The 72089-nt window shown below is 38.7% G+C and overlaps 2 protein-coding genes across 3 annotated transcripts; one reads left to right on the plus strand and one right to left on the minus strand.

The window, feature by feature from the left end:
• The first annotated feature begins 11260 nt into the window (after positions 1 to 11260).
• On the plus strand, positions 11261 to 27353 carry CT83 (cancer/testis antigen 83). Of its 2 annotated transcripts, XR_007124895.1 has the most exons (3): positions 11561 to 11653; positions 12743 to 12787; positions 27176 to 27353. XR_007124895.1 is itself a non-coding variant. In XM_047716852.1 (2 exons), the coding sequence occupies exons 1-2, from the start codon at positions 11579 to 11581 to the stop codon at positions 13046 to 13048; spliced, it is 381 nt and encodes a 126-aa protein (XP_047572808.1). In that variant the 5' UTR covers positions 11261 to 11578; the 3' UTR covers positions 13049 to 13058. The 2 variants fall into 2 exon arrangements, 1 of the variants encoding a protein (XP_047572808.1); XM_047716852.1 differs by lacking the exon at positions 27176 to 27353 and having other exon boundaries at positions 11261 to 11653; positions 12743 to 13058.
• On the minus strand, positions 14865 to 39879 carry SLC6A14 (solute carrier family 6 member 14). Its single transcript, XM_047716850.1, has 14 exons — positions 39748 to 39879; positions 38591 to 38756; positions 35260 to 35391; positions 33855 to 34016; positions 32619 to 32757; positions 30708 to 30840; positions 28635 to 28775; positions 23380 to 23608; positions 21852 to 21977; positions 20424 to 20542; positions 19778 to 19877; positions 19402 to 19511; positions 16669 to 16836; positions 14865 to 15689 (listed from the first exon to the last, which is right to left on the minus strand). The coding sequence occupies exons 1-14, from the start codon at positions 39793 to 39795 to the stop codon at positions 15543 to 15545; spliced, it is 1920 nt and encodes a 639-aa protein (XP_047572806.1). The 5' UTR covers positions 39796 to 39879; the 3' UTR covers positions 14865 to 15542.
• Positions 39880 to 72089: the final 32210 nt, after the last annotated feature.

Raw genomic sequence — 72089 nt, forward strand, 5'->3', positions numbered from 1 at the left:
TAGTGAAAATAGCAAGAGAAAAGTGACTCATCATGTACAAGGAATCCCCAATAAAAATATGGGTGGATTTCTCAGCAGAGACCTTGCAGGCCAGGAGGCAGTAATATGATGTATGTAAAGTGTGGAAAGAAATAAACTGTTGCCCAAGAATTCTACATCCAGTAAATACATCTGTCAATAATAAGGGAGAAATTAAAACATTCCCAGACAAAATCAGAAGAGTTCATTATGAATAGAAATGCGAAAGAGGGGCACCTGGGTGGCTCAGTCAGTTAAGTGTCCAACTCTTAACTCTTGATTTCCACTCAGGTCATGCTCTCAGGGTCATGGGATGGATCCTTATGTCAGGCTCCATGCTCAGTGTGGAGTCTGCTTGAGATGGTCTCTCTCCCTCTCTCTCTAAAAGTAATATTAATAAGTAATGCTAAAAGAAATACTAAAAAGAATCCTTAAAATTGAAATAAAAGACACTATATAGGGGCACTTGGGTGGCTCAGACGGTTAAGCATTTGCCTTCAGCTCAGGTCATGATCCCAGAGTCCCAGGATCAAGCTCCCTACTCAGCAGAGAGTCTTCTTCTCCCTTTCTCTCTCCCTCTGCCTCTCCCTCCTGCTTGTGTTCGCATTCTCTCTCTCTCTCTTTCTCTCAGACAAATACATAAAATCTTAAAGAAAAAGGATGCTAGATAGTAACTCGAAGTCATATGAAAATATAAAGCCTTCTAGTAAAAGCAAGTGCCTGGGCAAATGTAAAAAAACAACAAAAAACACAGTATTATAGTGATTTTGGTTTGTAACTCCTCTTAACTATTTTCTACAGGATTTAGAAAGACAAAATCATAAAAATAATCATAAATCTATGTAAGTGGGTATCCAATATGTAAAAGATGTAATTTGTGACATCGATGACATAAAGTGGAAGCAGGAAGCAGAGTTGTAAAAGAGTAAAGTTTATGTATGCAATTGAAGTTAATTTGGTATCAATTAAGGGAGATAATCATAACTTTAGGAGGTTATATGGAACCTCCATGGTAACCATAATAAAATATCTATTGACTATACACAAAAGGAAATAGGAAGATAATCAAAATGCAGCACTACAGGGGGGAGGAGTCAAGATGGCGGAGAAGTAGCAGGCTGAGACTACTTCGGGTAGCGGGAGATCAGCTAAATAGCTTATCTAAAGATTGCAAACACCTACAAATCCAACGGGAGATTGAAGAGAAGAAGAACAGCAATTCTAGAAACAGAAAATCAACCACTATCTGAAAGGTAGGACTGGCGGAGAAGTGAATCCAAAGCGACGGGAAGATGGACCGCGGGGGGAGGGGCCGGCTCCCGGTGAGCGGCGGAGCAACGGAGCACAAAATTGGGACTTTTAAAAGTCTGTTCCGCTGAGGTACATCGCTCCAGAGGCTTAACTGGGGTGAAGCCCGGGCGGGGTCAGCGCGGCCTCAGGTCCCGCAGGGTCGCAGAAGGATCGGGGGTGTCTGAGTGTCGCAGAGCTTACCGGTATTAGAACGGGGAAGCCGGCTACAGAGACAGAGCCAAGGAGTGACTCTCAGCTCGGGGTTGCCTTGAACCGGTCGCAGGCTCGGTCAGCTCGGAGGGCGGCCAGAGGCCAGGGTGACGGGAGTCATTGGGCGCTGTTCTCTGAGGGAACACTGAGGAGTGGGGCCCCGGGCTCTCGGCTCCTCCGGGCCGGACACCGGGAGGCCGCCATCTTCACTCCCGCCCTCCGGAACTCTACGGAAAGCGCTCAGGGAACAAAAGCTCCCGAAAGCAAACCCAGCAAACCCGAGCGGATTACTCAGCCTGGCCCCGGGTAAGGGCGGTGCAACTCTGCCGGGGGCAAAGACGCTTGAGAATCACTAAAACAGGCCCCTCCCCCGGAAGATCAACGGGAAACCCAGCCAGGACCAAGTTCACCTATGAAGGAGTGCAGTTTCAATACCAAGGAGAGCGGCAGAATTCCAGAGGAGAAGAAAGCAAAGCACGGAACTCATGGCTTTCTCCCCATGATTTTTTAGCCTTGCAGTTAATTTAATTTTTTTTTCTTTTTCAATTTTTTTTTCTTTTTCTCTTCTTCTGCTAAATTTTTTTTAACTTTTACCGTTTTCTTTTTTAACGTTTTTTAAATAGGTTATCTAATATATATATATTTTTTTCCTCTTTTTATATTTTTTCTTTATCAGCTTTCTTTTTTTAATAGTTTCTTTTTTTTTTTCTTTTTTTCTTTTTTCTTTCTGAACCCCTTTTTATCCCCTTTCTCCCCCCTCACGATTTGGGATCTCTTCTGATTTGGCTAAAGCATATTTTCCTGGGGTTGTTGCCACCCTTTTAGTATTTTACTTGCTCCTTCATATACTCTTATCTGGACAAAATGACAAGGTGGAAAAATTCACAACAAAAAAAAAGAACAAGAAGCAGTACCAAAGGCTAGGGACCTAATCAATACAGACATTGGTAATATGTCAGATATAGAGTTCAGAATGACGATTCTCAAGGTTCTAGCCGGGCTTGAAAAAGGCATGGAAGATATTAAAGCAACCCTCTCGGGAGATATAAAAGCCCTTTCTGGAGAAATAAAAGAACTAAAATCTAACCAAGTTGAAATCAAAAAAGCTATTAATGAGGTGCAATCAAAAATGGAGGCTCTCACTGCTAGGATAAATGAGGCAGAAGAAAGAATTAGCGATATAGAAGACCAAATGACAGAGAATAAAGAAGCTGAGCAAAAGAGGGACAAACAGCTACTGGACCACGAGGGGAGAATTCGAGAGATAAGTGACACCATAAGACGAAACAACATTAGAATAATTGGGATTCCAGAAGAAGAGGAAACAGAGAGGGGAGCAGAAGGTATGTTGGAGAGAATTATTGGAGAGAATTTCCCCAATATGGCAAAGGGAACAAGCATCAAAATCCAGGAGGTTCAGAGAACCCCCCTCAAAATCAATAAGAATAGGTCCACAACCCATCACCTAATAGTAAAATTTACAAGTCTTAGTGACAAAGAAAAGATCCTGAAAGTAGCCCGGGAAAAGAAGTCTGTAACGTACTATGGTAAAAATATTAGATTGGCAGCAGACTTATCCACAGAGACCTGGCAGGCCAGAAAGAGCTGGCATGATATATTCAGAGTACTAAATGAGAAAAACATGCAGCCAAGAATACTATATCCAGCTAGGCTATCATTGAAAATAGAAGGAGAGAGTAAAAGCTTCCAGGACAAACAAAAACTGAAAGAATTTGCAAACACCAAACCAGCTCTACAGGAAATATTGAAAGGGGTCCTCTAAGCAAAGAGAGACCCTAAAAGTAGTAGATCAGAAAGAAACAGAGACAATATACAATAACAGTCACCTTACAGGCAATACAATGGCACTAAATTCATATCTCTCAATACTTACCCTGAATGTTAATGGGCTAAATGCCCCAATCAAAAGACACAGGGTATCAGAATGGATAAAAAAACAAAACCCATCTATATGTTGCCTACAAGAAACTCATATTAAACCCGAAGACACCTCCAGGTTTAAAGTGAGGGGGTGGAAAAGAATGTACCATGCTAATGGACATCAGAAGAAAGCAGGAGTGGCAATTCTTATATCAGATCAATTAGATTTTAAGCCAAAGACTATAATAAGAGATGAGGAAGGACACTATATCATACTCAAAGGAACTGTCCAACAAGAAGATCTAACAATTTTAAATATCTATGCCCCTAACGTGGGAGCAGCCAACTATATAAACCAATTAATAACAAAATCAAAGAAACACATCGACAATAATACAATAATAGTAGGGGATTTTAACACTCCCCTCACTGAAATGGACAGATCATCCAAGCAAAAGATCAACAAGGAAATCAAGGCCTTAAATGACACACTGGACCAGATGGACATCACAGATATATTCAGAACATTTCACCCCAAAGCAACAGAATACACATTCTTCTCTAGTGCACATGGAACATTCTCCAGAATAGATCACATTCTTGGTCCTAAATCAAGTCTCAACCGGTATCAAAAGATTGGGATCATTCCCTGCATATTTTCAGACCACAATGCTCTAAAGCTAGAACTCAATAACAAGAGGAAATTTGGAAAGAACCCAAATACATGGAGACTAAACAGCATCCTTCTAAAGAATGAATGGGTCAACCAGGAAATTAAAGAAGAATTGAAAAAATTTATGGAAACAAATGATAATGAAAACACAACGGTTCAGAATCTGTGGGATTCAACAAAGGCAGTCCTGAGAGGAAAATATATAGCGGTACAAGCCTTTCTCAAGAAACAAGAAAGGTCTCAGGTACACAACCTAACCCTACACCTAAAGGAGCTGGAGAAAGAACAAGAAAGAAACCCTAAACCCAGCAGGGGAAGAGAAATCATAAAGATCAGAGCAGAAATCAATGAAATAGAAACCAAAAAAACAATACAACAAATCAACGAAACTAGGAGCTGGTTCTTTGAAAGAATTAATAAGATTGATAAACCCCTGGCCAGACTTATCAAAAAGAAAAGAGAAAGGACCCAAATAAATAAAATCATGAATGAAAGAGGAGAGATCACAACGAACACCAAAGAAATACAGACAATTATAAGAACATACTATGAGCAACTCTATGCCAACAAATTTGACAATCTGGAAGAAATGGATGCATTCTTAGAGACATATAAACTACCACAACTGAACCAGGAAGAAATAGAAAGCCTGAACAGACCCATAACCAGTAAGGAGATTGAAACAGTCATCCAAAATCTCCAAACAAACAAAAGCCCAGGGCCAGACGGCTTCCCGGGGGAATTCTACCAAACATTTCAAGAAGAACTAATTCCTATTCTCCTGAAACTGTTCCAAAAAATAGAAATAGAAGGAAAACTTCCAAACTCATTTTATGAGGCCAGCATCACCTTGATCCCAAAACCAGACAAGGATCCCATCAAAAAAGAGAACTACAGACCAATATCCTTGATGAACACAGATGCAAAAATTCTCGCCAAAATACTAGCCAATAGGATTCAACAGTACATTAAAAGGATTATTCACCACGACCAAGTGGGATTTATTCCAGGGCTGCAAGGCTGGTTCAACATCCGCAAATCAATCAATGTGATACAACACATTAATAAAAGAAAGAACAAGAACCATATGATACTCTCCATAGATGCTGAAAAAGCATTTGACAAAGTACAGCATCCCTTCCTGATCAAAACTCTTCAAAGTGTAGGGATAGAGGGCACATACCTCAATATTATCAAAGCCATCTATGAAAAACCCACCGCAAATATCATTCTCAATGGAGAAAAACTGAAAGCTTTTCCGCTAAGGTAGGAACACGACAGGGATGTCCGTTATCACCACTGCTATTCAACATAGTACTAGAAGTCCTAACCTCAGCAATCAGACAACAAAAGGAAATTAAAGGCATCCAAATCGGCAAAGAAGAAGTCAAACTATCACTCTTCGCAGATGATATGATACTCTATGTGGAAAACCCAAAAGACTCCACTCCAAAACTGCTAGAACTTGTACAGGAATTCAGTAAAGTGTCAGGATATAAAATCAATGCACAGAAATCAGTTGCATTTCTCTACACCAACAACAAGACAGAAGAAAGAGAAATTAAGGAGTCCATCCCATTTACAATTGCACCCAAAACTATAAGATACCTAGGAATAAACCTAACCAAAGAGGCTAAGAATCTATACACAGAAAACTATAAAGTACTCATGAAAGAAATTGAGGAAGACACAAAGAAATGGAAAAATGTTCCATGCTCCTGGATTGGAAGAATAAATATTGTGAAAATGTCTATGCTACCTAAAGCAATGTACACATTTAATGCAATTCCTATCAAAGTACCATCCATTTTTTTCAAAGAAATGGAACAAATAATCCTAAAATTTATATGGAACCAGAAAAGACCTCGAATAGCCAAAGGAATATTGAAAAAGAAAGCCAAAGTTGGTGGCATCACAATTCCGGACTTCAAGCTCTATTACAAAGCTGTCATCATCAAGACAGCATGATACTGGCACAAAAGCAGACACATAGATCAATGGAACAGAATAGAGAGCTCAGAAATAGACCCTCAACTCTATGGTCAACTCATCTTCGACAAAGCAGGAAAGAATGTCCAATGGAAAAAAGACAGCCTCTTCAATAAATGGTGTTGGGAAAATTGGACAGCCACATGCAGAAAAATGAAATTGGATCATTTCCTTACACCACACACGAAAATAGACTCAAAATGGATGAAGGATCTCAATGTGAGAAAGGAATCCATCAAAATCCTTGAGGAGAACACAGGCAGCAACCTCTTCGACCTCAGCCGCAGCAACATCTTCCTAGGAACATCACCAAAGGCAAGGGAAGCAAGGGCAAAAATGAACTATTGGGATTTTCTCAAGATCAAAAACTTTTGCACAGCAAAGGAAACAGTGAACAAAACCAAAAGACAACTGACAGAATGGGAGAAGATATTTGCAAATGACATATCAGATAAAGGGCTAGTGTCCAAAATCTATAAAGAACTTAGCAAACTCAACACCCAAAGAACAAATAATCCAATCAAGAAATGGGCAGAGGACATGAACAGACATTTCTGCAAAGAAGACATCCAGATGGCCAACAGACACATGAAAAAGTGCTCCATATCACTCGGCATCAGGGAAATACAAATCAAAACCACAATGAGATATCACCTCACACCAGTCAGAATGGCTAAAATTAACAAGTCAGGAAATGACAGATGCTGGCGAGGATGCAGAGAAAGGGGAACCCTCCTACACTGTTGGTGGGAATGCAAGCTGGTGCAACCACTCTGGAAAACAGCATGGAGGTTCCTCAAAATGTTGAAAATAGAACTACCCTATGACCCAGCAATTGCACTGCTGGGTATTTACCCTAAAGATACAAACGTAGTGATACAAAGGGGCACGTGCACCCGAATGTTTATAGCAGCAATGTCTACAATAGCCAAACTATGGAAAGAACCTAGATGTCCATCAACAGACGAATGGATAAAGAAGATGTGGTATATATACACAATGGAATACTACGCTGCCATCAAAAGAAATGAAATCATGCCATTTGCGACGACGTGGATGGAACTAGAGGGTATCATGCTTAGCGAAATAAGTCAATCGGAGAAAGACAACTATCATATGATCTCCCTGATATGAGGGAGAGGAGATGCAACATGGGGGGATGAGGGGGTAGGAGAAGAATAAATGAAACAAGATGGGATTGGGAGGGAGAGAAACCATAAGTGACTCTTAATCTCACAAAACAAACTGAGGGTTGATGGGGGGGGGTTGGGAGAGGGGGGGGGTTATGGATATTGGGGAGGGTATGTGCTATGGTGAGTGCTGTGAAGTGTGTAAACCTGGCGATTCGCAGACCTGTACCCCTGGGGATAAAAATATATGTTTATAAAATAAATAAAAAAAAATGCAGCACTACAAATACTGAACTAAAGATAAAGGAGGTAAGCAGTCATGGAGAAAAGGAGGGACAAAATTGCTAAAAGGTGTATAGAAAACAACAACAAAAAATAAAGTGATAAAAGTAAATGCTTCCCCCACCAGTAATTACTTCACATCCAAACAGATTAAATACCCCATCAAAAGACATATATTGGCAGAATGGATTAAAAGCAGAATCCAAGTGTATGTCGTCTAAAAGGGAGTACTTCTAGGTATAATATGCAGAGATTGATAGTAAAAAGATGAAAAAAGATATTTCATGCAGTAATCAAAAGGGAATATAAAGTTAAGTTGTTGATTTTTTTTAAAGATTTTTTAAAAGATCACTATTTATTTATTTGAGTGAGCTAGCAGACCAAGCAAGAACACAAGTTGGCAGGGAGGGCCAGATGGAGCCCAATGCGGGGCTCAGTCCCTGGACCCTGGGACCATGATCTGAGCCAAAGGCAGATGCTTAACCAACTGAGCCACCCAGGTGCCCCTAAGTTGTTGATTTAAGTCCTTTTTGTAAAAAAAAAAAGAAAGCATTTAAACCTATCAATTTCCTGTTCCGCACTGATTTTGCTGCATTCCATAAGTATTAGTATATTGTATATTCATTTGCATTTGCATCAAGATAGTTTTTAATTTCCTTTCTAATTTCTTCTTTGACCCATTGGTTGTTTAATAGTGTGCTGCTTAATTGCCACAGATTTGTGAATTGACCAGTTTTCCTTCTGCTGTTGATTTCCAGTTTCATCCGTTGTGATTGGAAAAAAGTACTTTGTATGATTCAATATTTTTACATTTATTAAGATTTGTTTTGAGCACCTGGGTGGCTCAGTTGGTTAGGCATCTGCCTTCAGCTCAGGTCATGCTCCTGTGATCCTGGGATCAAGTCCCACATTGGGCTCCCTGCTCTGAGGAAACCTTGCTTCTCTCTCTGCCTCTGCCTCTCTGTCTCTCATAAATAAATAAATAAAATCTTTTTTAAAAAAAGACTTGTTTTGGGGCGCCTGGGTGGCTCAGTGGGTTGGGCTGCTGCCTTCGGCTCAGGTCATGATCTCGGAGTCCTGGGATCGAGCCCCGCATCGGGCTCTCTGCTCAGCAGGGAGCCTGCTTCCTCCTCTCTCTCTGCCTGCCTCTCTGCCTGCTTGTGATCTCTCTGTCAAATAAATAAATAAAATCTTTAAAAAAAAAAAAAGACTTGTTTTGTGGCCTTTTGGTCTATCCTGAAGAATGTTTTCATGTGAACTTGAGAGAAACATGCATTCAGCTATTTTTAGAAAAATAACAGAACTATAAGAAAAGGTAGAAGCGGGGCGCCTGGGTGGCTCAGTGGGTTAAAGCCTCTGCCTTCAGCTCAGGTCATGATCCCAGGGTCCTGGGATCGAGCCCCGAATCGGGCTCTCTACTCAGTGGGGAGCCTGCTTCCCCCTCTCTCTCTGCCTGCCTCTCTGCCTGCTTGTGATCTCTGTCTGTCAAATAAATAAAAATTAAAAAAAAAAGAAAAGAAAAGGTAGAAGCAACATCATGTCCATCGATGGATAAATGAGTAAACAAAATGTGGCATATATATACTGAAATATGTTTTTTTAATTTTATTTATTTATTGACAGAAAAAGAGGTAGCAAGAGAGGGAACACAAGCAGGGAGAGTGGGAGAGGGAGAGGCAGGCTTCCCACTTAGCAGGGAGTCCAACATGAGGCTGGATCCCAGGACCCTGGGATCATGACCGGAGCCACAAGCGACCCAGGTGCCCTATACTGTAGAGTATTATCTGGCCTGAAAAAGGAATAAAATTTTGACACACGGTGCATTATGGATGAAACTTGAAGACATTATGTTAAGTGAAATAAGCCAGTCACAACATGACAAATATTGAGTCATTCTACTTCTATGAGGTAACTATTCTATCCAAATCTGTAAAAACAGAAAGAAAAATGGTAGTTTCTAGGGGCTGAGTGGAGGGAAGAATAGGCATTTAGTGTTTAATGCATATAGATTTTCAGTTGGGGAAGATGAAAAAGTTTTGGACATGGGTGGTGGTGATGGGTTGCACAACCATGTGAATGTACTTACAGCCATAGAAGTGTGCCCTTAAAATTGTTTAAAATGTTAAATTCTATGTTTTGTATATTATACTGCAATAAAAAAATAAATGAAAAACTCAGTGGTTAGAAGAGTACTTTAATGTGCTTGATGAGAATATTTTTAAAGGTTTTTGAAGTGTTCTCTTGGATACCAGTAGGGTCAAAATTCAAAACGCTTTTGTTAGAGACAATGTTACTGGGCTGCACTCAATTTTATTTGATGAAACAGGAAAGTTAGATGTCAACATAACCATAGTAACATACCAAAAGAAGTGTTGTTACCCAGCCATTAAATATTGATATCCTTCCATGCTCTATTCTTTCTTTGTATGTCCTACACTGACATGAGGGAATTTCTTCCATATCTAGAGCTTCAATTATCATTTGTATGTAGATGCCTCAAAAATTTATGTCTTCAGTTATCTCCCCAAGCTCAACTATTTCATTTCTCAGTGTCACCTCAAATTCAACATGTCCAACACCAAATTCATGATTAGTAATCCCATACATGGTTATCCATCTAATTGAATAAGCCCTAAAGCCAGGAGCATCATTCTCCTTTATATCCCATATCCTATTAGAAACTCCTGTGCCACCAACCATGTACTTCTTCCTACCACTTATCTCATTAGCACTTTTACATTCATTTCTGCGAGTGTTTGATTAATATCTGTCTCCCACACTACAGTGCACATTCCAGGTGAACAGAGACCTTATTTTCGCTCATAATCATATCCCCAGAATTTATCACAGTGCCTGTCTTTACAGGAGTGTTTAATCCATACTTATTGAATAAATAAATCTTTAAGCTTTGAACTCATAATTGGGAAATAAGTTTGATGTGAAAAATTTGTAAATAATTCCTTTCTTTCCTATCCATATGAAGATGTGAGTCTTTCCCCCAAGCAGTTAGGGGTTGTAGTTTGACATTCATCTTGAGATTACCCTGGCTATTGCTTTTAGTTCTGAGTTTTTAGTTCAGTGTCATCTATGCAGGTTTCTTGAAACATTTCCTGTTGAGTAGAACGATTCCTGTATCTGTTACTTCTCATTAATATTAATCCAAATATACTGCTCAATTCCTTGAGTGGAAAATATTAAATACTCGATGCTTACAAGTCAGAAAGTACAAGTAGAGGGCCTGAGGATGGGGAAGAGGGCAAGGGAATGAGGGAGTTTACCTCAGGACTCAAGTCTGTGATTTAGGGCCTGTTTTTGCTACTAGTTTCAAATGAGTTTACTTAATACCTGATTCTGTTTCTGCATACCTGAAAGTAGACACAGTATTAAAAAATACCTGTAGCAAAAAATTATTGTGAGAATTATATGAGAGAATGTCTCTAGAATTACTTTTTAAACTGTACAGTGACACTAATGTACATAATTAGCCCAATGGCGAATAGGGTCAGAGTGAATCCTAAAATAGCAATGGGACTGTGGAAAAGGTTTCCGGCAAAGACTTACGCGGTTTGTGGGTAACTACTTTTCACAGTACATTTCCATCTCGTTTCTGACCTTGTTTTTGAAATGAATAATGGAGTGGTTGCAGCAAAGACAAATTAAATTATCTTTAATTTAAAAGAGAAAAAAAGGAGGGAGGAGTAATTTCAAAACCTTGTATTTAACCAATGAATTTGGAGTCTGTATTTCTACCGTGTTTCAGCTTCCTGGACATCCCGACTGCCCCAGGTGTCTATCAGTGCCCTCCCTGCCTACCGACCTGATAGCACAACCAAGTAGGCAGACATCATGCCACCTGCTTATGTGTTTTACGTCATCAAATTGTGACGCAGCGCCCTCACGTAGGTGCTCCACTGTGACATCACATGCCCTTTGCAGTATATAAAGCCGGAAGCGGAAGCGTCTTCCAGATGCACCAGGCAGTGTGGGACGCTTAGAATCGTTGCCCGCGGCTTCCCTAGTCCGGGCGACTAGTGTCCCCCTGCTTCCCAACTGCCAGCCGAGTGCCTCCGTACCCGAGAAGAGAAAAAGAGGTGGAAGAGGAAACATGAATATGCTGTTGCTTCTACTGAGCGGCATTCTGTTTGCTTTTCTGTTTGTCTTCTGGAAAAGCCGCTTTCAGGTAAAGTGTGTAAGAGAAATTGGAATTAGATGAAGTTAGATGGTTCATGGATGGGAGGTGTGTGTCTGAGAGAGTAGAAAGGTACTAAAATAGTAAAATAAGGGTAAGGGAAGATCATTTCATTCCTCTTCTCTTGCGAGAGCCCCAGATGTTTATCCCTACTCTTTGTTCTTATTGACCAATGACTGGGTAGCTGTGGTCTGCTTTAAAAAGCATTGAGTGATGTGGTGTGCTTTTCACCCACTTGAAAAGTAGAGCTGAAAGTGCCCGTTTCCCACCACTTCCTATTTTAGGAATCTATGCCTTCTCTCTCTTCTCTAGCTTCTACTACAGCCTTTATGTTTGTTTGTCTCTTTTCCCCATGGTTTCAACCATCTTTATGACAGGTATTTGGGCTTTCACAAATAATTCAAGTCAGAATGTGGGTTTCCTGGTGATGTTGAAAGCTGCAAGTGACTTTAGATCTTTGGTGATCCTTTTAGTTAAGGATTAGGGTCCAGGTATAGACCTACTTTTCTGTCCAAGAAATGTAAACCAAAAATAGGACAATTTTGATATTTAAAGGTTACTTTCATATACATGTTTTTCAGTGTTTCGGAAGGGCATATTTCCAGATCAACATTGTTGTTCAACAGATTTTCAACCTCTAATTCTTAGGGGAGGACAATCAGTTTATTTTGGTAACCAAGACTAAGCATGTTATTTGGTAGTACTGTAGACCCTTGAGCAACATAGGTTTGAACTCCATGGGTCTTTACTTTCTCTCTCTCTTTTTTTGGATACAGTACTTCAAACATATTTTCTCTTCCTTATGATTTTCTTTATAACATTTTCTTTCCTCTAGCTTACTTTATTGTACAAATACAGTATATAACACATATACAAAATATGTGTTAATCAACTTATCTGTAAGGCTTCTGGTCAACACTAGGCTATTAGGGTTAACTTTTGGGAGAGGCAAAAGTTATACATGGGTTTTTATACAGAGAATCGATGTCTTTAACGCCCCCCCCCTTGTTCAAAGGTCAACTGTATTTGGAAATTGCTAAATTCAATAAACTACATATGTATAATTTCCTTCCCTTACAGAGCAGCGTTGGTGAAATGTCATCAAATTCGACTTCTCTTGCACTAGTAAGACCAACCTCTTCTACTGGGTCAACTAAGAGCAATACTGATAAGAGTCTTTCAGTCACCAGCCTCTCTCGGGATATCTTAATTAATTCCCCACACATGATAACCATGCAGAAGCGAATACTGGTAAACCTCAGGATCGTGGAATACAAGCTGGCTGAATTGGAACATTTCCTAGTTATCAAGGGCTTAAATGGTGCATTAGTTAACTGGAAATCTGACAGGCTTAGAGAATGTCGTAACAGTGAAGGCAATCATTAAAGGCACTTTGAGTGAATTCATTTGATTATACGTGTTTATACCAAATGAATTGTTGTTGAAAAAGGGGGAGGGGATGCCAAGTCAGGTACAAAATCCAGACATTTATCAATTTGCTTTTACTGACATTTAAAGAATCGATTACATATTTTATATACTTATACATTTATATATTTTATATATATATACAAGTTTGACAAGTTTATAAACATGTATAAACATATATATGTGCGTGTATATATATATATGTTTTACTGGGGAAGGAATGAAAGTACAGTAGAGAAAGAAACAGTTCCTAAGTTTTGCATTTAAAAAATAAGCTACAGCAAAAAGAATATAGTTGAGATATGGTGATTTCCATTTCACTCACACATGAGAAATAGTTTTGGTGTACAACACAATATTGCAAATGTCTTATTGCATTCAAGTAAATGGGATTTGATGGAACTCTATTATATAGAATACTCTCTTACCACTGTCAAATCTGTAATAAGAGCTATCATTGAGCACCCTAAAATATGCCAGGCACTGTTAAGATCTGGCCTTAGACACTTATGAAGACAGTCACACAAATTCTTTACTCTTTGTAGTCAACTCTTGAAGGGGTTTTCTTCCCCATCACCCTCTCCTCCACCCATTTGATAGAAATGTGCCTAAATCTTCCCTGAATTACAAGAATCACCTATAGAAAAGGGCATACCTTTTTCTAGTGGGTGGAAAATAGACACCTCAGAAAGCACCAAAATAGAATGATAGAATGCATGTAATGTAATATGGGTTAAAATGAAGAAAAAGTGTTTCTTAACTCTAGTCATTCATCTATTTCAAATATTTTATAAAATCCAGTGTAACTGAGGAATTAACAATCTGTTGAAGTTCACTAATGGCATTTGACTTACCCTAAGACTCCTCAGAATATCTAACACACAGGTTCATTTTATATATGTGTACATAGCTCACTGAGGTTGTTCCATTATAGACCTGTTTACCTACCTTCGTGCCCCTTCTCCCCAAAATAAATTACCAGTATAAATTAAATACATTAATCCCTTACTCCTTTAATCTTCAATCAAAGGGAAAAGGAAAAGGAATTTAAAATGTATCAGAAATTAAGGTTTATTCCTCACTTGCTGAGGACAAAAAGCCAGAAGTAGTAGTATATGTGGTTCTTAAACTTTTTTGAGTCACAGATCTCTTTGGTATTCTTATGAAAACTCTAGACTCTCTCCCTAGAAAAATGTGTGTACACATTCACATAGAAAAATATTGTGTATAATGTTGGTTTCATATGTTCTCTGAAGCCCAGGATAAGAGCCTTAAGAACAGCTGAGAAGTTTTTTACATATTTAGGCACTGTTCACTATCCTAGGCTGTGATGTTTAAACCAGTGGTCAATAATATCAACATTAAGCATATTAATGACATGTTTTCATTATCTTTTTTTAAATGAAACTGGGACATAGGATTTTGTAATTTGCCTTCTCTCATACTTGACAAGTTTGACAAGTTTATCTCCTTTAAGTGTGTAAATAAATTATCACCTGTAAGTAGAAACTTACTCAAATAAGACAAAAATCATTTTACCTGATCTATTAATGATATATTACAATCATAAGATCTTAGATTTGATTGAAAGTCATCTCCTCATTAGTATTTTGTCCCATGTTCTATTTGAAAATCTAGATTTCAGAGAGCAAAATTAACAACTCTTAATTTTGTGAAACAGAAATTAGGTGGGAGACATATTCTTCCAATTGCTAAGGAAGAATTATTATTTGGGGCAAGGAAGAATTATTATTTGAGGGCAAGAAATACTCAAAGCTCCAGGATTCCATTTGCTAGATTTATCATTTACTGGCCATAGAATTCTTATTTTCCTGTCTTATTTCACTATTTGTAAGTAAAGAACAATAACCACTAAGTTCACATAGAAAAAGCAAAATTTTAGATATATTTGGATTAAAAGTATTAAACTACAGTGCTCATATATACAGTACATTTTTTCATCTATGTATAGCATTTCTAGTTAAATGAGGCCTTCAATTTTAACACTTTCTTTTAAATATACTGGTTTATTTTCCCCAGCTTTATGGAAAAGAAAGATTGTATACTAAGAAAATATAAGCAAATTGTATTTTAAAACTTGTATAATAGAAAAAAAAAAAGAAAATAAAACAATTTTCTAAATAACCGGCTCAAAATAAAGTCTTCGGTATGTTAGAAAAATAAGGTAATATTTACAAAAGTGTTACTGTGACACAGAGACAGCTATATGTGTGTTATACAGATAGATAATCTAAAAAAATATAATAATCACATTGTTAAATATTAGTAGATTCCCATTATATTACATTCTTACTTAAATGGGGGGAGGAAGCTTACACTATCAGAGCATAGTATATACATTTTTCTACTAAGTTAACATAAAAATAAATAAAATTTTCCTCTGTTCTAAAATAATCACATTGTATGACCACATATTTTTAAAAATTGGATTTCATTCTGGTTTTCTGTTGCCACTAACTGTAGGTATTTCATGGTCAGTCTCTTTTTTAGGATCTACCATATCTTTATATCTCTCCCCACGATGTCGTTCCAGGTATGGACCCCAGTTAGAAGCTGGTCTGCAGCAGTTTACAATGCGCTAAAAAGAAAAAAAAAGAACTTGTTTCAGACCATAAGTGTTACAATCTGTAAACAAGCAAATACCAAACCATATTATTAAGTTTCTTTGCTAACCAAAATGAAATAGAAACCATAGAAAGGTTAAAAAAAAAAAAAAAGTGATCATCAGAATTCTTAACAGAGTATACTAAAAATAAAGATACCCAAATTTAACCGTAACTAGAATTACATGAACTACGAAACCAGAATAACTGATAAATATGTAAATGATTTTAAAAGAAAGTGTATGAGCCCCTTTAAACAACGGAATCAATCCACATATTTTCACTGAATTGTCTGACGTTTCTGTCCTGCCCCTAGAGGGAGGGTTAGGTGAGGGTTTAAACAAGTGTATACTTGGGAGGTTTCAAGAACCAAACAAAGGAGCTCCAGGGTCAAACCATTGATCAGGGTGGGCCTGGGAAATTATCTAAAGATTTGACTCCTGAGAATTTATCCTTGTCATTGTCCTAGTAAGATGTCATAATCAACTCCATCTGTCTACACCTCCATGCAAGAAGGATCACTCGGGGTATAGACTGGGTTTGAAATAATTTACCAGGTTTTTTCCAGTCTAAACACACTATGAAGACATGTGTTATAACCAGACAATGTATTTGAAGATTATAGATATAAAGCAAAATGTTCATTTGTTTTGCACCATCTTCAGGGACAACTCAGTACAAGTATAAATATAACTTCTACATGCTAAGCACTCTCATAGTGCCTGAGGATATAGCAGCAAGCAACGTAAGACTCTCCCTGAAGGAGTTTAGAGTCTAGTATGAGACACGCAAATAGATACGTGGCATAAAGCTATGCTATGCACATGGCAATCAGATGATTATATCAGGTGTAGAAGTTGCCTAAAGGTTCATAACTCCATATTACCACCATATGAGTAATCTTCATTTTGATAAGGGCTTTCTATAAAGTATAAATAATATAAATGTGCTTACTTGAAAGATATTTCCTTCAGCTTGAATTATTTTTATGACAGCCATAATTGGAATCCAAATAATGCAGAAAATAATCATACACCAGCCTAGAGCAACTCCCCAGTCAGGGTATGGAATTTTGGCATACTCAGGCCTATGAAATTTCACCAGTGACCAGATCAAAATTGCCTGTGAAAGTAAAATATGAAGAGACAATGCTGAAGATTAGACTTTGTTGCCCTAATGATTTCAATTGCACTAATGATTAGGAATTTGATCCCATTCTTAGAAATAGTCTATCAAAAGCAATTAAAATGGAGATATAGTCAAGCAACTAAGATAATCCAGTAACTAGCCAGAAGATAATACTAAATGAACTGATCTAAATACCTTGTATTTGGCTTTGAATAGATTCTTCCAAAATGAGCACCTCCATATATTTATAAAAGATAGAAATACTGGTCCAACATGTTTTTCAATAAACTACTTTACCATGAAATATTTCAGATTGAAAATAAAATAATATCTGAACAATTTCCACAATTGAAATTTTAACTTTCACTTATAACAGTATGGTTTTATTCTATGCTATAAGCTAGCCAGCATATAAATTCAAGGAAAACATAAAGTACCCTTTAGTGAAAATGCTTTGCTCCTTGCTTAGCAGATGTTTCTATTATTTCCCACTGCACAGAGCACCCCTTACTCCACACCCAAAACACAGACACATTCACACGCTACTGGTGCATATTTGCTAAAGCACACTTCACTTCCAGCCTCTCTTTGAGAGAAAAACAAACTCAAGGTGTGCTTGGGTAAAACAGTGAAATCTGAATCTTAACAAGGAAAAAACTTGTAAGCAAAGGCAAAAAACAAACAAACAAAACAAAACAAAAAACCTCTTTAAAAAAACCTACTAGTGGGGCACCTGGGTGGCTCAGTGGGTTAAAGCCTCTGCCTTCGGCTCAGGTGATGATCTCAGGTTCCTGGGATGGAGTCCCACATCGCGGGCTCTGCTCAGCAGGGAGCCTGCTTCCCCCTCCCCCCAACTCTGCCTGCCTCTCTGCCTACTTGTGATCTCTGTCTGTCAAATAAATAATAAAATCTTTAAAAAAGAAACCTACTAGACTGGGTTTGAGTTTAATTTTAAAATAGATTAATTTAAATTTAAATTTGATTAATTAATTAATTTTAATTAATTATTAATTATTATTTAATTATTTAATTTATAATTTATAATTATTAAATTTATTATTTAATTATTTAATTATTTAATTATGATTAATTATTTATTAATTAATTAATCAAATTTAAATTTAAAATAGATTAATTCTACTTAATTACAATAATTTAGATGTATTGCCCAGTTGCCGTAATTTTTTGCATAGCTACAAGAGAATGGATGAGGGATACTGGAGTACATATCACTTCACATCCTTTTATACAAAATAGATGATAATGTATATCATTTAGTATTTAATGCTTTTACATTTGAAATTAAATCCAGTTGTCAAAGCTATATAGTCAATAAAAACTAGCTGGCTAAAAGTCTAGTGAGAGCTTCTTAATTGATAAAGGGTTTATTTTATTATGGAGAATTGTCAGAAGAGGAAAACAATCTTTAGTACCACTGTCTAAATCATTTAGTTAGAATATGGAGCATCCAAAATATTTTAATTCAGTATATCCAGTCCCAAACTGCTCCCTGCTTGAAGCTGACCTTAAAAAATGTGAGAAAAAATAAAACTTAACACCCTCTAAAACAGCAATAATACTTCAGGTGTGAAGCAAATTCCGGATCAAATTATTTAATGGAAGCATGGAGACAATGAGAACCAAAACACATCCTCTATGAATCTTTGTGACTCCCGAACCTCTACCACTGCAGTAATTCTCCATCCTATTAAGTGTTTATTTTGTTATTGACTACCCTGAACTGTTCTTTAACGACATCATGTCTATATGCCGGGTCTCTCTTTCCCTCAGTTCCTAAATAGAACCAATTGTTGAATTTAACATAAACTATTGCCTCTGTTGACAGGGGTGAGTTTCTTTTAGTAATTTCAGATAGCAAATCCCTCCCATAAGGAAAAAAATAATGGATTAAAATGTGAGTGTTTCGGGTGCGTGGGTGGCTCAGTGGGTTAAGCCACTGCCTTCGGCTCAGGTCATGATCTCAGGGTCCTGGGATCGAGTCCCGCATCGGGCTCTCTGCTCGGCAGGGAGCCTGCTTCCCTCTCTCTCTCTCTCTGTCTACTTGTGATCTCTCTCTCTCTCTGTCAAATAAATAAATAAAATCTTTAAAAAAAATTAAAAAAAAATAAAATAAAATAAAATGTGAGTGTTTCTTAGCAATTAGTATATTTAGATCACAGGCCTTGAAGGCTGAGTCTGGGCCTTAGCAGAGAAGTTAGGAACATTGCAGATAACTCAGCATACTTTTTAGGGAACAGCAGACAAATGATTTATTTTTATTTATTCTACTGATAATTTTTAAGTACGTAAGACCTTTAAGTCTATAGGAGCCTGTTCATTTTCTCAAATGGTAAGTGTTTAAACCTATAGCCTCAAAAACAATACTGCAAAGGCGTTTTAACTGAGGCAACTTGCAGTCATAAAGCAAAAGTTGGAAGTCATTAATTTATGATCCTAGTTTGCCTTATTGTCTTCAATCTGAATTATTCAAGTTTATCTTAGAAATGTTCAAATATATGCATATCATTGGTACCAAATTCATGACATATTAATACTTACAATCAGAAGAAGAGGTGTAATGACAAACCAGCAGGCTCTCCACCATAGCCAGAATATCCATCTTTTTGCACCAATCATCATTTCTATATCTTCAATAAATCTGTTCCCGCCTTAGACCAAAAAAAAAAAAAAAAAAAAAAGAGTGCATTCAGTTCTTGCTCATGTTTTCCTCCATTAATCATTGTGGCCCCAAATTATCTTTCTGTCTAAACATTTTCTTATACTATAGCAATGAGGTATACACCTTTAACTACATTTTATTCCTAATCAATGTTTCCAGTAACATTCTACTTTACAATTTTAGTAAACATAATGAAAATAATCACACTAAATTATTTTAATAAGATGTGTAGATAATTCTGTAGTTACTATGTACCATAAATCCAGATGATCCCCATTATTTCCAGTATAGCCGCAATCAAAATGCCCCATCCAGCACAGAAGTGGTCAATCAGATGCACCCAGTAAATTCCAGCCTACAAAAAAAAAAATTACATCTAAGTATATTTTTAATTATTTTTATGTCTGATGAAGTCTTTATATCAAGTCTATTCATTTGATCTTAACATGTGCTTCTTGGTTTCACCTGTGCTAAGATGAGAAAAAGGAGTATTTTCAAACGTAAACACAAATGTGGCTTTAAATATCTCAAAAAGGATGCACCTTTCATCCTATACTGAGTCACTGGGGAAAAAAGCATCGAGAATAGTTGGTCAAAATGATATGCAGTGTCTGTGTGCTGTGTGGTAGTTGCCAAAAGATATAGTATGTGTTTAAAGTCTATAACTTTATTGTAATTGGGGAATTGTCCATTATTGGGTCTCCTGCCCTCTTCACAGTATACTTAGCTATCGAAATTGTACTGCAATGGGGAAAAACTCTGGGCTAAAACTCAGAAAATCCTGAGCTGAGTCACACTTGGACTTGTCTCTAACATCCTGTTGAACCTTTGTTTTCCTCATTTAGATTATAAAGTATGTTGCGACTAACGACTTGTCTATGAAAAAATACTGTAGTAATACCTGAGTTACACAGACGAGACCAAGGAGAAACAAAACCAAGCAGCAACCCAAAGTTATAGGAACTCTCATTTTCTTCATCACTTTGGGAAATAAATCTTGAATTGTTGTTGTAATTGTTTCTTCGGAAGGGAAAAAAAATGACATGCCATAGGTCAACTCATTTGCCAGTAATTTTAATCAAAGAATTCAACTTCTATTAATCAAATTTACAAATATATGCTGAAAATATACTCTGGGTCCTATTCCTTTTGTTTGTTTGTTTCTTTGTTTTCCCCTAAATGAAGTGCTTTATGTATTTATTTTTAAGTTTTCCTTTATTTAAATTCAATTAACTAGTTTCAGAGGTAGAGTTCAGTGATTCATCAGTTGCCTATCACACCCAGTGCCTACCCCTTGCTTTTGAAAATCCATAGGCTTCTTTCTCTTGGCAGTCACCAGTTGTTGGTTCAGATAAAAACCAAATTCTACTCTCTTTCTTTGTTGTTTTTAGTCTGTTTTACAAGGTTTTGGTAGTAACTACAAGGTAACAGATCCCTAAGGGCTGATGTAGTTTGAAAGAGGGTTACGGGAAAGGAAGAATTCTAGGAGAACTTTTAAAAAAGGTGCATATTTGAATAAATGGCATGGAAACAGAAAGGCCTTCTAGGTTTAAGAAATAAATATGTTCATGAAACAGAGTACTGGCTGAAAACAGAAGGATGTGGGGGTGAGAGGATTAAGATACAAGCTGAAATTTCCAAGGCTTTGAAAGTCAACTGGAGGAGGCCAGACTTTATACTGTATCTTAGTCAATTATTAAAGTGTGTTATGTAAGACTGATCTGATGAATAGTGTTTTGGAACGTCTAGGTGTGTACCATAGGGAAAATCCCTATGTGTACATAGAGCCATGTGCAAAAACAATCATTGCAGTAGCATGTGTCATTTGTCAGAATTGGAAATGACCCAGATGCTCATAATTATGGCAAAAGACTATGAATTAGCTCAATCTATATGAGTATTATATCAACACAGATTCACAATACATGTAAAAAACAGTCAGAATGATACGTGTGTTATGAAACTTCACATTTATGTGACAACAATTATATGTTATTTATGGATACATATATAACAGATACAGACATGGACTGGATGACACACATAAGCCATGGTGACAGTTGCTTCTAGGAAGAAAGAAATGTGAATCATATTAGGGAGAGAAACAGAGGGGACTTCAATTTCATTTCCGGGGCAAATATAAAATATTAATAAGTGTTCCTTTGGGGTATCTACTGCATGAGTAGTGCAGTATCGAGTGAAAAAGAATTTTCAGATTCTAAGAGTAAGAGCTAATGGGGACAACAAGGGTAAGAAAAGGATGTTTTTAAGTAGAGGAAACATGAGTGAAATAGAAGAGGGATATGGTAACACCGGGAGCATTACTTACCAATGGATGCAAACTGAGAGTCGAGACCCAAAGTCAAAAGCATGAAGAAAAATAATATGGACCAAAATGGCCCCCCTGGGAGTTGGGCTAGAGCTTCTGGATAAGCAATGAATGCCAAATCAAAACCTAAGAAAAATGTATGACACTTCACTTAAATTAGTTGCCAAAAAGCTCACACATTTGGACATTTTCAAAATAAGATACTAGAAAAATTACATTTTAATTTGGCGACACAATCCATGATACACATTCTTGGGCACTATTTCACTTGCACTTTTTAAAATATTTGACTTGATTGTTCAATGAAGTGATAATGTGAGCATGTGATATGAATTAAGCTAGTGAGATGAATTTTGTAAATGGTCCATTGCTCACATAAGAAATCTTAACTATTCCAATGATTTTGTTTCACCTATTTCATTTTTTTAGAGACTCATAAAGAGTAACAACTGTCTTAAACTCCAGAAACCTAAATTAAGCCTAGAAATTTTAAGAGAATCACACTATCAAGAAAGCTGTGCTTACGGAACTACCTTTTTAGTCTTCAGCTGTCTTTCCAAATGTTCACCCAGAATCACTAGCCGTAGTGCCATTTTAATTCGTATATGGACACTTGCAAAATTGTATATAACAAAACTAGAAATTGAATCTTATTTTCTATTTCATGTACATTATTGTTAGAGGTGTTTTAATTCTTTTTTCAATCATATTATGTGATACTTTGTTTTTTTAAGTATTTTAAGTTTCTCCAGACTCCCAGAGGACTGACCTAGAAGTCAGAAGAATAGGCTTCAGTCTAGGCTCTGTCACTTCCAATGATTTAATCTGCAAGACATGCTGGACACTAACTTATCTAGTCCTAACATTCTGCCATCAAATGATACTGCCCATGAAAAAAAATTTAATGAGGGATTCCTACTACTAAGAACACCAGAATTCTTTTCCTAAGAATCTTAGCCAGATAATTAAGCATCCCTAGCTAATGTCTTTAAAGTTAGGAAGTTCGTTATTCAGATTCCTTTAAAGCTGAACACAGCTGGACATTCAAATTTACCTGGGTTTCTATCTATATGATATTAATGTGTTTTAAAAATTCAGACCCAAGGTTGCACTTGTACATGGGGGAATAGACACACACACACTCACATATATGCTCTCATGCAGTCATAAATATATGAATACACACACATGTATATACATACATACATAAATTAAATGAAGGTAACACATATAAAGGGATCCATGATGCCTGACACTTGTACAGTAAGCAATTCATATTAAGAACTACACAAAATTCAGAAAATTATCTTCTTAAACAATTGTCCCCTAATAGAGCCCTGTTTTCTCCGACCATCTAAAAATTATTACATCATTAAAGTAATCAAATTATATAAGAGGACATGAGAAAGAAAATGCAACACCCTAAACCTTGCTTGAGTGCTTTAAGTAAATTGCCATAAGTTATATTAGTGTTTCTTAAATGAGCTACACCAATTAATCAAAGTTATTAATGTATAGCACCACATACCTGATTTTACGACTTGAGAGACTTCCTTTCCAGATATATGAGCCATGTGTCCCAATATAGAAAAAATAGCAAATCCAGCGAACACACTAGTGAGGCAGTTTGTCAAACAAACTACAATAGCATCTGAGAAGCAGTTGTTATTGAACTTATTATAAGATGATAGAGCAACTAAGCCACCCCAAGCCACTGAAAGGGAGTAAAATATTTGAGTGGCAGCATCCTTCCAAACCTATAAGAGAAGACAATTTCATCTTTAAAAACATACACTTTAAATTTTTTACTTCTACAAAAGACATCATACATACAAACGAATAAATACTAATAACAATGAAATAAGCACAAAAAAACCAAACCCACTGCTCAGCTTAAAAAATGACATGTTACCAGTCTTTGGAAGCCTTCCAGTGCCCCCTTCTGATCAGATAGATCACCCTTCCCCCTCCAGTGCTAACCGCTATCCTGACTTTTGGGTTTCTCATTTCCTCCTTTTCCTTTAGATTTTTACCCTAGAAACATGTAAACCCAAAACAATATGGTATTTAGCTTTTCATGTTCTGGAGTTGATAGAAAAGTTTTCTTCATGCATGTAAACCTATACATTTTGCCTCTTTTCATTCGGTATTGTATGAGCGGTACTCGTTTTCAGTTTGAACCGTATGAAATTTCAATTTTGTGTCAAAATGGAAAAATATAGACAAATTCACGTGGTTTAGCTAAATATATGTAGTTTCGAACATTTTTTTTAACTGCCATGTTGCCCCACTGTATATACCACAGATCATCCTCTATCCTGTTGAGGAACATTGAGGTGGCTCGATATTCTGCTATTAAAAGTGATGTAGCTCTAAGTATTCCCGTATGTGTCTCCTCATACCGAGTTGAGGAACTGTGATGATGTCGAAGAGTATACGCATCTTCTCTTTCATGAAATATTGCCACATTATTCTACTGCTTTGGACTCTCACCAGCTAGGTGTGAGAGCTCCCATTCCTTCACATTCTTGCCAATATTAGTCAGAATTTTTAGTATTCTCCAATCTGGTGGCTGTCAAGTGAGAGTTTTCATTACCCTAATTACTTTACAAGGTTTAGTATGTTTTTATGTCTTTATATTCCACAGGTTTTTTTTTTCTTTGTAAAATTCCTGCTCATGTCTTTTGCCAATTTTTTGTTTGGGTTATTTGTCTTCTTTAATCTCTAGAAATTCTTTACTTATGCTGGGTTCTAATCCTTTGTCTGTTATATATGTTATTTTTCCTCCTAATTTCTGGCTTACTCTTTTTGCCTCTTAACATTGTGACCTTTGATAAGCCAAAGAGTTTATCGTTGTTTTAATGTAACTGAAAGTGCCCATCTTTGCTTTAATGTATTGTCCTTGATTTCTCTGACTTAAAAAGACATCTTTAGCTGAAGATCATAGATACTGTCCTACATTTTCTTCTAAAAGATTTAAAGCTTTGTTCATATTATCTTCAATTAACCTGAAAAATTGGTACAGTACATATTAAAGTGGAAAGCCCAATTCATTTTCTTTTCTAAATGGAGTATCAATTGTCTAAGGATAATTGATACTACCAGTTATATCACTTGGATGTCAGTTATCTGAAGTAGATAGTCCATCCTTTCCCCATTGATCTTCATTGCCACCTCTGCCACATAGCAAGTTCCAAATGTTCATGAATCTATTTCTGAGACTGGCCTACAAGTCTATATGCTAACACCACTTTATTTTAATTCCTATAGCATTATAATATTTCATATCTGGTAGGACAAGTCTTCCTTCTTTAGAAACACCTTTTTTTTTTCTTTTTCTCTTTCACATAAATTTTACAATCCATTCTCGGATCTAAGGAAAACTGTGCTGTCAATCTGATTAAAATTCTATTGACTCTTCATACCAATTTAGAGATGAGAGATACATATCCATTCTTAACAAGGACAATACTAGGTAATTTTTGAAGAACAATGATATATTTAGATCACTAGTTCCCTCATCCCATTTGTTGGATTAGAGCCTCACGGAGCCAGCCTCAACTCTTTAAGCGGCCTCTCACTCACTCCATCTAATCCGAGCCTTTTTCTAGTCTGCCTTTTACAGTTTACCCCTCCTGTATCTTTGCTAAAGGACAATAATCTTAGAAATGTATCTAAGCAAATCCATATTAACAGTGAAATTCTGTTGATATAACAATACGAAAGAAAAAACCTAATTGTGTAGATTTCAAATAGATTGCCAAATATTTGGGCAAAAGTATTATTTTTCTGTTTGTTTTTTGTCCATTGAAAACAGGACTGCTCAGTGAAAAGCAGGCAATGTAACATGGCGACAAAGAGCTCTAACTCTGGAGTCAAAAAGAATGACTTACTCTCCTTGACTTCAATTTATCTAACATTTTTAAGCCTGTTTGTTGTTCTGTGAAATGGAGATGATGAAGATGATGATGGTGATGATAAAAGTGTACTAAGAATGATGTGAGAATTGAATAAGATAGCATATGTAAAGCAATTAGCATGCTCAATGGTAGCTATTATTATGGAAAATGATCATAAAATGATACTCAATTTCTTTTACGGAAATTAAAAACTATAATTTCCCCCTGGAAAGGTATGTAATCTATTTCCAATTTCAATAGAAATATAAGTTGTGAGAGAGTAAAATTTACTAGGTCTTCAGAATACAGCTTGATATTAGATTATTATTACATTATAATTGCTTTATTCTGGCAGGCAGCCAGTAGAAAGCAAAGTGGATGGATGGATGGACGGATGGACGGAAAGAAGAGATAGACAGATGTAATTTCACTTATAACAAAATCATTACAAAGAAAATGCTCTTATTTCTTAGGTACATATTAAGAGATGAACAACATGCTTATGTTGATCTCTCAGCTGCTTTTACTTGATACATTTTGTATTCATATGTGAGTTAGGGGGAGCTGGAAATTGATGTAGCAGGTCTGGGTTCTATCAAGATGCTGCTGCAGACCAAGATGTGTACCTAGGTAGCAAATAAAGTGAAGCAAAACTCCAAACATAGTTCTAATCTTCATATCTATCAATCTCATAGCTATATACAAAATTACTAATTTAGAGATTAGAAAAATCTTAATTCAAGATGCACAAACTGGCTGTGTAAATTTAACTACATGTGAATCATTCTGGGTGTCAATGTCATCACTGTAAAATGAAGGCATTAGTAAAATAATCACTGAAGACTAGAAGACACTTCTTGCTACAAATTTGTATGGTTCTCTGCTCTCCTAAAGATTGTAACAAAGTTCAGATATTCAAAGAAAAAGAAAAAGTATATATTTATGATCCCATGCTCAGAATATGGATTGTGAGAAATTAAAAGATCTAGGAAAAAATTCTCATTACCAGCAAACCCAAAGAAGGAATGGGGAAGTACTGTTTGTATCAGGGTGTAGAGGAGGGAGGATAAAGTTGTATGTTTCCAAGGGAACTTTAGGTTTAGGTCTGATATTTTAAAGGTAACAGAGACATTGAAACAGACCAATTTAAAATAATCGTATAAAATTTTCAGGAACTATAAAGCTCAGGTGATCTGAGGCTTGGAATAGTCACTTAAAGACTATCAAAGAGGCATTTCACCTGTGCCCAAAGTTAAGAAGTTTAAATAAAATGGAGGTCCACTTCTGGGGAAAATGTTGCATTAATAATAGTAGGGCATAATATAACAGCAATAATTGAAATCACTGTGTGCTCATATTTATATAACAGTATACCATTTTGTAAGTGCATTAGTTAATATTTTATCTTGTTTAACAACCTAACAGAGAGAAGATGATGAATCCCAGCTTCCATTTTATTTGTTTCTTATTCATCATAGAAAATGGTCTTCGAGTTGGGAAGATATTAACAAACAAGGTTAAAAGATGTGAGGCCCAAGATAAATGAAGAAATAAACAAATGGCCTGTGGACACATCAAACTACATTAATCTCCAAGACCAAAATAATAAAAGTTCATAGTTCTAAAATAATTTAAAGCTGTTGTGGTTAATTACTGAGTGAAAATTATTTGGGTATAGGAAACCAATTTTTTGAAAAGAAGTTTTCAAAAAAAAAAAAAAAGTAAAGGATGGATTGCCATGACTAAAAACTGATTACCAGAAAAATTCTACAACAAATAATTAAATATCCAGATTCTGGGGTGCCTGGGTAGCTCAGTGGGTTAAGCCTTGGACTCTTGATTTTGGCTCAGGTCATGATCGCAGGGTCATGAGATCAAGCCCAGGGTCAGGCTTCATGCTGAATGTGGAGTCAGCTTGAGATTCTCTCTCTCACTCCTCTTCTCCCCCTGCATGATCTCTCTCTAAATAAATAAAATCTTTTAAAAAAAAATCCAGATTGTAAGTATTTAGAAAAAGGCAAATTGCTGGAAATTAGCACCAGTTCCTCAAAGAATCAATATCCATTTTGGATAGCACTGCCAGTTAGGAAAATAATAGTAACATAGTGTTCCTTGACTTCAGCATAAGACCTGGTGTTTTAGTTGGCCAGAAGCTTAATGTGTGCCAAGCATGTGATGTGATTACTGACAAAATGAAACCATTCTTGGGCTGTGTGAATAGAACCATCCTATATAGACCATTCTATATGGTCTCTGCAGTCAAAAGTGTAAAAGATTTTACGTATCTCTGATACATACAGCCATTATCTGGCAATCAATTAAAGTTAAAAGAGGGTTACCCAATTCATATCCATGGCAAGTAACAGTTTCATTTATGGAATGCTTCATTCATTTCAAAGTTGTGGTTTAACTTCCTAACCCATTAAGGACACTTTGATCTTAACTTGGGGATATTAACTTTGGAAGACAATGAAAATATGTCTTAGACCATTAGGCTTTCACCTATAATCTTGAGATCTCTGAGTTTATCCAAGAAGTCTCACCATACTAGTCATCAACTTGTAGGTCGGGGTCCCAACGTGAAAGGTTCTTTGTCAGGTTAACACGCCTCAAATGCTTTTGGTCAAATAGAATCAGTTATATGAATAATATGACTTCTAAAACCTTACTGCTAAAAATGATTATCTCACTTCTAAAAGGAAAGCACTAATGTCATGTTAAATGGCTCCACCGGACTTCCTGTGGACAGAAACACTAATACATTTAACTGCATTATTCTTTTGCCAACCACAACATGATGACACTCATATGCAACCAAAGATTTTCAGTGTTGGATTTTAAGGTTTACCTCCTCAGATCATTTGAAATCCAAATGAAGTCTTACCTCGGCTTCCCTAAGTTTTGTAAAATTTGACTGTGCTCCAATATAGTAAGAAATGCCTTTCGATGCACCCTCCAGAGTCGCGCCCCGGATTAGAAGGATGAGCAGGACAACATAGGGGAAAATGGCTGTGAAATATACCACCTACCAAGAAAAACAACCAGAGGTGAGTAAGTTAAACTTGTAAGGCCCATTATATAATTGTATATGAACAAAGTCATTAACCAGTTAACATTATTAGAATAAAGTATTAAAGATTTCGTAGGTTCTCAACAAACCTGGTGATACCATTACCCAAACTGGCATCATTTTCTCTTTCTCTTCTCCCCACTCTCTGATGATCCCTTTTCAAAACACTCTGATGTATGAAGCAATATTTCCTGAGTTCGCATTGTAAATAAACAGTACATCAGCTGTGGTAACTGGGAATTGAGGTAGAGTGCTTTCCTAAATGTGTCTTTATAAATGTCTGAAGGGACTGAATATCACTTCTTGGTAAATTACTGCATTGAGGTGGGAAGGGAAATTATTTTATACCTGCGATAGTTAGTATATATTCAGTCCCCAAGGAGGAGGAACATAATCTCCTAGTAGATGTCCAAATCCCATGAAAGTTGATTAAAGTGAATACCGAACACTTGATACTATTATCCTTAGAGCAACCATTAAGAGAGTTTGATAAAAACACGTTGCAGTGTACTTGGATCCTGGATAACACACGGTTCCAGATGAGCAGATTGCCCTTGAGGCCAGCTTTTCATTAATGTGGACAATTTCTTTGATCCATAGATGTCCTATGTTTGATAATATGCCCAAGGAGACAATTTAAAGTCATCCAGAGACCAATAAAAATTAATCGCCTAGGCAAATGGCCTTTAATGGATTATTTCAATATTAACGTCAAAAAGGAACCACAGGTTTCAAAAATGTGCAACTGAAACATTATTTTGGAAAGTTTCCACTGACTTTGTGGGGCCCACTGGATTTCTCTGATCTAAACAGAGTGTCTCCAGAATTTAGCATTAACTGAACGTGCTAGATATTATATCCAGAATACAAAGATAGTAGCCACTATCTCTTTAATCTCATTAAGGAGATTCCAGTTTAGTAGTTACACATAAATACTCACTTTTCTGGGTACCGTACAACTGTTCTCGGAGAAAATTTCATGTTGTTCCCTGAAATTGCCATGATGCTCTCGGGAAAGTTTAAAAAATAAAGCAATAAAGGGGGAAAACAGGTTTTTCAGAAGAGGACTTTTCACTGAAAAGAGGGTTCTGAGTCGATTCTGGCCAGCTTAAAGAGAATGACTGCATATTTGATTTTTTTTTCCTCTTTCTCATTGAAGGAATCCTGACACTAACCCTATATAACGAGAATCTAGACTTGCCAAACCAAACACTGCAATATATAATTCCATCCAAGATGCTTATTTATATAATAGGTGACACAATTTTAAAATAGACACTTGAGCCTCTGAATGCTATATTAGCTAGCGGGGTCCAACTTCTGTAAGTACAGCTGACTCCTGAACAACACAGGCTTGAACTATGTGGGTCCACGTAGACGAGGATTTTTTTTTCAGTAAATACAGTACTGTAAATGGGTGTTCTATAATTTTCTTCATAACATTGCCTTTTCTCTAGCTTACTTTCTTATAAGAATAAGGCAGATGATTTTATATATATATATGTATATAATATATTAAAAAACATACTAAAATAGGTGTTAATTGACTTTAGATTATCAGAAAGGCTTCTGGTCATTGTGGGGGAGTCAAAAGTTATAGCTGGATTTTCAACTGCGGCGGGGGTTGGCACCCCTCACCGCCACATTGTTCAAGGGTCAGCTATAATTGCATGATCCTGGTACTAGTTTTTGCTTGTTTTGTTGTGTTTCTACTAGGAGCAGAGATCTTATGTATTTTCTTACAGCTAGGCTGCCTACTTAGAAAGCTTTTCACACATTCAAATGTTCTCATTATAGAAAAAAACATGCATTTGATTATGCTTGACATTGAACTGCAATGAAATTGGAAAAGAGCTACATCACTACCTAATGTGTTTTCCAAATTACCTTGCCAGAAGACTTGATTCCTTTAAATAGCGCTGCTCCAACTATGAGCCAAGCCAGAAGAAGACAAAGTGCTAAATACCACACAATTTCTCCAGTCTCATCCATTCCACTTGACCGCCGGAGTGCCACCTTACTGAAAACACACAAGCCCTTTTTATGAACACAGAATCTTGTCTTCATACATTGAGGTTTGTAATATCTATCAGGAGAAGTTTCAGGAGTATTCTATCTTATGAATACATCATTAATACATTAATACATCAATTTCATGTGAACCTTTTATTTTTTTAAAGATTTTATTTATTTATTTGAGAGAGAGAGAGAGGGTGAGAGAGAGAGAGCACAAGAACAGGGAGGGGTCAGAGGGAGAAGCAGACTCCCCACTGAGCAGGGAGCCCAATGCAGGGCTCAATCCTGGGACTCCAGCATCATGACCTGAGCCCAAAACAGTCACTTAATTGACTGAGCCACCCAGGTGCCCCCCATGTGAGCCTTTTATTGATGCTATTGTAAGAGGCGAAAGCAGTTCAATGAAAAGCTAGGCTCTGAACTTTACGGTTAACTGTAGCCAATCCAAAATTCCAAACCCTAGAATAAAAGATCTATTAATTCCTTTAGCTATGATTTGCCCCCTAGTATTTCAAAGCTCTTTCATGTAAAAAATAAAATAATAACCTTACATCAGATTATTTCTTTTATTTGTTACAGTATTTTTCTCAAGGTAAAAAGATGAAGAAAATATCTAAAATCATTCATCATTCTTGTAGTTAGCATCAAACCTAAATGATCCCAATTTTATGCCTTTTTCAAAGGCTTTCTGTAAAAATCAATGATTTCTATTAGGAACGTGCATGAATCTAGGATTTCAGTTCTTAGCTTGATGTTTGGGAACATTTTAAAATCCAAATTTTAGGGGTGCCTGGGTGGCTCAGTGGGTTAAAGCCTCTGCCTTTGGCTCAGGTCATGATCCCAGGGTCCTGGGATCGAGCCCTGCATTGGGCTCTCTGCTCCGCAGGGAGCCGGCTTCCTCCTCTCTCTCTGCCTGCCTCTCTGCCTACTTGTGATCTCTGTCAAATAAATAAAATATTTTAAAATCCAAATTTTAAAACGGTCCCACAGAGCATGAACGTTTAGATGAGGAAGGGCTCATTACAGCAATAATCATGGTAGTTTGGTAAGAGTAAGAGGTAGGTATAAGTCAGGAGAGTAGAGAGTGATCAACTGAAGTTAATGCAAATAAATATAAGCCCAAATGTCCACTTTTTCATGCAATGACAATTATAAACAAAATGGATAATGAAGAATTGCAGCTTTATTTTTTCTTTTTTAAAAAGATTTTATTTGACAGAGAGAGAGATCCCAAGTAGGCATAGAGGCAGGCAGAGAGAGAGGGGGAAAGCAGTTTCCCCACTGAGCAGAGAGCCCAATGCGGGACTTGAACCCAGGATCCTGAGATCATGACCTGAGCCAAAGGCAGTGGCTTAACCACTGAGCCACACAGGCGCCCCAGATTGCAGCTTTAAATAACAATTTTGCCCCCAATATTACTCATCACCCAACAGTTTATCATTCGAATTTGCTCATTATATTCTAAAATTTGAGTATTCTTTTCTTCAGAGCAATGCCCTAACTTATGCATGATAAGCACCGAACAAATCATTTCTGACAGTATTGCGCTCATTTGATAAACAAGTTATAAATGACAATTGGTTGACTAGAAGCTGATCTTGCAAGTTACCACTACCCACACAGGCTAGGTAAGCATTTGAGTCCTATCAAGTGTAGTTTGCTCTGATTCCCCTTTTTTTCTACTTATATGAGGTAAGGAACGAGCTGATCCATATTTCATTGTTATTTCCAAAAACTTTTAAACAACACCTGTTTAAGAAGTAGATCATCTAGCATACTTACTTCCAATATTGTTCACTGGGAAGCTGTCCTGGCTGATAAATTTCACTTCCATTGATGCAGTTTAAATTGTGGATGTCTGCCCAGCTTTTATTCACTTGGATAATCTCCCCCGGAATTATACTGACATTACAATGAGTAACTAAATATTATAAAAAAAAATACACAGACACATACTTAGTTTTAGACAAGTACTTTTCAGGGGAAAAAAGTGTTCATTGAAAGATTTATTTATCATTTTAGAGAAAGAGAGAGCATGTGAGTGGAGGGGCAGCGTGGAAGAGAGAGAGAGAAGCAGACCCCTCACTGAGTGTGGAGTCTGATACAGGGCTGGATCCCAGGACCCTGAGATCACGATCCGAGCCCAAACCAAGAGTCGGCTGCTCAACAGACTGAGCCACCCAGGCACCCCTCCTGAATGAAAGTTCTAATGATAAAATTATTAAGCCATTTAGATTGTTACTTGGTGAGGGCAGAAGAGAAATCTTACAGGTGAAATAAGCCATGCACATTCAGCATCTTAAATCTCTGCTACTAAGCTGGAATGAGTAAATATCTTCCCTTTCAAACTGTGATTATATGTATAGTAATAACCGCATAAAGTAACAATCATTTCGGATGGGACTTAGTGCTCTAAGGAACTTTTAGTATGTGGACTTATTTAACCTCTGTAGATAAATGACACCTTTAAATTCCTAAGAAGCCTTAAAACTTTATTACTTTATTCTCTGGTATACATAGGCAATCCCAGTGGTAACAGTCTATAAAATCAATACTATGTAATTCCAAAGATCAGCCATTTAAGATGTGGATGACACTCGTGGGCTCCTGAAACACAATAGCACTATCATGGATAGCGCTTATCTCTACCACATTCCCACTTTCTTCCTCCTCTCCTGACTACTCTTAAGAATGGCTTGGCTTTACCAGTGGCCCTCAGAAATAACATATTGCATTAATCGATTTTCAAAGTTATCCATGCTTTATCCTGCTGTCATCAATAACCCATGGCTCACTTTAAACTTTGATCTTTAAGTAATCTCTACACCCAACATGTGGTTCAAACTCACAACCCCGAGATCAAGAGTTGCATGCTCTTCCGACCGACTGAGCCAGCCAGGCGCCCCACCTGTGGCTCACTTTAAATTGCCCCTAAATTGGTTGGAAAATCATGTAACCCTTGAAAAGATAGAATGATTCTCCATTCACAACATTTTTAAATAAATAAATGACATTTACCTATAGGTGACCTGCTACAGTTCTCGTCTGCCCAATCTGAGCAATTTTTCCATGGTAGTTCACTTTGGAAAGAAGCAAACATGTAATAAAGACTATAGGCAATTATGACATTGTAATAGATTGTCACAAAAATGGATATCAGGACCATCGTAATTCCCACACCTGGAAAAGAGAACAATTGAAATCAAAAACAAACAAGTGCAATTTATTTTGCTAATTCATAAAAAAGCTGCATCTCAATTTCCACAAAATCTATTTGAAAATGAGAAAGCAGGTTCAAGCAGCGTCTTTTCTTTTTTTCGGCGGGGGGTAGGGGAGTGGGGAGGAAAGACCACTCTCTAAATAGTTTTTTCCCGAATTTAAAATTATTTTGATGACTGGCTTTCTGAAACCATTTTTTTAATTAACTAGAAAATGGTACTAAGATCAAGGTCAGAAGACCTGTAGGGATCCGTCAAGTTCAAGTAATCACCCATGGCCATTACTCTCTTATTATGTCTGAAAGTTCTCGTCAGACTGGGTCCTGTTGTTAAAAAGAAGCAAACACTATTCAAAGCTTGTATCCTATTGACCCATTGACCACTAATTACATCTTCCTCTATAAACCAATATTGTAGCAAGTAGAAGACAAAGGCTCGGAGTTAATGTACAAGATTTCAATAAGCACGTGTAAAGAAAAGTCAATAATTCAGTAACAATCTGAATTTAAATTTGCGAAGTTTCTTGAATGTTGTGGTTTCAAGATGCAATTTAGCATACTGAGTACAACCCGTGTGCTCAAGGCTCACTTTTGAGGTGGCTTCCTTAATATTCCCGCACAATGTTCTATTCGCCTCACTCTCAATTTATTTTTGATGCTGTGTTGAAGACTTTACACTAGCTCACACCCAAACCAGGAAGTCTGTTTGATGCTTAAATAACAATCGAGGCACTCTGAAAAACTTCGCCAGTGTCCTCTTCTATTAGGGAATAACCCAGAAAACAGGGTGACCTGCCCTTTAATTTTCTGAATGAGGCATTTTAAAAGATACACAAAAGCAAGAAGACAAAAGATGGCACATGGAGGAGGAAAAAAAGCCAGAGCCACAAAGTGAACACACAGCTGGACTATAACTGTGTGCCCCAGGACTGTAAAAGGTGAATGTAGGACAGTAATGACACCCTTACAACCCCCTCTGGTATCCTTCCTAACACCTTCTGTATCTTCAGCCTGAGAGAAACAGAAATACAGATTAGCATTTGGTCTTTCATTTCTCCAGCAAACATTCAGAGAAACAACATCTGCTACTTTGCCTTTACCAGATCCAAATACGAAACATTTTCCCACCCCCCCGCCCCCCAGTGAGGACAGTTATAGACACCAAGAGACCGATAGGCACAATAAGAAAAACATTTGAATACCAACCTTGAAATAATGGGAGAATCCTCCAAACTGAAACTGGACCTAAGCTAGCAAATTGTCCCAATGAACACTCCAGGAAGAACAGAGGTAAACCAGCCAGGGCCAGCATGATTGAATAAGGTATCAAGAAGGCACCTAGAAAATGCAAAACAGAACCAAAGGGCTATTAGGTCCCCAAACGCCGATGGCACGTTGATAACCAGCCTAACATTTTGAAAGCATTCTGATATAGTGGAGTCAGAGGCCTAGGTTTAGGCCCCAGATTTACTAGTTTCTGTGAGAAAGTAGTTGCTTCTCGAAACCTTGGTTTCCTCATCTGTGAAATGGGATTCTAGTATTACCTAAAGAGGTTGCTGTGGTTATTAAAAACAATAGCCTGTAAAAAAGGAATCCACAGGCGGTGAATGATCACAGACTTCGGAGTCAGATACACCTAGGTTTCTATCCTGACTCCACCATTTACTAGTTATGTGACCTGGGGCAATTTACCTAACCTCTCTGGACCTTGGGTTCCTCCTAAATGGGGAGAGCGAGGCCAACTCTTCAGTCTGTGGTAAGGGTTCAGCTCTAGAGCCTCTGTGAAAACACTTGGCAAAATGGCAGGCACAGAGTATGTGTTCAAAGTTTGTTTCCCTCCTTTCTCCTCTCCAAATAATAGTCTGTTTTTGTAAGACTTTGGGTGCAAATGCTAAATGTGATGATTCAGAGTGTAAGTTATTGCTGCGGCTAAGTGGATTCTTCTCCAAATTGTCATCATAAGGGTCTTTCCTAAATGTTAGTAAGAAATTTCCTGGCTTTGTTAAAAGATTCTGAAGTTTGGAGATGCATTCAAAGTTAACTTTCTGGGGCGCCTGGGTGGCTCAGTTGGTTAGGTGTCTGACTTTTGATTTCGGCTCAGGTCATGATCTCGGGGTCGTGGGATCAGCGTCGGGATCCACCTTCCACGCAGAGTCTGCTCACGATTCTGTCACTCTCTCTCCCTCTGCCCCTCCCCTGCATCAGCATGTGCACACTTGCTCTCTCTCTCTCTCTCTTAAAAAGTTAACTTTCGTTTTAAAAGCAAGGACCAATGCTCCTGCATTTAGATTATCCAGATCCCTTTTTGATGTTTTTAAAATTTTATTACTTTACTTTTTTTTCCATCCACTTTTGAGACATAGTAAATTGCTCATTCGAACTTTGGCCAGATTGTAGGTAGAAGCAGGGACAGAATATTAAACTTATTGATCAAGTACTTGACAAGTCTTAACAAAGTTTAATAAGAAAATGGGATCAATAGATTAAAAATGGGCTTTTGGATTACATATATGTCATTGACCTACATGGCACTGTTGTCCTCATGTATTTTTCATATTATGATATCGTAACATCATACCTGGGAATTACATTTTCCCAACCCTCAAAATATATTCCATTAAAAATAATGAGACAATACAATACTTGTTATGTACAAGTCCCTAGTCACTAGAACATAAAGACAAATATGCCTTTATAGATGTTGCAATGTACATACCATCATTGCTATGACTAATAGAAGTTTTGTTCTTAGCAATGATAAATATGAAGAAAAGTAATACAGACTATCCCTGTCTACAACAGTAAGGGAAATGTTACTAGCCCATTATAAATAGTTGTGTGTGTGTGTATGTGTGTGTGTGTGTGTGTGTGTTTTTAAAAAAGGATTATTTTCCTGAGTGGTATATATAGCTTTTTACCCATTATATTATTGTTTTTATTATCAGCCATAATTGGTAAACTGCTAATATAATACCCTGGTCCCAAATTGTTGATACTGCTGTCTCAGGCCCTGTGCTTGTATGATGCTTCTCTTTCATAAACTAATAAAAGAATCTATAGATAAAAATGATTCCAGATTTTAGCCATAGTTATCCAAACCTAAGCATATTTAAAAATCTGATCTATTGACATGTGGCAAATCTGAATTTCGTGTTCCTCTCCTCCATTTGGACAGCAGAGAAAGAAGCGATCAAAAGAGCCTAGATTACGCATTGCCCAAATGATACGATCTTTAAAAAAAACTGAGAATTGATGTGGGATATTAATTTTTAGAGGAAAAGGTAAGAGAGATAATAGGATACAATAAATAATAGCATTTGGGGAAGGGGTGCTACATTTCAATTTCTCTATTAAATCTAGTTTAATATAGTTACCGGAAGTTTATGGCCACCACTGGGCTGATGTATGATGACAAGTCACAGGAAATTTCTGATCCTGAATACTAGAGGCTGAAAAGGAGTCTGAATGCTCTTCACTACAGGAGACCTTAGGACTTAGACACCTACAGGCCTGGGATTCCTAACTCATTTTTCCAGTTCAAACTTAGACCCAACCTATGACTAAACGATGTAGGCTCCAGAGAGGGGAATTTATTGCCACCAACACTTAAAGTGTTTGATAAACAGAGCTTCTCTCTTAAGTCTCCACAGACCAATATGAATGTTCTAAGGCAACCAATTAACAAGGACTACAAGATTGAAACATCACCACAGAAAATCCTATTATACCAAGGAAAATAATTATAGTGGCACAGTTTCACTGGTTCCCAATTATGAAATCTAAGGGCATGTCACCTCTACACTTCTAATAGAACCTGTAATTACGAGTAAATAAAATATGGTGTAAGTGAAAAGTTGTTTCGACACTACTAGAGAATTGGGCAATTCATTTTGTGTGTCACCTCAGAGTTATTTTTTTTCTCCTTGCTCTAATTGAGTCTTCCTTAATGATCTCTGAGGTATAAACAGTATCATTTTGCAGAAATTAACCACCTAGTCTTGAACTAAAGTCTGTTGCACATTCTAGAAGGATCCTTTACGTACATGGTCAATCCAATTTGGAATACATGTAACTGAATATTGCAGCTTAAAATACTAAACCTTTACTTTTTTATCAGCTTCTTCCACATTTGTATTTCCAAAATGCAATGCCTTACTCTACTTAAACCACCGGTATACTTGAGCTTCAAATTAGAATGAAAATCCCCAGCCTCTTGCTTAGATTCAGTCTTAAATTAAGCCAAACACAGCTTGAGTCTGAAAAGATTATCACAGGAACATGTATAAATGAAGAAAAGCAAGTCATAATGGAAGACTACATTGGATCCTAAACCAGAGATGCAGAAGTGTTAAATGTACAACTTTTATCAAGTTTATGCCTGAAGATTTTTGCAAAGCCAGCTTCCTAACTTGACCTAGCAACTCATAGTCTAATGACCCAAACTGTCATGCACCTTCCCTCAGTTCTTAAACAGCCTCAGAAGCCACACAGCACATCATTTTTACTGGAAGGGAAAGAAGTTGGGGGTGGGGAATACCTCCGCCATTGTTGTAGGTCAAATAGGGGAATCTCCACACATTCCCCAATCCCACTGCATATCCAACCATAGATAGAAGATAATCCGATTTTTTGGACCAGTTACCACGGTCCTGATTCTCATCATTTTCACCAACATGGAAATTCTCAGATGAAGCCGTCACTTTCTAGGAAAGAGAAAATATCAAGAGTTTGTCTGTCTGCTATTAAAAATCCACAGAAGTGTAATTTTACACACACATGTGGGGGTGCACACAAACATAGATGGGGGGGTGCGGGGGGAGAATGAACCCAAAAGCCTTAGCTGAGAGAAACACTTTCCAAAGGTTGAGGAGATTTCTGCTAATGGCTGTTTTTACTTTACAACATTTACCCCTTGAAATGAAAAACAAAACAAAACAAAACCAAAACTGAAAACCTCTTTAGGTGGCTATAATTACTACTTCTTTGGGTGAGATCATCCAAATTTTGGATGGTTACATGTGGTACTCAGCATGAAGGACAAACGAAGGTGGACAAATAAGGCTTCAGATAAAGAAGACTTAAAAATGAATTAGGTAAAATCAACACTCTTGAGCTTGCAGGAGATCTTTGAGAAAAAGGCACCAATATAGCTTCTACTAAAACAAAGACTTTATAGACTCCTTTTCCTATAGGCTGATAATTTAGGATGTACCGAGTTAAGGTAAATTTAACTTCTCTCCCTATCCGTGGCTGGAAGACACAGAATAATATTCAGAGACAAATTCCCCTGTCCCACCAGGTGGAGTAGCTCTCTCTCCACCTCAGAGGGAAGGGGTTCCCTCCCAACCTGTTAGCTGCTCTGGGGTATGGGATGTTTCCTCGGGTCAAATAAGGACAATGCATTTTCTCATTTCCCTCCAGCATATGGACACAGTCTGGTGAGGGACAAAAACCAGGATTCTGTGGGCATACCCAAGGCAGAGGTTGAGATGACTGATCCTAAGTCTTCTGGTTACCTCGGTAAGAGTTGTTCTCTTTTCCCTCTACCCTATAGGGACATCTCAGGCACAGTTGAAGGCAACTGAAGAGAAAGGTGGAGAACCAGGAACAGCCACAGAAGGCAAAACCTGAGACGCCTCCCCTGAAGTGTTCCCTTCCCAGGCCCCCCACCCTTCCCAGTTTCCAGACCCCTACCTCCTTCCCTCTGCACTTGAAGAAGCTCGGGCACTTCAACTTGTCCATGGTTGACTCACTCCCTCAGCTTGCTCCGCCTCGTCTCACAGTCTGGCTTAGCTCGACTGGTGGCAGGTGCACACTCCCCAGTCGCTACCTGCCTGAGTGAGCCACCTTGCCCAGGGGTGGGACCATTTATGGAGGGAGCTCTCCCCTCCCCCTTCAGGGAGCCCTGTCGTGTCAATTACCGGAAGGGACCAAAGTGAGGCTCTGGTTTTTCCCCAGGTAAGCTGGCATGTAGCAATCCCCTGTCCCAGCCCCGGGAAAGGGCTGGGCTGTTCAGGAGCCGAGCAGCCTGAGCCCAAGTGACTGACAGCCCTTGACTCAGAGCCCTGCAGGTGCCTTCGCAATCTCGCCTGCCTCCTTTCCCGGGTTCCCTGCTTCCTCCTAACCTCTCTTAATCTGGTCTCTGTCCTGACGCCAAGTGCTGATCTCCACCGGCGCTGGGGGGGGGGGGGGGGGGGGGGGGGGGGGGGGGTTGTGAAGGGCATGGTCTGTGGGGTGCGTTCTGTTCCCCCAGATTCTCCTGAACAGACCCTATCATCCTGGGCCCTGGGATTTTCCCAGTTTTGCCCCTCACTCCAAAGCACGTGATCCCCTGGGGCAAACGCTGCTCCCAGAGGGAAAGCTCCCGAATTGGGCACCTTGAAAAGCAGCCACCTGAGATAAGGTTACTCAGCTGGCTCTGCCTGAAAAGAGCAACTTTGAGACGCTGTCCCAGGGACCTTTCTCAGCCTTCAGGGACAGCGTTGCCCTTTACAGAGATTGCTTTGTGTAGTATTTCAAAGAGGGCAAACAAAAACAAATTATCCAGCGGGTTTATGGGAAATTCTAACCCTAACAAAGGTCTCCACTTTGCAAGAGTAAGGCCTAGAAAGTAAACTATGAGGAAACCTCTCGGCTTGGCCAGGGAGGAGAGAATTACTCTAATGCTGTTTACCAGGGCAGCACCTTTTTCTCAGAAAGCTCAAAGGATTTCATCTGATTCAGGTCAGAGAGGGTGGAATCGGGGCACACAGACGAACCAGCGGAGAGTCAAAACCTGTAGCCCGTGTGCAGCTCCTTTGTTCTCCATCCGCCGACGTGAATTTCTCACTTGCAAGGGAAATACACCCCGAGAAGTCTGGGCAGGTAAAGCTCATGAGGGAAGTGGAAAGGTGGTCATGAGAAAGCATTAATGGATTTCACCTGGCTTTGTGTTGAACATAGCACAGGCTGGTTATGTCTGTGTGCGTGTGCGCGCTTGCGCACGCGCGCATGTGCGCACGCATGCGCATGCCCGCCCATTATTATTAGATACACACAACTAGGTGTGACCTAAAGGTTAAAATGAAGGAATTATTGGCCTGTCTCAGACCTAGAAGAGAGGAGAGGCAAAGGGACATAAAACCCTCTTTGTAAAAGGATGAGCTGAAAAGCGAATCTAATCGAATGTGCCCAATTATCAAATAGAAATTAAAGGGACGCGCCAAGGGGTGCCGCAAACAAATGGTGACTGTGGGACTAGAAAGAGAATAGGAGTCTTAGGGATAAATAGATTATGGGGATATCAAGACAGAGGTAGGGGGGTATAGAGGAAACAACTAACAATTCTCCCTGCCTATTACACAGTCGAGAAATGTCTGGCAACTTGGAGAGCTTAGAGCAACAGGGGCATAACATTTAAAACAGAAGGTATTTGAGAGAAAATATTGTTTTTTATTTGTTTGAGGGATATTTTCCCATTGTCGTGCAGCTCTTGCCATTCTCTGCCTCAAACTCCTAAGCTTGCGCGCCGTTTCTCACCCCTGGGCCTTTGTTCATGCTATTTCTTCTGGAAATTCCTACTCTACTCATTTGGATAACTACTTAGTCTTAGGTGTCACCTCCTCCAGGTCTTTCCACATGGTTGCACCCTAATTAGGGCACATTGGGTTTGGATGCCTGTCCTCTATAGTCCTATGAGCCCCACACTCACATTACATCATGTGAAATTATTTGCTTATGATCCTCTAGACTGCCGGTTCTCCGAGGGAGGGCAGGGAAATGGTCCTAATCATTCCTGTATTCCCAACACCCCGAACAAAACCTGACCTACACAGGCACTCAGTAAATGCTTATTAGGAAATTTGACTCAGAGAGGCCATCTAACAACTCTGTGGTCCAGAAAGGGAAAGGACAACTGGTTTACCATCCACCCCCAAGAGATCATAAAATACCGGGACTGTATTTCCTTCTCTTTGGGTTCTGACTTATTAACTAACAAATTGTATTTATGGATTTTTTTTAATTTATATGAGACTTGAAAGAAGTATGGTAGTTGATTGGGTAGGGGCGCCTGGGTAGCTCTGCTAGTTAAGTGTCTGCAGTCCACTCAGGTCATGATCTCAGAGTCCTGGGATCGACCCCTTCCTGGGACTCCCTGCTCAGTGGAGATCCTGCTGCTTCTCCCCCGCTCCCTCTGCTTGTGCTCACTCTTTGTCAGTCAAATAAATAAATAAAATCTTGAAAAAAAGAAAAACAAAAAAGAAGTTGGATGGGCATAAGAAAGAGGGAACGACATAAATCCAGTCACAGGGGTATGAATGAGCAGGATGTAGGAGAATATGAGAAGAGTCTGCTAATTGATAGGCTAATAAGAAATAAGGTTGGAGAGACAAAGTGCGGCCATTTATGTGCCTCGAAATCTAGGCCTAAGCCTTGGTCTAGCAGGCAATAGTGAAATGATTGTTAACTTGGGAATGACACATAGTACACTCTACTTCAGTTGTGCAAAAACACCTCAAAATTATAATTAACGATCTCCATGCACTGAGTTGTGCAATGCTGGACTTTTAACTGTGGGTCAGCTCTTCCAGGACACCCACACCACAGCCATGAATCTGCTTAGCTGTAAAAAAGAAAAAGAAACACTGACCATAATTTAAAAATTTATTTAGTATGTGGCCAGCAACTAAAGATCATCTTATAACTGTGATTTGGCCAGGAAAAAAGTTAAGAACCAATCCAATAGTTATCTCCCACATTCTTTGCCCTTAGCACTAAGAATCCATTTATGTCATTATTCATAGAAGTCCCTCTGATATTTTTAGTCACAAAAAAAAGGAGACTCCTTCCAGCTATTTGGATATGAAAAGTTTGCACTAATCAGAAGTCCTTTGAACAATCTCACAAACACAGTGTCTTACTGAGCAATGGCACTGTTCTGTATAGCCTTCTCCCAGAAAAACCCCATTAAATTTCACCAGCTGAACGACTTAAGAAAAGCAACCCTACTTGTCTATCAACAGGAAAAAGAAATAAATATGTATTTTTAAAATCCTATCATAGTAAATGTGTGTATATGAATTATCCTTTCCAGGTCTATCATTTCAGGGGCTCCTGAGTAGCACAGCTGGTTAAGCATATGACTCTTGGTTTCAGCTCAGGTGGTCATCTCAGGGTTGTGACATCGAGCCCCACATTGGGCTCTGTGCAGAGTCTGCTTAACACTCTCTCTCCCTCTGACCATCCCAACCATGCTTTCACTCTTTTTCTAAAATAAATAAATAAATAAATCTTTAAAAAACCATTTAAAGTCTATCATTTCAGAAATTAAACACTTGATTAAAAAATTAGACTCTAGGGGCAGCTGGGTGGCTCAGTTGAGTGTCTGCCTTTGGTTCAGGTCATGATCCCAGGGTCCTGGGATCGAGTCCTGCATCGGGCTCCTTGCTCCGTCTGCTTCTCCCTCTCCCTCTGCCCTGCTTATGATCTTACTCTTTCTCTCTCATACTCTCTCAAATAAATAAATCCTTAAAATTTTTAAAAATTAGACTCTACCCATAGTCAAAACAAATTAATAAGTAATTAATAAACTATTTCTTTAAAAAAAAGTTTCTTTCAATTCTAGGAAACAAGACTTAGGAAAGACGGATTGCATAGATGTCCTTGCTGACAGCTGGGTAATGATTCTCTAGCTGAAACAACTAGTGAAGGGGCAGAAAATACACACTCCTTTCTTACAGAATACTAGAGGGTACCATGCCAGAGAAACTTGAGAGAAAATGATAGCTCTTGGTGAATAATTTCATGTGGGTGCTTTCTAAACAGGAAAAGTTCACCTGTCAAATTTCATAATTTTTTAAGTAGACTCCACATTCAACATGGAGCCCGACTCAGGACTCAAACTCAAAAGCCCTGAGATTGAGACCTGAACTGAAGTCAAGAGTTAGTCACCCAACTGACTGAGCCACCCAGGCACCCCAAATTTCATAACTTCTATGTTCACTGTGGCATACCATACACCTTTTCTTAAGTATTAAGTGTACAAATCATAGGTGTACAGCTTGATGAATTTTCACAAACTTAGCACTCCCAGGCATCTAGTTCAAGTTCAAGAAACAATAGTACCAGAACCTCAGAAGACCCTTCCTTAACCTCCTCAAGGTTACCCACGATCTTGAATTTTTAACCCCATCAATTAGTTCGGACAGTTTTTGAACTTCATATAAATGGATATTATTGCACATATCCCTTTATGTCCCATTTCTTTGGGCTCAACAATATATTCTGGAGCTCTAACCATACTATAGCATAGACCCATAGTTCATCTATTGTCATTCTGCATGGTATTCCAATGTATGACTATACCACAATTTATTGATCAATTTTGCTGATGGACATTTGGGCTGTTTTCAGATGGGGGCCATCTTGAAGAGCACGGCTCTGAACTTTCCTGTAACAGGGTCTTCTGTGTGTATTTCTGTTAGGTGTAGACCTAGTGTGGATGTTCTGGGTCACAGGATATAGCTTATTTGTCTTTAGCAGATGTTGCCAAACACTATTCCAAAGTGATTTTCCAATCTGCTTTCCCTCTAGCACTACCATATCGACTTTAAAGGCCACGTAGAATAGAATGGTTTTGTGGAAGAAGGAGAAGGAAGATGGAAAGAAGCGGGCACGTGATGAGAAAAGAGGAGAAATATGTCCTGGGCCAGGTACTGTGTTAAGTGAGCGACATTTCAGATCTCATCTGATTCTCAGAGAACCACTTTGAGGTAGAAACACCCATTTTACAACCACAGAAACAGAGGCCCCGAGAAGCTAAATGACTTAAACAACTATTAAGTGACAGGTCTGATATTTGAACCTAGACTATCTGACTCTCCAGTTGATTATCCCAAACCACCTTATTGTAAGGACATGAGCACAAAATGTTGGAAAATGCTTTATCTGTGGAATTCCTGCCACAGAGGACTTGGCACTCCATCAGCAGAAAGGATGAATTGGAACAATTAGGCATCATTTGATCCTCTATCCATTAGAACAGTCCACCAAAACGAAACCTTTTAATCTCATCTTTGGGAAGATTGAAGAAGCTTTTCCATATCGCCTCCCTGAAGGAGAAGTCATGATGTAGATAATTATGATTCCCAGCTGAGTTTCACACTGTCAATTTGCAAGGGTCACCATCGAGAGATTCAGATTCAGCTGATTCATAGTAAGGCTGCTGTGTTCAGTGTTCAGGGTGAGGGCTGGATTTCAGTAGCTAGAGCTTAGAAGCAAAGAAAGACGTGCAATGCTCTTTCTGTAACAACAAACACAGAAGACTTGGAGCCTGTGGGACCAAATCCCATGCAATGCAGCTTTTTTTTTTTTAAACATCTTTAACCAAACCAGTACTTTTTAAAAAGATATTTATTTATTTATTTAAGACAAAGTGAGTGAGCACGTGAGAGAGAGAGAGAGAGACCATGAGTAGGGGGAGGGCAGAGAGAGAGGGAGAAGCAGTCCCCACTGAGCAGGGAGCCTGATACAGGGCTCGATCTCAGGACAATGGGATGACCAAGCCTGAAGGCAGATGCTTAACTGACTGAGCCACCCAGAAGCCCCTAACCAAACCAATCCTTAATACGAGAGATACCTGAATCAAACCAAGCAATAGAGCTAGTGTGACATTTTTAGGTCTTTATTTATTTATTTTGTGCATGTGAATAAACAAATCAAGAATTTTCTCTCCTAGGATATATAAGACCTTTCTTCACTACATCAGCATCATTCTTTCCAGCACTCTGAATCCATTGGTCATGTAGCCACTAGAGGTTCTCTTTAAATTGTTAGCGACAATGAATAAACATTTTAATTTGACCTACTTATCTGATACTATTGTAATGATGCATTAAAGGAAAAAAATATTTAGGCTTCACTCTTAATACACTGGTATTTCTCTTTTGGAAAGCATTTCTGTAAGGCATGCTAACTCTCAGTTTGCATTTATAATAATAAACTATATCAAAACTATATCAGAACTAGCTCTTAGGCATTCAGGCCCTTTAGAGATCCAGGTGCCCAGTCTTTTGCTTTCCCACCTAAGGAAATCAATCATTCACTTCGTATGAGCCACAGAATCATTGCTTTTGTTAACTTGTTAAATAAAAGCAAGCATTAAAAAAAATCAAGTCACTACTTGTGATCTCTCTCTCTCTCTGTGTCAAATAAATAAATAAAATCTTTAAAAAAATCATGTCATTGTGGGACCTATCTGAAATCTACGTACTAAAATCCTTTAAGAAGATAAAATCGATTAAAAAATAGATATGTTAATACTATCTCTCTTCATGTGCAGGATTTTTCAATATTTTATTATAATTAAGAAAGATCAAATTGGGACTGGTTACATCTTCTAAGGAATGGGAAGAGGAAGTACGATGAGCAGCACGGGTCATGTGTATAAAATACAGCATTCATTTTTTTCTTGCTTGGCTGAGGTCCTTTAATGTGAAAGTGATGTACGGTAGGATGTCCAATATGTGAGCCATAGAATGCAATTCTTTTCCTCCTTCACCAATACAGCGATGTTCTAGCTTCTTTTGCTAAAAACTGACATCTGGAGGGCTTGCTGAGACCATCTTCATCTATGGACTTTCTTTTATTGATGAATGTCATAGCAATTAATTTGTCTTTTATGACCATCAAACAACACCATCACTAACAACAATAACATTACCGCCTCCAAGAATAATAACCACCACAACAGTAATAATATCAGCTACCTTTTGTTTGAGTAGCTGCCATATGCCATATACTTTATGTACATTCGCTCCAATCCTTCCAACAACCCTACCAAATAGCTACTGTTATTATCCCCATTTTTAGAGATTAATAAACAGGCACAGAGGGGCAAAATAACTTGTCCAGGGTTCATAAGGTTGGAAAATCTAGGGGCAGACATCCAAACCCAGTTCTATTAACAAAATCTCCATCTTACTTCAGCCTTTCTCGATTATTCTATAACTTCTTTCCCTCTTCCCAACATCCCACCCTTCTGCTCTTTATTTCTATTATTCCTTCCTTTACCCCTTATCATGGCTAACCCAATCCTTCACACAAATTATATTCCCATTCTTGGCCGTTTCCCTCTTTTGGTTCCTCCCCTCTCAATCAGTTTCTCTCTAAAACACAAACATGGGTTAATCAGTATTCATCATCAGTCTGAACAGACAACACCTTAACACCTGCCAGATATCTCACTTCTCCAAGCTGGGGATCTCTTTTGGGAGACTGCTGAAGAGAGGAGGGGTGACTCAGTGTATAAGTCAATTGGATCAGTTCCATAGGCTTCCTACAATCAGAGATCAGTTCATGAGACCAAGACCAAGACCTCTGCCATTACCCGTGGGAGGAAGGGCTTATAAATAAAATAGAGTCCAGCACTATAATCTTTTTTCTTATAGTTATTAACATAGTGGGGGTACAGCCACCAGTCACTGGTGGTCAGGATTTCAGGCTCCCCAAGACCCAGTGTTATTGGGATAATGTTGTTTTCAGGGTTAAGTGTGATGACACACCTATTTCGTAATTACACAACAACAGCTAATTCCTTAGTGGGTTACAAACTGACTCATTTGTTTAGATCTTTTGTGTCTAGAAATGAAGAGAGCTATATGATTAAGACTTAGTGGGAAATATTATTGAAAAGTGCAGGAAAAATGAAAACACTACCTCTTACATACTACCTTTCTGTTAAGTCATTCTACCAATGGGAGTGGCTCATTCCAATGCGGCATACCAAGTGAACTAGGTGCAATGAGTATTAGTCTTATTTTCCTAAATAGTTAACAGAAAAAAACACTCAGGTTGCTGTTGCATAACTTCATGATGCAAAAAAAAAAAAAAAAAAAATCTGTGGGGCTAGAAAAACGGCGACATTTCCTGATGATAAAGGTACTAAATCCTATTACCTATTCTTTTTTTTTTCTATTACCTATTCTGACTAGCATGTCCTTTAGGAAATAGAAAAAATAATCATACGGATATCCAGTTTATTGAACAGTGTTGTGTACACATGTAATTTTTTTCTGATTACTGCTTTTAATGACAGTGTGTTGAGTCTCCATTTCCTGAACCTTAAAAATACCTCAGGAGTAAAACTGTCACTATAGACGACATGATATTATGTATTAAAAAAAAAAAAACCCTAGAGACTCTCCCGCCCTGAGAATTGTTGAAACTAAAATAATAATAATAATAATAATAATAATAATAATTCAGTGAAGGTGCAGGATAAAAAAATCAATATACAAAAATCTGTTACTTTTCTATATAATCATGACAAACTATCAGAAAGAGAAATTAAGAAAAAATTCCTAGCTACAGTTGCATCAAAAAGAATAAAATAGGGGCGCCTAGGTGACTCAGTGGGTTAAACCTTCTGCCTTCGGCTCAGTTCATGATCCCAGGGTCCTGGGATCGAGCCCCACATCAGGCTCTCTGCTCGGCAGGGAGCCTGCTTCCCTTCCTCTCTCTCTGCCTGCCTCTCTGCCTACTTGTAATCTCTGTCCGTCAAATAAATAAAATAAAATAAATCTTAAAAATTTTTTAAAAAAGAATAAAATACCTAGGGATAAATTTAACCAGGGATATAAAAATTCTGTATACTGAACACTATAAGATGTTGATAAAATAAATTGAAGAAGACACACATAAATGAAAAGATATTTCATGTTTATGGATTGGAAGAATGGACATTGTTAAAATGTCCATGCTACCCAAAGCAATCTAGAGATTCAGTGCGAATCCTATCAAATTTCCCAAGGCCTATTTTCACAGAAATAGAACAAACAGTCCTAAAATTTGAAGGGAAGCACAAAAGACCCTGAACTGCCAAAGTAACCCTGAGAATGAAAAACAAAGCCAGAGGCACTGTAATCCTTGATTTCAAACCATATTACAAAGCTATAGTAATCAAAATAGTGTGGTATTGGTATAAAAAAATGCAAAGATCAAAGGAACAGAATAGAAAGTCCAGGAATAAACCCATGCATAAATGGTCAATTGATTTACGATGAAGGAGTCAAGAATATACAATGGGGGAAGGACAGTCCTTTCAGTAAATGGTGTTGAGAAAACTGGACAACCACATGCAAAAGAATGAAACTCTTACATCATACACAAAAGTTTATTCAAAATAGATTGAAGTCTTGAATGTAAGATCTGCAACCAGAAAACTCTGAGAAGAAAATATAAGTAGTAAGCTCCTTGATGTCAGTCTTGGTGATGATATTTTAAATATCAAATGACATCAAGAAGCAAAAGAAACAAAAATAAAAATAAACAAGTGGGACTACATCAGACTATAAAGCTCATGCGCAAGGGCGCCTGGGTGGCTCAGTCCATTAAGGGTCTGTCTTCAGCACAGGTCGTGATCCCAGGGTCTTGGGATCGAGTCCCACATCTCTGAGCAGGGAGCCTGCTTCTCCCTCTCCCTCCACCTCCTGCTCCCCCTGCTTGTGCTCTCTCTCCTTCTCTCTGTGTCAAATAAATAAATAAAATCTTTAAAAATGAAATAAAATAAAATAATAAAAAGCTCATGCACAGCAAAGGAAATCATCAACAAAACCAAAAGGGAATGTACTGACTGGGAGAAGATATTTGCAAATTGTACATGTGTTAAGGAGTTAGTATCCAAAATATATAAAGAACTGATACAACTCAATAACCAACCAACTGACTGACAAACAATCCAATTTAAAAATGGGCAGAGGGGCACCTGGATGGCTTAGTGGGTTGAAGCCTCTGCCTTTGGCTCAGGTCATGATCTCAGGGTCCTGGAATCGAGCCCCGCGTCGGGCTCTCTGCTCAGCGGGAAGCCTGCTTCCCCCTCTCTCTCTGCCTGCCTCTCTGCCTACTTGTGATCTCTGTCAAGTAAATAAATAAAATCTTTTAAAAATAAATAAATAAATAAAAATGGGCAGAATATCTAAATAGACATTTTTCTGTAGAAGACCTACAGATGGCCAACAGACACAGGATTAGATACTAAGCATGACTAATCAGGGAAATGCAAATCAAAACCAGAAGATACCACCTCACACCTGTTAGAATGGCTATCCTCAAAAAGACAAGAAGTAAGTGTTGGAGAGGATGTGGAGAAAAGGGAACTCGGTGTACTATTGGTGGAAACGTAAATTTGTGCCTCTTTGGAAAACAGTATGGAGTTTACTCAAAAAATAAAAATAAAAACAGAACTACCATATGATCCAGCAATTTCACTCCTAGATATTTATCCAAAGAGATGGAAAGCACTAACTCAAAAAGATATCTGTACCCCCATGTTCGTTGTGGCATTATTTACAATAGCCAAGCTTTGGAATCAATGTGAGTGTTCATTGACAGATAAATGGATAAAGAAAATGTAGAATTGGAGGGCCTAGGTGAGCCAGTCATTTAAGTTTCTGACTCTTGTTCTCAGCTCAGGCCATCATCTCAGGGTTGTGAGATCGAGCCTCGTGTCAGGCTTCGTACTCAGCACAGAGTCTGCTTGAGATTATTTCTCCCTGTATAAGACCTCATGAACTCACTTACACATGGGATCTGAAAAGCTCACAGATACAGAGAATAGATTGGTGGCTACTAGAAGTGGGGGATGGAGAGGTTAGGCAAAAAGGGTGAAGGGGATCAAAAGGTACAAATGTCCAGTTATACAATTAATAATTCATAAGGACATAATACATAGCACAGTGACTACAGTTAATCATGCTGCATTGCGTATTTGAAAAATGCTAAAGGAATAAATCTTAAAAGTTCTTGTTACAGGAAAAAAAATCTATTTAAACTATGTATGTCGGGGCGCCTGGGTGGCTCAGTGGGTTGAGCCGCTGCCTTCAGCTCGGGTCATGATCTCGGAGTCCTGGGATCGAGCCCCGCATCGGGCTCTCTGCTCTCTTGGGGAGCCTGCTTCCTCCTCTCTCTCTGCCTGCCTCTCTGCCTGCTTGTGATCTCTCTGTCAAAAAAAAAATAAATAAATAAACTATGTATGTTGACATACTAACTAGTCTTAGTGTTGTCATCACTTGGGAATATATACAAATATCGAGTTGTTCAATTGTACGCCTGAAACTCATATCTTATATGCTAATTATACATAAAAAAAAAAAAAAACAGGGGCACCTGGGTAGCTCAGTTGGTTAAGCTGCTGATTTCAGCTCAGGTCATGATCCCAGGATCCTAGGACCGAGCCCTGCGTTGGGCTCCCTAATCCACAAGGAGCCTGCTTCTCCCACTCCCTCTGCCTGCCACTCCCCTTGCTTGCGCTTTCCCTCTCTGTGTCAAATAAATTTTTTTAAAAATCTTAAAAAAAAAAAACAAGTGAAGGACATATGAGGAGAAACTCTCCAACACCTGAGGTATATAGCATTACTTTCTGATCACCTTCAGGTATGAAAAATTCCAAAGTGATCCAACCCATTTTAAAACCCCAATTCACTGCCTGTCTCCTCTTCACCTTCTTTCTCTCCTTAGTAACAGCCAGACTTCGGCTTAAGGGACTAGGAGCGGTAAGAAAATACAAGTGGCTCTTGTTCCTCCCCGTTCTTTACAGAGTCCCTTTCTCCTCTGCAGCACTGGAGTTGGGAAGAGCTTCTGGGATAATCTGCATTCAGCCGTCACCGCTTCCTTGACGATGAATGCCTGGCCATCCCTGCCCTCTGCCAGGGGGGTATCCAAACCCAAGGTGCGAATGACATCTTCTGGAACCAGATGGATGTGGGGTTGCTCCTTGCACTCTCCTCTGACCTCCAGTTGCCACCTCTTCTAAGGCAACATCTGTAGTACACTTCAGAACCTCTGACTATGGGGAAACCTTCACCCACTGGCAGCCCTCTTGGGTAGCATCCTGGTGAGATGACTCCAGCCCACCTGCTTTTGGTGGCATCGGCTTGAACAGTAGGAAACCCACACATACTTTCTATGCCAAACTGAGAGTTCAGGCTGCTCCTGACAGCTCCTTCTCTTTGCCCTGCCATCTCTCTTTGATTATTTTCTCCTGCTGCTCAAAGAAGCAGAAGAGACAGATCAAATGGTCCACTAGATAAGTGGAGGTTAAAAGAAAAAAAAAATGACAGGCAGGTGTCCTCTTTTTGCCAAACTTGCAATTTCTGGGCAGTAGTTCTCTTGGAGTCCTCTCCACCCTACCCTGTCATTGGAACACGTCTCCTCTTCCTCTTTAAGAAGAAAGAGGACCTGTGGTGGTAATCATTTCACAATATCTACAAATATTAAATCATGTTGCACACATGAAATAAACATAGTGTTATATTTCAATTATATCTCGATGAAAAAGAAATCTATTTTTTTAAAGATCTTATTTATTTGACAGAGAGAGAGAGAGAGAATGGGGGGTGGTGAGGGGCAGAGGGAGAAGCAGGTTTCTCGCTGAGCAAGGAGCCCGATAAGGGACTCGATCCCAGGGCCCTGGGATCATGATCTGAGGCAAAGGCCGATGCTTCACCAACTGAGCCACCCAGGCACCCCAGTGAAAAAGAAATCTATAGAAAATGAGGAAAACGATAATACTTTACACATAGAGCTTTTTACATCTAACTCCTCATATGATTCTCCCAACAATACTATAAAATAGGTAGCAAATATATCATTGTCTCCATTTGACGAAAGAATGTAAAACACAAGAAGCATATGGTTCCCTCAAGATGTATTTTTGAAGGTCCCTGCGTGAGTGATAGATCCAGGAACAAACCCTGGTTCCCTGATTCCGAGGCCCATGGCACGGGCGGGAGCCAGACTCTAACACCGACCTAAGGGGCTCAGCCTTATAGTTGCAGCTGGACTGACAAGGAGACCCTGAGGACCTCTTTCACGAATTCTCCCTGGGCAGGGTTGGTCCAACACAGAGCAGCCTTATTCAGAACCTCAGCCTACTGATGAAAGCCAAGTTCCAGTAAAGACGGGGTTCCTTGGTGCATACCCTCCGCTAGGAGATCATTATGCATGGCTTACCCACAGCCCCTCTCTCTGGAGGGCATTAAGGAGTGGAAGAAAATGACGAATCAATTGCAAATACAGATTTGAGCACTTGGATGAGAGGAGTCGCTGGAGACAGTTTCACAGGGGACTTAGGATAAGCCTTGACTGCAAGGATTAGAGCTTATGTGACAAGATAACTGTAATCGGACAAGAATGAACACGAAGAAGCTCAAATACAAGTCTGACTAGGGCAAAAGATTTTGCATTGGGGAGGGAGATTCCACGGCTCCATTCCATGGAATTACCAGACTGCAAAATTCACAGAGGGACCTTGTCTTGTTCACCAGGGTATCTTCCCAGTGTTTTGAAGGAAGACTGGAACACAATGGGCTCAACTCGGTAGTTATTGCTCACTGAGCCCAAGCATGGAGACCCTTGAACCTGGATTCTGTGCTGTAGGGAAGAAGGAGCCTTCAGAGTTAGCATCAAGAACAAAACCACCTGAGCATTTTCCAAAGTGCCTTTAGAATTATTTTGAGGCTTATTTTGTATCCAGACTTCATCATCCCACACCCTTTTCCTACCCAAGGATATCTCAAAGGAAATACGAGCAAACCAGCAGTCTCCTCCCATGAAATAAGGCCAAAAAATGACCCAAGTAGTGTTCAATCTTATTTATTTGGCTGTCATCAGCATAGGATTTATGATAATATTTGCGATATTTCTTGTGGGTTGAAGATCCAGGCTCACATTTATCTGCATAGTGGATAGCACTCTACATCTGTATAAACTTCTGAAAAGCGATGTGGAAACATGTGTCAAAAATTTGAAGAATGTCCATAACCTTTGACCTGGTATTTCTTCATTCTAGCAATGGAGCTTAAGGAAATGAAGATACAAACAAAAATTTAGCATAATCAGACACAACTAATAACACACAGAGTAACTAAGCATTCATGAATGTTTAAGTAAATTTTACGTTATTCAACCAAGAAAATTTCTGTTGTAGAATAATGACATAAAAATGTGAATATATACCCAGAGAGATTGGAAAAAGTCTGGAAAAAAATTAGCTAAAATAGTAGAAGGAGATTTCTTGAGGAGTGAGAGGATTAATAATTATTAATTATTATTAATATTAATTACTATTAATTAATTCTCATGAATATTTTTATAATCAAAGAAAAACTACACTTTCTGAGTTTATTTCATAATCTATCTTTGCTTTTTATCTTCTCATACCTACTGCAGAGGCAAAAAAAAAGAAAGAAAGAAAATGGACAGAGAGATGGAAGTAACAATACATTCAATGCAACTTTGGAATATACCAATAGGTACTTAGGGAGTATAACTGGGTACCCGAAGCCCGTTCCCAGAGTGGTCCTGCAGATTCCTCCCTTCCCCTCATGTTTCTGCCCCAGGAAGACCGTCCACGCAAACAACAACAGGAATTTTTTATAAAAGAAGAACAAAAACAAAAACAAAAACAAAAACTACAGTTCAATTCAGATGGTCCTCTGTTTTCTGATGTCCCAGGATGGGGAGAGAGTCACTCTGAGCCCAAGAAGCTTTTTGAATTCTAGCCTAAACCTCCATCCTTCTGCTTCCTGTCCTTAAAGTTGGTCTAAACATTTTTAAAAAGGAAGTAAATAGAAGTTTTGGCAATGTTTTCTCTAATTCCTCCCAACTTTGTGGTAATGATAAGTATTAGGAAATAGGGCTACTATAGCCCAAATAGGCAGTTCCCTGCTGGCTAACTTTCTGCTGACATCATCAGGGTAATACCTGGGCAGCAGCGGGGAGGGTGGCTCTTCTCTGAACTCCATGTCCCATGGCCCCCAGTCTTTCCTCTTTCCTTCTCCGTTGCCTTCATCCTCGGCCCCAGGTCTACTGCTCACACATGCTCAGTCAGCCAACGGCCAGAGTGTGACAATTTCAGGGGATAAACCATACATAGATTAGGTAAATTGCAGGTACACAGGCTTATTATTTAAATTAGCACAGCACAGCTTACTTGTTAATTAGGCCTTAAAGAGGCTGTTATTCTAGATTTTTCTCCAAGGCTGGACAGCTCGAACATTTGGCCATCTTCTTCCCTGACAGACCAGCAGGCCGACCCCTCAGGGCTGGGTAAAACCATGCCTTCTTCAGGGGCTCCAAAACGGGACAGCATATAGTATTTATTTCACCTGCTGATTATAAAAGTAGTATTTTTGTTCAAAAAATCATGAAATAAGACCAGTATAAAGGAAAGCAAAAATTATCTGTAGTACCTCCATCCAGGAATAACCACTATTGCTCCATTATATGCCTTATACATAGATATATATGTATATATGTACATATAAACAAAATCAGATCAGTTTAATATTATAAAAAATGTTATAGATCCCATGTATTGCACCTAGTATTATATTCTGAACATGTTTTATATGAACATCTCCTAAATGGCTCCATAGTGTCCTATCACCTGGGCATGGCAATTTACTTGACCTGTTCTTTTTTTGTTTTGTTTTTTTGGTTTTTTTTTTTCACTTGACCTGTTCTTGATGATTTATAATTTTTCAAGTTTTTGTTGTTATAAATCATGTTTGGATAGGCTTCCACATTTATAAATTGTTAAGGATTATTTCCTCAAGATAGATTTTTTTTTAGACTTCTAGATTCCTAGAGGTGTGATTAGAAATCAGAAGGAATGATTGTTTCAGGCTTCAAGATGTCTTTCTAAATTATCATCCAAAATTGTGCCGATTCCCATTATCCCCAGAAGTATATCAGAAAATCTTGGTACTTCTTGGTACACGAAAACATTGGGTCAGTATTTTCAGTATAGTTCAGGAACTCTGACCCAGTCCCAGATACACAAGGGTCTTAATTTATTTATTTGCATACCACATTTACTGCAATTTACTACCTAGAAACAGAAAGATTTTCTATGGATCTCCATACTTTTTTATAGATAATGACTTTTTGATATGCCCATGAAGTCCAGTTATTGATTTTGTTATCTGATATCTCTTAGTCACATTTTTCTGCAAATTCCATTTACCTCTGAACTCTCACCAGAATGTAGTAAAAACTATAGGAACAACGTCCATGTGAAAATCTTTACCAGCTGCCAGTGTGTTCTCAGAAGGCCAGAAGAGTTAGCCAAATAAACTTAAAATGCAATTCCCTAATATTTTGTGTATTAAGATCCATTCACTTCAGTCAGTTCCTGTAAAAGTTAAGTGGGAGAAAACGAACATTTCTTTGAGTGGTAACATTTGCCAGGGAGTGTGTGTCTCATCTCCCATGCACTATCTCATTTAATCATCACAAGGCTCTTAGGGGATGTTCACAGTAGGCTGTTTTACTGATAAGAAAACTGAGGCTTCGAGAAGCTCATTGACTCTCCTCCAACCATTAGGAAATGGTAGAATCACAGATGAGACCCCGGTCCGTCTCACACCATGGCTGGGGCTCTCTGCACTTCACCACACGAAGTTCTGAGAGGTTAAGTTGAAACCAAGGTATCACCTCTTATGCTCAGTAACCTTCATCCTCCCCCTAATATCTCATACTACGTTTGGTTCCACTTCCAGCCAGAACCTTCTACCATGAACTATTGCGACCACAGGAATATTCTGAAGATGAATCAATAAGCGATTGCAGGGCAGATTAGCAGTCTGAACACGGTCATTCGACAGCACAACACAGCTATGTCAAGTACATGTCGTTAGAGCCACTGTACGATGAAATGACTTACACCCAGTGGCTCTGATTTTAATGTTATCCAATTAGTCTATCTGTAGATGTTCACGTTCTTATTTTACACTGCTGGGAAAGGATATGTATCGTCAGACACCCTTACTGTAACTCTTGCTGATGTCTGAGAGTTCCACACAAATATCTGGGGATAGAATTTGAGTCTCTGTATGCCAAGGATTGAGTTACTATATACGAGATCATAACTAATCCAATGTATGAATCAACTTCTTTCAGAGCATCTCCCTCCCTCCTCTTCCCTTAAAAGGAATGGCTCGCTTTGCAAAGGTCTGTTTCTTGTTTCTTTGAGTAAATGATTAACCACTCACATGAGAATCCTATAAACCTTTGGGAAACAGTCTTCGAGACAATTCTTTTTGTCCACTGGAGCCATGTTGAATACATTCAAGCTGTTGGAATTTACAAGATAGCAGCCTAGTCACAGAACCAGTATTGTCCCAGATAAGCTCATGCAACAAGCCTTGTAAGGCGATTTGCGATTATCGCTCTCCAAGTCAGTTTCTCAACCTCAACACTGTTGACATTTGGGGCCAGATGATTCTCTTCTGCTGGGAGGCATCCCTGCTCATTAAAGCATGTGCAGCAGCATCCCTGGCCTCTACCCGGTAGATGCAGAAGCAAGCCCCCGACCCATGTCGTGACCATCAAAGATGTCTTTAGACGCTGTCAAGTGTGCCTGGGGGAGGAGAGCCGTGGACAGACTCTCCCACAGCCGAGAACTACTGCTCTCAGGAAAGTGTTTGTAACTTCTTTGCAGTGAGATTGGCTCTGGGCTTCTAGTTTCCACTCGAAGCTTGAGGTTAGGGTAAGGAAGAGAGAAATGGCTTTTGAGAGGAAGATCTCTGAGCTCGGCAGAGGCAGCTAAGAGGGTAGGAGATGTATAAGTAGATATAATATTAACCTCTCCTCTACTGGATCGTTTTAAAAGAAGAATCAAGAAAGGTATTGTTTGCACGATGAGATAGCACATATTTACGTGAAATAGACTGGAATAATTAAGAATTTTGTGTGTAGAATGAAACGGATCTTTCTGTGAATTCCAGCCCTGACACTTCATGGCTAAGCGACTTTGGACAGTTTCTCTTGGTTTCCTCATTTGTAAAATGGGGACAATACTAGAGCACTTGTTTCACTGGGTTGTTGTGATGATTCAATAATAGAATGTACATAAAGGGCTCATCAGGGCAAAGGAAGAAAAGCACCTCAAAAAGGTAACTCCCTTTATGTAAACAGCAAAGAAAAACTCTTGGAAAGTTGTTTGGCTAGTTTTTTTCCACCTTGATGTTTTTGATTTTAGAAACACAAAAGATAATGTGGAACTATATCTATTTGTATGAGCTAATCCATAAAAACTTTCCTGAACAACCTTGCTAATAATAGTACTGTCTAAATGGAAATTAGCTTTCCTATTTGTAACAGGAAAGCGATTCCCTGAATTTTAAATCCATGCATGGTTATCAAAAATTAGGCTAGGACAATGGTGGGAACCACTGTAGCTGCCCACAGGATCTGACACTCATATGCACCCATGCACCCGGAACTAGAGAGCTCCAGCCACTCTGGAACCATTACAAGGATTATTCAAATCTTGTAAGAGACAGACTGGCTGGATTTTGGCCAATAAAACCATGTTAGACCTGTTTGGTTCATGTGTGACTGAATTGGCCTATGACAAAACATACAATTGGGAGGCGAAAACTTTGACCTTTTCTGTATCACTAGGAAAAATCCACCACCTGAACCAAAAACATGGAGGCCAGAGCTCAGGTATCTCCCCCCTTAAATCACAATAGATTTAATATTGAAGGTTCAATAACAGAGTAGGCCATTACGCTCTCGAAAGGTAGATAAGGAAGGACGTTGATTTCCCTGTGCATGAGATTGAGCCGACAAAGTTTTCTTTCTTCAAGGCACCAAGTTTAAGATCCCTGGAGGGCCATGAGAAAAATGGGGAAAATGTTCCAGTTTTGTTCCAGCCTCCCTAAATTGCCCTTATGTTTCAGCGTCGATATTAACTCAGCCAAGTACGTCGGTGCTTTGAGAAGGAGTAGTGTTGTACTGACAGAGTTTATCTACAGTGAGCCTTCGACCACGGGCTCCTGCACAGACCTTGAAACCAAGCAGCTCTTGCTGATTGATGTAATGATTACAACTAAGGAGAATCTGAGATAGTTCTCTAGCATTTGCCTCTCTTGCCAGCTTGGCTTAAATCCATTTCAAGGCATAGTATAGATTTCTTTGGTTTGTTCCAGATTTGGACTAAGCCCTCACGATGCCCATATGTTTCTTTCTACATTACTCCCACCTCCAAGAAATAAAAGTCCAAAGCATAAGACTGAAATCATCAATGATCCCACCCACCAAAAATGTAGTGTTTTGGTACATAAATAATTTCAAACATTTTCCTACGGAGATGTGAATTGTAGAATGATTTGATAATTATCTAGCTAAATTCAAGAGACCAGATGAAACAAGGTCCCCTACTCTTCCACCATCTTGCCTGAAACCAGAGGTGTGTATTTTAAACAAAGGATCACTTGATACATTTTTTAACAAGTGTTTTTCCTTACCTAATGTCTTACATGTGAATAGGTATATGCATATATATGTACACATAATAGAAGTATTATATATATGTACAACATACTTATAAAGAAATGAACAAATTTTAAGTATAGAGTTGGACAATTTTTCACAAAGTGAACATGCCCCATGTAATCATCATTCAGGTCAAGAAATAAAATATTACTGGGTTCCCTGGGCTTTGTGTTTCCTTCCAGACATACTGGCAATGCCAAAAGCAAAACCCTATCCTGACTTCGTTCACCTTCCAACGACATTTTATGTTTCTGAACTTCAAACAAATGGAATGGTAGTTATGTAGTTGTTTTTGTGTCCAGCTTCCTTTGTATCTCGTTATATTTATAAGATTCATCCAAGTGGCTGCATATGACAGTAATCACGCTCCCTTATTATGGTACAGAAGTCCATTGTGTGAATATACAAGGCACTTATTCATTCTATACTTGATGACCACCGGGATGTTTCCAGGGCTTGGCTATTATGAACACTACTGCTAAGAATCTTCTTGTATGTGTCTTCGGTACCTTTATGGTCACATTTCTCTTTTATCTAATTAAATGCAGAATTGCTAGATTATAGGCTACCGTAGGTTTAGTAGAGAATGTCAAACCATTTTTCAAAGTGGTTGTGTCAGTTTGTAATCCCACCAGCAGGTCACGGGCATCCCAATTGCTTTATATCCTCACCAAAACTTGTTATTACCTATAGTTTTCATTTTATCCACTCAAGTGAATATGCTTTTATGTCACAATCTGTTTAACCCTTTTGCCTATTGGGTTGTCTATCTCTACTGATGTGTAGAACTTCTTTAGACATTCTGGCTACACAGACTTGTTTGGTTGTATGTATTGTGAACATCTTCTGCCGATCTGCGGCTTGTTTTTTCACTCTCAATAATGCTTCTGAGTGGGGCACCTGGGTGGCTTAGTGGGTTAAGCCTCTGCCTTCGGCTCGGGTCATGATCTCAGGGTCCTGGGATCGAGTCCCGCATTGGGCTCTCTGCTCGGCAGGGAGCCTGCTTCCTCCTCCTCTCTCTCTCTCTATCTGCCTGCCTCTCTGCCTACTTGTGATCTCTCTGTCAAAAAAATAAGTAAAATCTTTAAAAAAAAATAATGCTTTTGAGTAACACGCGTTCTTAATTTAATATCCAATTTTATAGCATTGTCTTTTAGTAATTGTGTTTTTTTGTTTTATTTAAGAAATCTTTGCCCGAAGACAATAAGATATTCTCCTGTGTGTTTCTTCTGGAAGATTTATCATTTTATCTTTCACATTTAGATGGGTAGTCTATCTAGAATTGATGTTGTGTATGGTGTAATATGGAGGGGAGATTTCCTTTTTTCCTATTTGCTACCCAGCAGACCAGGAATCCAGCACCATTTATTGAAAAGATCATCTTTCCCTGCCACGCTTCAGGGCAACCAAATAATCTGGGTAGGTTGGTTTCTGAACTCCCTGCTCATTGTTTTAGTTCTCTCATTTTATGCCAGTATCATACTATATTAATTATTGTAACTTTATCTTAAGTCTTGTTATCAGGCACGGATGTCCTCTATCTTTACTCTTCCTGTCTTGATTATTCTTGGCCCTTTCCATTTCCATAGGAACTTTAAAATAAGCATGTCGAGTGCCTAGGTGGCTCAGTGGGTTAAAGCCTCTGCCTTCAGCTCAGGTCACGATATCCTGGTCCTGAGATCAAGCGCCACATCTGGCTCCCTACTCAGCAGGAAGCCTGCTTCAGCCTCCGTCCTTTCCTCTGCTCATTCTCTCTCTCTCTCAAATAAAATAAATAAAATCCTTAAAAATAAATAAATAAAATAAAATGTGCATGTCAATTTCCACAAAACGCCTGCTACAGTTATACTTGAGACTAACTGTAGAACTTATGGATCAATTATAAAAATTTATATTTTTATAATAGTGTGTGATACTATAAATGCATGGTATATACCTCCATGTACTTAGGTCTTTTTATTATCCCACAGTAATTTTTTATAGTTTACTATGTATTGACCTGCTGTATATTTCATTTGATATTTTCTAGGTATTTAATATTTTTATGGTATTTTAATATGCCTTTTAAAAATTTCATCTTCTATGATTATTTCAGACATGGAAATGCAATTTTACATTTGATCTTGTGGCCGAAAACATTAATAATTTACTTAGTCATTGCAATAGCTTGCTTATAGATTCTTTTGCATTTTCTACACACACAGTCTTTCATCCGTGAATAATGAGATTTATTTTTTCCTTTCTAATCCTTACACCACTTTTTCCTTGTCTTCTTGCTTTTGGTTTGTTAAGACCTCTGGTACAATAATAAATGGGTATTTTTGTCTCATCCCCAATCTTGGTGTGTATTGAGGGGGAGAGCCTGTCATATTTTAACATTAGACGTGTCTCCTATAGGCTTTTGATAAATACTTCTTATCAGATGAATCAAATTTCTCACCTCTTCCTAGTTTGCTACAAGTTTTTTTTAAAGATTTTATTTATTTACTTGAGAAAGAGAGAGCTCATGGAGAGAAAGCAGTAGCAGAGGGAGAGGCAAAGGAAGAGGGAGAAGCAGACTCCCCACTGAGCAAGGAGCCTGATGTGGGGCTTGATCCCAGGACCCCAAGATCATGACGTGAGCCTAAAGCAGATGCTTAACCAACTGAGCCACAGAGGCACCCCACGTTTGTTTTTTTTTAATTTTGAATGAACTTTTCACAGATGCGTTTTTATGCATCTACTGAGATAAAATATGAATTTCTCCTTGATTTTGTTAATGTAAATTACATTCACTGATTGGTATTTCTGAAACAAACTTAACCTATCTGGGATATATTACCTCTTGTAATATAGCACTGAATTTTATTTGGTAGTATGTTAGGATTTTCCGTTACACGAAATTTTAACATGTTGCAAATATCTAACCTTCTCAATAAATATGGGTCTATTTTATCAATTTTCATGATTGAATTCATTCCCATATTGATCCACTATCATGGAAGTTGTTTTCAAAATTTTGGCATCATAAACAGCATTGCACTGAACACCCTTGGGCATACATATTTCACTGTATCTGTTTCCCAAAGTCCTAAGTAACATTGTCTTTTTGGTTTCACTTGAACTCAACAGTAGCTTTGTAAGTATCAACTGCCAGAAATCAGAATCCAGATTTCCTGGTTCCAGAAGCTCCCCAATATTATCTTGAGTTTGCTCCTAATAACTCTGGCTGAAGACTGATATCTACTCAAAGGACATAGGGCCTAGGAAGTGAAAAATCTAAACACCGCAGTGCTAAAATTAAAGACAACCTAGGAAAATACGTTATGGAACAATCGAATATGGTTTCAGGAAAACCGAAATTTATCATCAGAAAAGCAAGGCAAATGAAGTCAGAAACACTGGATTCATATAACAATTACCAGCTATGTAATCTCAGGCAAATTAGTCCTTGCTATAACCCTGAGTTTCTTCACCAATAAAATAGGAATATATTAACATTAGAGGATTGTTAAGAGGAGAAAATGAGCAGCTCGTACTACTGCATTTTTATAGAGCTGACATTCAGCGAATGACAGTTCCTTTAGTTTCTCTGTAGTTAAGAGACTGCTTTAAAAAAAAGAAGAAGAAGAAGAAGAAAAAGAAAAAAAAAGAATCGAGAAAGGATTTTCTAGCTTTTCTTTGGGGAGGTTCAGAGAAAAAGAATGTCTTTTCCTACATCAAGATCTTCCCTTTAGCTTTAATACATGTAAACACATAGAACTTCTCATCCTTGAAAACTGCTTAGAGTAAAAAGGATCTATACGATTAATGACATCATTTATTTGCATGGTCACCAAAATGTCCATGTAAATATCTTCTCCATATGACTTTGTATCTTATCATGCGAGGTTAAAAAGCCAGCCTAAAGTCCTAGTTTAGAGATGACTAATTAGGATCAGAGTAGGTGCTTCTTAGTTATGAAACGATTGAGTCACACTCTCAGTCTACACCTTTTGGTCTGAGGGCGGTGGCATAAAATTAGCAGAAAGTGCTTGGGGTATGATGCATTGGTTAGTTATTGAAACTTACTGGCACTGATGCCAGGGAGAACTTACCCTTAATGGCAACCATAAGTCTGTAGGACAATGTCTTGTGTGCTCATCTCTTTGTGTTTCCATTTTCCTGGTCCTGGTTTTTCCTTTGGCGCTACAAAACTTAGTGTAAATTTTATTTACGTGACAGTCTTTCTCAACTATTTAAAGTCAATGTTCATTTTTCAGTCTACTTTTCAATCAAGATCATTATGTAAATCCAATTTACAGAAGAACAACCATCTTCAAACACAGGTAGAACCTACTTTCAAGTAATAATTCATGATATTTGGTCCTATAAGATGAAGCCACTCCCACCTATATCAAATAATCCAAATCAATATTCCTGTAAAATAAGCATCCAGTTAAAAAAAAATTTTAAAAGTCAGGTGGCTCCTGGGGGGCTCAGTGGGTTAAGCCTTTGCTTTCGGCTCAGGTCATGATCTCAGGGTCCTGGGATTGAGCCCGACGTCGGGCTCTCTGCTCACCTAGGGAGTCTGCTTCTCCCTCTGTTCTCTCTGTTCTCTCTCTCTCTCTCTCTCAAAAAAATAAATAAAATCTTTTAAAAAATGATAAAATCAACCCTTCGCTAATCTTTTTGTATAGCATCAACATTTGAATGTCTGTACAATTCTTAAATTTCTTAATAAGTCCTGACTTATCAAAATGTTAGGTTGATGATTAAAGGAAAGGAAAGGAGACATTATAAGTATCTTCCGCTTCCTTTTTGTTTATTTTTGCTACAGAGCAAAGAGCCTTCCAGGATGTAGGAAAACTACCATTGATGCTGGAAATGGCTCCAAATGGCTTTGGAAATGGCTCTTCTCAAAACCAAAAATGTTAGCGCTCTAAGAGAACTTTCAGAACACCGGTTCAACCCTCTTACTTTACAGATGAGGAAACCTCATTACAGAAGGGAGAAATGATTTGTTTTAAGGTCTTTAAACCAACTTACTGCTGTTTGCCTGGTTTTTTTTTTAAGTTCTTATTTAAATTCCGGACAGTTAGCCTAGTGTCATATGAATTGCAGGTGTACAATAGAGTGATTCAGTACTTTCATACATCACACAGTGCTCATCACAGCAAGTGCCTTCTACTCCCCATCACGGATTCCACCCATCCCCCCACCCACCCTTCCTCCTGCAACTCTGAGTCCACTCTCTAGAGTCAAGAGTCTGTTTCTTGGCCTGCTTCCCTCTTTTCTTTCCCCTTGCTCATCTGTTTAGTTTCTTAAATTTCACACATGAGTGAAATCACATGGCACCTGTCTCCCTCTGGCTGACTAGCTTCGCCTTGCATAATACTCCCCAGCTCCACGCGTGTTGCAGGAAATGGCAACATGTCATTCCTTTCCACAGCCGAGTGATATTCCACGGTATATATACACCGCATCTTCTCCATCCATTCATCGGTCAATGGACACCTGAGCTACCTCCACAATCCAACCACTGTAGACACTGTTGCCATAAACTTCAGGATGCATGGATCCCCCCAAATTAGTATTTTTGCTAGACCATGGGGCAGTTCCATTTTTAAGTTTCTGAGGAAGCTTTGTACCATTCTCCAGGGTGGTTGTTCCGGTCTGCACTCCCAACAGTGCAAGAGGCTCCCCCTCTCCACATCCTCGCCAACACCTGCCACCTCCTGCCTCCTACGTTATTGATTTTTGCCATTCTGACAAGTGTGAGGCTTAACTACTTTCTGTTGAAGGGAAAAGAAGAACTGTTGTGAGATCCATAAAAATCGGAGGGTTTTCTATCTCAGCAAACACATACATGCCTGACTTGACCTGGCTAGTCCAGCTTTGGGTGACAAGTATACAGTGGACATGTTTCCTGGGAAACCTGACCCAAGAGACCATATTTACCATACTGAGCAAGCAAAGTAGCTTGGACTTAAAGACTTCTGTGCTCAGAACTGCAGGAAAGACAATGTGTGAACTTTCAAATCATCAGTTAAGCCTGACTACAATGTTAACTCGTACATACTTCTCATTGCAAGGCTGCTTGGGCTATGAAAAACCACCTCCCCAAAGAATAATTAATTTATAAGTGTGTTGGTTCTTCGCCTGTTGTCTCACCTTCCCAAATCCATTAAAATCCCTTCTCTGCCCTTCGGGGTTGCACCAGCAGTGGCCATGTTCCTTTGTCATCCTAGCCCCTGCTTTTACTCCCCATCCCCTTCTACAGATCCCAGCTCTCCTTGGCCTAAAGAGGAGAGCCTCCCTCTGTGGCTCATCTCTAAGTATCTCGCTGTTTCTTGTTGGTTCCCTTAAACTTGCTCACAGCCCTACGAAGAGTCCCTTCATTCCATTTTACTCAGAACCCAAGCTACGTGTATGTCCCATCTCCTGCCAAAATCCTGGCCGATACACAAGCATCTCTACATCTTTCTCACTCAATAGCTCAAATTGCATTGAGGTCTTATGCAGCATCCCATAGGAAGGAAGAAACGGGCACACTGTAGCCCCCAAGCAAAGAGTTGGGTTTCTCAAGGTTCCTTCTTTGGAATCATTAGGTATCCCTATTTGGATATTTCACCTTTAGTATAATGCCGTTGGCAGAAAATAAACATCAAATATTTGCTTTCCAGAAATAGGAAATTTGTAAACAACTGAGAGCAACAGTTCTGCACATTGTAACAACAGGTTTCCATTTTAATAAGGCCTGAATGCAACACAACAATCTCAACGTCTTGTCAAAACTTATGAAAACAGAATGCATTTGTGTAGCTACTTCTTGAAGAACCATTTTTATTTTTTATTTTTTAAAAGATTTTATTTGTTTGTCTATTTGCCAGCGAGGGAGAGAAACGGAGAGAGCAAGCACAAGCAGAGGGAGAAGCAGGCTCCCCGCCAAGCAAGGAGCCCGATGCAGGACTCAATCCCAGGACCCCGGGATCATGACCTGAGCCGAAGGGAGACACTTAACCGACTGAGCCACCCAGGTGGCACTGAAGAACCATTTTTAGGCAGGAGCTGGCAAGACTTTTTTTTATGAAAAATACCCATAGTATTCCGTCAAGGTGGTCCTGCTTCTCTGGGAACTTTGGAGTATCCCTGTGGTGCTTTAGTCTCATGGAGAGATAGGGAGAGACCTGAGTGTGAACCCAAAGTTAATCGAGGCCAAGGAGAGGATAATTTGCTCCTTTCTGGGCACTAGGAGCTTATTGTGGCTGTTTTGCTATGAGAACTAGAGCAACAGCTGCACACACATACGAACACACACCGAGTTCCATTAGGGATTCTCTACACTTTCCTTCTCTACTTTGAAGGAACTTGTCCCCTTTGTTTAGCAATATGTCTCTCTCAAAAAAAAAAAAAAAAAAAAAAAACCTCTTGTCACAGAATTATAGAATGTTTGATTTGAGTATTAAATATCATGGCTTCTACCTACCTAGCTGATGCGTACACAGCCCCCTAAAATTATTCCTGATACCCTCAATATCTTGTAATTGCTCCAAATTATCCTCATGGAACTTTTCACTAAACCCTTGTAGTAGGCACCTAACAAATCCACTTTCACTGATGTTTCCTTACTCTCAAAATTAAGTTCAAATTCATTTACATGGCATACAAGGTCCCTCATTATCTAGCCCCTTGGAACCTATTTAAAATCTTCTCATAGTCCTCCGATTTAAATTCTGGGGTCCAGCTAAACACAGTGCTCTCATGCTTCTGGGCTTTGGTTCTTACTATGTTTTTCCTGTTCTTCTCCTCCCCTTTGACTTAACTGTTATGTTCAGGCAAAAACTTAGATATCACCTCCTCCAGGAAGCCTTCCCTAGTACCCCAAGTTTAAGTTACAGTTTAATATGCTTCCATGGTATCCTACAATTTCTCTTTTTCAGTGCTTATCATAGCCTAATATAAACATATATTTTTTTCAGTCTTCCCCCCTAAACTAGAAGTTCCTCAGGACTGAGAATTATATCTAACTATGTTATGATTGGATCCCAGGCACCTGACACAATTCATGGTACATGGAAAGTGCATAATGTGTGTTTATTCAATGAAAGATAACATCGGCTTTCCTGTGGCTTTTTACCTATACATCCTCCCTCTGGAATCACATAGTTCCATTCTTAGATCAATAGGTGGTAAGTGAAGGGGAGTCTTCTTTGAAAAGAAGTCTTGCCCCAGCTCTAAGTCATCTTTGTTCCCTCTAAATGCCAAGGTCACTTTGAGCCACCCCATAGTGGGGCCTTGATGGCTACAGATTAGATTAATGTGAGACATACATTTCTGAGTGCATGTGTAACCCAGGGAATTCATTCCTTCATTCATTTAACAAATATTTATTTGTTGTTTTATATGTAAGGCACTATTCTAGGCACTGAAAGTAGGGCATGGTTAATAAGACAGACAGCAGTCTTTGCTCTCATGGAGCTTATATTCTAGGTGGGATGAGATGGAAATAAACAAAATGAGTAAACTCTGTCAGTCACTAGAACGTGCTCAGTGCTAGGGAGATAAATAGAGCAAGAGAGAGGGTGAAGGAAAGTCAAGAGGGGTTGAAATTTTAAGAAACAGAATGAGCTGGGTAGATATCGTAATGCTCCAAGCAGAGAGAAGAGCAAGTGCAAATGTTCTCGGAGAACAGCATAGAGACCCGCAGGGCGGGGGCACAGTGAGCAAGGAAAGGGAGTAGAGAAGATACAATCAAAGAAGTCATGAGGTGGGAAGTGCAGCGAAGCAGGTAAGGCATTGTAGACTATTGGAAAGTTTTCAACTTTTACTTTGAGTGAGACGGAGAGCTACCAGAGGGTTGCAAGAAGTGACATGGCCTGATTTAATGTTTTAAAAGGACCACTCCAGAAGTTGTATGTAGAACAGACTACAGTGGAACAGACCCATTAAAAGCCTATTGGAATACGTGCCCTCCACAAAACCCACCACCAGGCTGGCCCAACTTCCCACTCCTGCCCCTTCAAAACCCTCAGATTGTTTTTCAGAGTCCATAGTCTCTCATGGTTCATCTCCCCCTCCAATTTCCCCCAACTGCCTTCTCCTAACTCCCCATGTCCTCCATGCTATTTGTTATGCTCCACAAATAAGTGAAGCCATATGATAACTGACTCTCTCTGCTTGACTTATTTCACTCGGCATAATCTCTTCCAGTCCCATCCATGTTGCTACAAAAGTTGGGTATTCATCCTTTCTGATGGAGGCATAATACTCCATAGTGTATACGGACCACATCTTCCTTATCCATTGTTGAAGGGCATCTTGGTTCTTGGGTGTGGTGCATAAACAATGAATTTTAGTACACTGAAAAGTAATTAAAAAATGAAAAATAAAATTTTAAAAAGTCTATTGGAAGAATTCAGCCAAGAGATGGTACAGCAGGGAGGAGGGAGCGGGCAGCAGTGGAGACAGCAAGAAGTAGTCAGATTCTGGATATATTTGAAGGAAAAGAGTCAACATGATTTTAAATAGATTGGATAGGAACTGTGAGTGAAAGAAATGGGTCAGAGCTTAATAACTAAAAAGATGAAGCTGCTAATCATTGAGATGGGAGAAACTGTGGGAGATGCTGAGCCAGGGAGTTTTTGATGTGTTGACTTTTGTGATGCCTACTGTACATCTAAGTCAGAGGTCTGGACGGGATGCCTGGGTGGTTCAGTTGGTTAAACAGCTGCCTTCGGCTCAGGTCATGATCCCAGGGTCCAGGGATCAAGTCCCACAGCAGACTCCTTGCTCAGTGGGGAGTCTGCTTCTCCCTCTGTCTGCCGCTCCCCCTGCTAGTTTTTCTCTCTCTCTCTGAGAAATAAATAAAAATCTTTTTTTTTTTTTAAGTTGGAGGCCTGGAGTTGGCCAGCGGACATTTGAGTTTGGAGTTTCTTGGAGAGGTCTGAGATAGAGATATATGCAGGAACTGTCAACAGATAAATGAAATTTCAAGCTATAACGTGGGATGAGATCATCAGAAGAGGGAGAGTAGAGGAGAGAGAAGAGGAGGACTGAGCCACAGAGAGGTTTCATGTCCCTTCAGTGTTGAGAGGTAAGATAAATGAGGAAGCACCAATAAAGACAATGAAGTAGGAAGAAAGAGTAGTGTTCTAGAAGCCAAGGAAATAGAGTTTTGCAAAAAGGAGGTTGTAATCAACTGAGCAAATGCTGCTGATGGTCAAGTAAAATGAAGACTGAGAAATGACCATTGGATTTATACCGCGGAGGGAATATTTTACTGGGAATATTGACAGGAGGAATTTCAGTTCGTGGTGACAACAGAAGCCCAATAAGGACTGGGTTAAAAGAGGATGAGACTAGAAGAAATGGAAAGATTGAAACTGCAGTAGTGACAGATTAAGGAGGCTTCTCAGGACTTCAGGTGACAGATAGGTTTGCAAAGTTCAGCACGTAAAAATGTAGAACACCCAGTTAAGTTAGAATTTCTGAGAAAGAGGTCATCTTAGATAAATCTCAGATAAAATTCCAGATAAAATTCTTCATATAAATATGTTCAGTGCAATCTTTGGTATATACTTATACTAAAAATTATTCTTTGTTTATATACAATTCAAATTTAACGGGCATCTTATATTTTATCTAGCTACTCTAAGTACAGATACTTCTAGCAAGATTGATGTGAATTTAAAATGTCCAGCACTTCCAAACGTGTCTGGATCTCTGAAATACTCCTGGCTTCCTGGGCCAATTCAGAGAACAAGGTAGCTAGTGAGGTAATGTCAAGGTCTGGCACGTCTAACTCCGAGGACAGAAAAAAGTAAATTAATATTCTCTTCTCACCAGGCCCCCTATAGAAAGTTTAAGTAAATAACATTGCCCAAAGCTGCTATTTGGCAAGAAACTTAAGTGTACTCAATCATCCTGAGATGATCTCTAGCCATTTAGAAAAGGACAAACAAGATAGTCTTTTCTACACCAAGCCTTTCACCAAAATGAAGACAGGGATGGTAGAGTAGGGTGGAAGAACATTTTCATTCTATGATGGAAGACAGAAGATGATTTAGGTTAATAAAGGGATATGGGCACCAAGTGATTTATCTCAATATCACATAGGTGGTAAGTATTGCAAAGATCAGCAGACATAACAAAGTTGCCTTGAGCAGCTACCATGGGTTGGCCATACAATGCTAAGAGGCATATAAGACTGTGTAAGACTCATACCCCCTTCAAAGAGTTGAAAAGGAGCAGAAAGTTGAAAAATCTCAATAGTTCATACTATCTCTTTGACCTTGCTTCCCACCTTTCTCGCTCCAATCCAGCCCACTGGGATGGCCTGCTCCACTTCTAGATCTTTGTTCTTGCTGTTTCTTCTGCCTGTCATGTTCATCCTTTTGATATCACTGTGGCATACTCCCTCACCACCTCTGAGACTTTGCTCAATTAGTACCTTCCAAAGAGGATATCTATAACGTGATAGAAAATAACATCTATCATTCTCTGTCTGTACTCTGCTTCATTTTCCTCCACAATGCTTACCACCTTATGATGTTCTATCCATTTGCTTGTCGAATTATTGATTACCTGTATCCTTCAATTTGAATGCTAACAACATCAAGTAGATCCTTGGTCTCTTTTCTTTCTTACTGTGTCACCAACACCCACAATGATGCCTAACACCAAGTAAGAGATTGTTATTTGTTGAATGAACAATAATGTCTAGCTTTTCTAGAAAGTGTGCTAGGCAATTTAGATATATGAGCTCATTTAGCTTAATCTTCACTACAATCTTGTGAAATAGGTAGAATTCTTCTCATTTTCTTTTTTTTAAGATTTTATTTATTTGAGAGAGAGAGAGAGAGATTGTGCTGGGAGGAGCAGAGAGAGATGGACAAAGAGTCTCCATGCTGAGTGCAGAGCCAGAAGCAGGGCTCAATCCCAGGACCCTGAGATCATGACCTGAACCTGTTATGTTACATGGCAAAGTATTAAGGGATATAGAAAGAATTAAGGTTGCTTATCAGTTTGCCTTAAATGAGAGAGATTATCCCAGATTATCTTATTGGGCCCACTGTAATCAAGAGGGTCCTTAAAAGTGGAAGAAAGAGTCAGAATGAAAGGCAAAGTGATATGTTGTGAAAAGGACTCAACTTGCCATTGCTGTTTTACAGATGGAAAAAGGGGGGCCAGAAGTCAAAGAATATGGCCATCCTCTAGAAGCTGGAAAAGCAAGGGTTCAGATTCTTTCCCAGAAGCTACAGAAAAGACTGGAGACCCACCAGCACCTTGATCTTAGCCCAGTGATACCTGTGCCACACTTCTGGCTTCCGGAATTGTGAAACAGTAAATACATTTGTGTTGTTGTAAGTCACATTAGTGGCAATTTGTTATTGCAGCAAGAGAAAACAAATATGCTGAGTTACCTAAGATCAACTAGTTGTGAGAGAGGCATGTTTTAAACCCAGCTCAGACTCATATATTCTGCACCGTTTCAGGCGGCACAAAATGCTATGGGAGTTCAATGAAAATAGAGATCACTTGTAACCAGGGAATGAGGACAGTTTTCATGACAAAGTTAGAATTTGAACCAGGCCTTGAAGGATTGATAGGGCTTCAAATGGCAAATATATCAAAAACAATCCAATGTCCACTCAACAAGGAATGAATGAACAAATGGTGGTATACTCATACAGTGGAATACTACTCAGCAATAAAAGAAGAACCAATAACTGTACATCAAATAACATGCATAAATC

Source organism: Lutra lutra, chromosome X, assembly GCF_902655055.1.
Source record: "Lutra lutra chromosome X, mLutLut1.2, whole genome shotgun sequence".
Taxonomy (NCBI): domain Eukaryota; kingdom Metazoa; phylum Chordata; class Mammalia; order Carnivora; family Mustelidae; genus Lutra; species Lutra lutra.

What these genes read in the sequence shown, in the direction of transcription:
- SLC6A14 (XM_047716850.1), bottom strand. Translation starts at nt 39,795, where the DNA reads ATGGACAAGTTGAAGTGCCCGAGCTTCTTCAAGTGCAGAGGGAAGGAG. An exon ending in GAATCAAGTCTTCTGGCAAG is followed by an intron (nt 28,776 to 30,707) that starts GTAATTTGGAAA and finishes TTTTCTTGGTAG; the next exon opens with GTGGTATATTTCACAGCCAT. An exon ending in CAAAACTTAGGGAAGCCGAG is followed by an intron (nt 23,609 to 28,634) that starts GTAAGACTTCAT and finishes CTTCTCTTATAG; the next exon opens with GTTTGGAAGGATGCTGCCAC.
- CT83 (XM_047716852.1), top strand. Translation starts at nt 11,579, where the DNA reads ATGAATATGCTGTTGCTTCTACTGAGCGGCATTCTGTTTGCTTTTCTG. An exon ending in TCTGGAAAAGCCGCTTTCAG is followed by an intron (nt 11,654 to 12,742) that starts GTAAAGTGTGTA and finishes CTTCCCTTACAG; the next exon opens with AGCAGCGTTGGTGAAATGTC.